The 72,089-nt window shown below is 42.9% G+C and overlaps 1 protein-coding gene across 4 annotated transcripts; it reads left to right on the forward strand.

Moving 5' to 3' along the window:
• Positions 1-25,357: 25,357 nt before the first annotated feature.
• Positions 25,358-57,200, forward strand: FBXO25 (F-box protein 25; the record flags this gene model as incomplete). 4 transcript variants are annotated; one of them, XM_080710773.1, is made up of 10 exons in its annotated part: positions 25,358-25,491; positions 33,660-33,763; positions 34,786-34,835; positions 37,127-37,219; positions 41,161-41,254; positions 42,957-43,141; positions 49,931-50,113; positions 53,268-53,411; positions 56,365-56,391; positions 57,111-57,200. In XM_080710773.1, 10 exons carry the CDS (start codon positions 25,358-25,360, stop codon positions 57,198-57,200), a joined length of 1,104 nt encoding a protein of 367 aa, XP_080566899.1. The 4 variants fall into 4 exon arrangements, with proteins under 4 accessions (XP_080566899.1, XP_080566900.1, XP_080566901.1 ...); XM_080710774.1 differs by having other exon boundaries at positions 49,934-50,113; XM_080710775.1 differs by lacking the exon at positions 56,365-56,391.
• Between the last annotated feature and the right edge of the window lie 14,889 nt (positions 57,201-72,089).

A 72,089-nucleotide genomic window follows, 5' to 3' on the forward strand; every position in this document is an offset into this window, starting at 1 on the left:
GCTTGCCATACTCCCACATTGCTCTGCTATACAAATCGTTCTTTCTAAATTCTTTTTTTCTTTCTCTCCCTCCCTTCTTTTCATATTTGTCAACCAAAGCACACCTGAAATGTTCTGACCATCTTTCTTTTTCCAACATGAAAATGCTTTGGAGGATGACTTTGGACCAAGCACACAGGAGGTATTGATATCTACTTTGTCTAGATAGTGTGGTTACTGTTACTTGTAGCATTTGCCCTTATTTGCTCTTGGAAACCAAAGCTGTTGACAGGAGTCAAGAAAATGTGTACTATGTACATAAAGTGGAGCCAAAACATTTTGATTTTTTCCTATGGTACAAATCTTAGCATCCATCCTTGGCCAGGCTCCAGAACAAGATGACTACTGGGGCAAACAGGGCTTTGGTCCTGTCAGCCTTGTCCATTCCATGAATGTTTAGGGGCAATCACTGCAGGCCAGTCTCCCTCCAGGTTCCCAGGAGGGTCAGATGGTCATGGTGCTATGTTCAGGAAGGCTGAAGTTCAGTCCTGCTGGTGAAATGGGCATGCTGACTGGTTTAGGTGTGCAAGGCCCCACAGAGGCCACCTCCACCTCAGCCCCAGATGAGGGTAAGGACACAGAATTGAAAGTGGCATTATGCTCTCCCCTTGGGTTTCAATAGGGCAATGTACTTTCATTTGTTTTACATTATATTTGAAAGATCAGTGACGGTGATAGAGATTATGACCTTAAACAAATAGAAACTAGTAAGGAATTCTCTTATACTAACTTTTCCACCCAAGAGGCATGGCTTTGGAATAATGCTGCACAGATATTGTTGGACAATTATTTCATTCCAGGATAATAGAAGAAAAAGCAAGAAGGCACTTTAGCTGAAGTCATAGTAAATTTGTTTCCTTCTTATAAAAATGCTCTTTTGAAGTTTATTAGCTCTGATAGGAATTGTGGATGGCAAAATTGCCTTTTAGTCAGAGAAAAAAAATCTGTTCAAAGTATGTTATTTATTTCTTAAGATTTTTCTTTAAAGTATACGTCATTTCCAGTGGGCCATTGAAGGTGTCTGGGTCATAATGCTAGAACATTTCCTACTAATAAAATTTCCTCTTGGTAGGGCACAATACTATCTTGAAATGCTATTCTTGCTTTCCTTAACTCTGCTTTCTTCCATGTAATTTTGTACTGACTAGCCAGAGAGAACATCTACACTGCCTTGAAAGGAAGTAGGATTTTTAGAGCTGAGAAGACAAATGTCCCATTCCTTCTGCTTCCCAAACTGAACAACTCAAAATGAGGAAGGGGAACCAACACCCAGAAATTCAGCTGGTGTCTTCAGACTTTGCCCATCCATGAGGCACCTGGGCAAGTCCTTCCTGTTATTCAGCCTGTTGTTCTCTCCTGACTGTGAGCTTTGGACTTTCCACCAGGAAGTCCCCTCTCAATAAGAGAGGGTGTGGCATTTGACAACCTGGTGATTCATAAGGGAACCCCACCATTTTGGGGTGGGGCTAGAAAGTGCAGAAGCCTATTTCTTTTTCTTTTCTTTCTTTCTTTCTCTCTTTCTTTCTTTCTTTCTTTCTTTTTTTTGTGGTACTGGGGGTGGAACCTAGAGGCTTTCTACATCCGGGCTATACTCCCAGACCTTTTTTATATTTTATTTGGAAAAAGGGTCTCACTAAGTTGCTGAAAGCCTTACTAAGTAGCTGAGGCTGGCTTCAAACCCGTGCGATCCTCCTGTCTCAGCCTCCCAAGTGCAGGGATTACAAGCGTGTGCCACCACGCCCGGGTTGCAGAAGCCTATTTCTGATACCAGGATATGCTCATCTGGAGTTTAACTGAAGAAGAACTTGATTTGGTCCTGATATTTCTCTGCTTTTTATAATCACAAGTAGATTCACTGATGATTCTCATGAGAGTGTTTAGTTACCTATTCCTCTTTTTTTTTTTTTTTTGGTACTAGGGACTGAAGCTAGGGGCAATCTACCTCTGAGTTACTCCCCAACCCTTTTCAGTGTTTTACTTTGAAACAGGGTCTCAAAAAGTTGTGGAGGCTGGCCTTGAACCTGAAATCTCCTGTCTCAGCCTCTCAAGTACTAGGATTGCAGGTGTGTGCACCACCCTTAGCTGAGTATCTATCTCTTTTAATGTGGATTATAGGAGGCCCTAAGTTATGCCCTCACTGCTCTGCCTGGTCCCCACATAGAAGTTTAGGAAATAAACTTATGCAAAGTGGATTGTAGCCTCAGTGCCTGGGCTGAATCAATTTGCATGCTTGCTTTTCTTAAACATAATCTTATAAATTTCTTAAACATAAGTTAATATGGTTTAATTTTCTAAAAATGGGGTAAGGAGTAAAAGCAAGAAGCTGAAGGCATCCCATATCTAAACTGCTAATAGCTGATCAGCTGAACCTATTTCCACATGGGCAGGGGAATATCCATTTGTCAGCCAGTAGTGCACATGAATCACTTCAGACAGCCTGGGCACAGAGTGGGCCCTCAGCAAATAGCAGCAATCATTTCACTATTACTACTATTCTTGTCCCTGATGAATGTACCTAATGATGTGCTTAGGAAGTCTTTCTGCTCATTTGAGAACTGGTCAAAAGAAAGATAACCAAAAAGCCTATTTGTACTTTTGTATTTATCTATATAGTTAACTGTATTACACACCTGTTCTCCATGTGGATTTGAATTATCTAGCCTCTTTTCATTACAGCCCAAAGGACTTCTTAGTATTCCTTGTAGTACCTCTGAATCTCCACACTGATCTCCATAGTGGTTACACTAATTTGCAATCCCACCAGTAGTGTATAAGAGTTCCTATTTTCCTACATCCTCACCAGCATTTATTATTAAATTCTTGGTGATTGTCTTTCTAACTGTAGTTAGATGGAATTTCAGTGTAGTTTTGATTTGAATCTCCCTAATTGCTAAAGATGTTGAAACTTTTTTCATATATTTATTGGCCATTTGCATTTCTTCTTTATAAAGTGAAAGATTTGATTTTTTTAGTGTTAAGGATTTTAAGTTCTTTGTATATTCTAGATGTTAATCCTCTAACAGGGAAGTAGCTGGCAAAGATCTCTCATTCTATAGTCTCTCTTTAGAATCTTGATGATTTCCCTTGCTGAATTAAAACTTAATTTTATAATATTCCATTTATTAATTTGTTTTAATTTCTTGAGCTCTGGTGGTCTTACTCAGAATGTTTCTATTCGTATCCTAGATGTTGAAGTGCTGAACCTATGCCCTCCTTTAGTAATTTCAAATTCTCTGGTCTTACTTCCAGGTCTTTAAGACATCTTGAGATGATTCTTGTGCAGGGTGAGAGGTTGAAGTTTAATTCCATTTTTCTATAAATAGATAACCAGTTTTCCTGACACCGTATGTTTAGGAAGCTGTCTTTCCCCTAATACGTTTTGGGCACTTTTGTTGGAAATCAACTGGCTATAAGTGTGTTTCTGTATATTCTATGCTGTTCCATTAGTTTATGTGTCTATCTTGGAGCCAAAACAATGCTCTTTTTATTACAATAGCTCTGTAGTATAATTTGAAGTCAGGTATTGTGATGCCTCCTGCATGATTCTTATAGCTAAGAATTACTTTGGCTATTCTGGGTCTTTTGTTTCTCCATATAAAATTTATAACTGATTTTTCTAGCTCTGTAAAGAATGACAATGATATTTTGATAGAAATTCCATTGAATCTGTAGAGCACACTTGATAGAATGGGCATGTTGATAATATTTATTCTGCCTATCCAAGAGCAGGGAAGTTTTCCATCTTCTAAGATCTACTTCAATCAATTTCTTGATAAATTTTAATTTATAAAATTAAAATTTAAAGTTTTATAAATTTCATTAGAGAGGTCTTTTACCTCCTTGGTTAGGTTTATTTCTACATTTTTTAGATTATTGTGAATGAAATTGTTTTCTAGATTTTTCAGAGGATTCATGGCTGGCATATAGAAAAATGACTGGGTTTTATGAATTGATTTTTTTTGCTGAAAATTTAAAGAAGTTTATTAGAAAGATAGAAATACAGAAAATAGAAATACAGCTCCATACCAGACTGGCATGGAGGGGGTGGCTCGAAATGAATACACCCTATGAATTGATTTTGTATCTCACTTCTTTGATGAATTTATTAATCACCTCTATAAGTCTTTAGTTGAAGATTTTTGGGTCTTTTGAGTATGGGAGCATGTTACCAGCAATTAGAGATAATATCAATATTATTTCCCTTTTTGTATTCCTTTGATTTCTTGCTCTTGCCTTAATTGCTCTGCCTGGATTTTTTAAGTATTATATTGAAAAGGAGTAGTTGATGGTGGGCATCCTTTTTTGTTTCTAATTTTAAGGGGAATTATTGAGGCTTTTCCTCTATTGAATATAATATTGGCTTTGGGTTTATTTAATATAGCTTTATGATGTTGAGGTAAATTCTTTCTATTCTGATTTTCTGCAGTGTTTGTGATATAAATGAGTGTTAGATTTTGTCAAATACCTTTTCAGCAACTATTGACATACTCATGTGAGTTCTGTCCTTAGTTATGTTTATGTGATGAATTACATGTATCAACTTACATATGTTGAACCAGCCTCACATCCCTGGAATGAAACCAATTTGGTCATGGTATCCAATTTTCTTGACACGGTTTTGAATGCCTATCACTAGCATTTTGTTTAGATTTTTGCCTCTATGTTCATCAAGGATATTGGTCTGTAATTTTATTTTCTTGAGTTACCTTTACTCAGTTTGGTTATTAAGGTGATACTGGTTTCACAGAAGTCTGAAAGAATTCCATATGTTTTATGGAATAATCTGTGAAGGACTGAATTTAGTTCTATAAAGGTTTTGTGTCGTGCGCAGTGACGACTCTTACACGATCTTCCTCAAGCAGTTTTATTACCCCAGGTTCTTGTACAGTTACCATTCCTCTTTAATGCTCTCTCAACGCCCTCTCAGGTAAAAACAACATCAGTCTTCTATCCTCTCCCTCATCACTCCACCAACCCTCCTTCTGGCACTCTACGTCTCTGCTGCAGCACACACCGGTCACAATGGTGGCTTTGTGAACATGTCCGTCCCAGCTCGGAGCCCAGAGCAGTCTGCCAAGAAACTGCTCTTCCTGTCCACCAACCCTCTTCTCCTTCTCCTTCTTTCCCGCTAGGGCATGCGCGCTTTTTAACCTTCTCCTGGGCGGGCAGGTGGTAGCACGAGGCGTTGCGTCACTAATTATCCGTAAGGCGCCTGATAGGGCTCACTGCGCAGGCTCAGGGCACCGCCAGCCTCGTGAGCCTCGTGACTTGGCTGCAAGCCCAGGCGCCATCTTGAGTCCACGCTGGCAACAAGCCTGGGTGCCACCTCGGTCCTGCCGAGTGGGCCCCAACATATCTCCCTTTTTGTTTTATTAAAATAAGGCTCGGGATCGTGCCTGTCTTAGGTTGCCGACCCTCAAGGACCATTCTTACCCGTCATTGGGAGAACAATAGCATGATTGTTTCCCTGTCTTAGGTTGAAAGGTCCCGGGGACGATCTTACCCGTCACTGACTACCGATCCAGCATACTGAGCCATACATGGGGAGATAAGTCAGCTTCTAGGGCTGCCAGAGCTTGCACCAATATGCGCTGTTGTTGCAGTGTGCGTTGTTGAGTTCGCCTGATATATCCAACCATGAAACATCATGCTACCACCAGCAAGAATGCCCAGAACGCCATGCCACCCCAGTCTTTTAAAAAACCCAATGTTCCGTGTATTAAGTCCATTCATTGTTGTACTGCGGCGACTTCCACGCGGGTAGAATTAATTGCAGCGATGGATGCTCATAGCTCAATCATGGTGTGTTCAAATTCACGGCTCCAAGTTCCTAGAAGCGTCTTGCTTAATTGACGAAACAAATTGCCTGCATGGGAGAAATTCTGATACTGCACATACGTTATACATATAGTCCAGATAATTGAGCTTGCTGAGCCATGCCAGCAGCCACATGTGAGGATAGAGCATTCATAGTGGCTGCAATAACTGCCACGGCCACCGAGGCCACAATTACAGCAATAAGAGCAGAAATTCCAAAGTCTCCAAGGGTGCATAGAAGCATAGCAGAAAGTCAGAAAACAGGTATCAATAAAACAACCTAAACTATCATTAACCAAGGTAAAGGAAGAGGGAAAGTAGAAATAATTCCCCAAAGATCTTAAAGAAAACAACTCATCTCTACGGTACCGAGCAGCAGTTTACAACTCTTACGTTAGGAACTAATCTTCTGACCTATCCTTTACACATTAAGCGCCTTTTCCAACTAACCTCAGGTGTCTTCCATCTATGGTGGCGGATTAGGAGAGGGAGTCGAATCAGGACCAGCCCGATTCTCTAACTTGCTTACACTAAAAAATATCCTCCTTAATGGAGCCCCCTTTGATCGGGGAAAATATCCTCCTTAATGGAGCCCCCTTTGATCGGGGAAAATACAGCGCTGTCCCTCGCTTTTCCGCGAGCCTCGCTTATCCGCGAGCCTTATTTACTAAATATCCTCCTTAATGGAGCCCCCTTTGATCGGGGAAAATACAGCGCTGTCCCTCGCTTTTCCGCGAGCCTCGCTTATCCGCGAGCCTTATTTACTAAATATCCTCCTTAATGGAGCCCCCTTTGATCGGGGAAAATACAGCGCTGTCCCTCGCTTTTCCGCGAGCCTCGCTTATCCGCGAGCCTTATTTACTAAATATCCTCCTTAATGGAGCCCCCTTTGATCGGGGAAAATATCCTCCTTAATGGAGCCCCCTTTGATCGGGGAAAACACTAAAAAATATCCTCCTTAATGGAGCCCCCTTTGATCGGGGAAAATAACCCTCCGTAAACGGAGCCTCCTCCTCCCTTTCCGGAGTCAAGGAGTACTTACCAGCTGGCTGCCCTGGACTGCCGAGGTTCTGATCAAAGCGAAGTTCCCCGTACGGGCCACCATTTGTCATGCGCAGTGACGACTCTTTCACGATCTTCCTCAAGCAGTTTTATTACCCCAGGTTCTTGTACAGTTACCATTCCTCTTTAATGCTCTCTCAACGCCCTCTCAGGTAAAAACAACATCAGTCTTCTATCCTCTCCCTCATCACTCCACCAACCCTCCTTCTGGCACTCTACGTCTCTGCTGCAGCACACACCGGTCACAATGGTGGCTTTGTGAACATGTCCGTCCCAGCTCGGAGCCCAGAGCAGTCTGCCAAGAAACTGCTCTTCCTGTCCACCAACCCTCTTCTCCTTCTCCTTCTTTCCCGCTAGGGCATGCGCGCTTTTTAACCTTCTCCTGGGTGGGCAGGTGGTAGCACGAGGCGTTGCGTCACTAATTATCCGTAAGGCGCCTGATAGGGCTCACTGCGCAGGCTCAGGGCACCGCCAGCCTCGTGAGCCTCGTGACTTGGCTGCAAGCCCAGGCGCCATCTTGAGTCCACGCTGGCAACAAGCCTGGGTGCCACCTCGGTCCTGCCGAGTGGGCCCCAACAGTTTTGTAGAATTCCGATGGGAATCTAGACCTGGACTTTTCTTTGATAGAAAGCTTTTTATTGCTGTTTCTATCTTTCTGCTTGCTACTGGTTGGCTTAGGTTTTCTATATTCTCTTGGTTCATTTAAAGTAGGTTGTGTCTAGGATTCTGTCAGTTTTTTCTGTTTTCCAGTTTACTGGGGTATAATTCTTTTTTTGCAGTATTGTGAATTTAACCCAGGCTCATTGTACCACTGAGCTAGCTACACTTCCAGCCCTATTTTATTTTTTTAAATACTGAAATACGGTCTAACTTGCCAAGGCTGGCCACAAACTTAGGATCCTCCTGTCTCAGCCTCCCAAGTACTGGGATTACAAGAATGTGCTACCAATGCCCAGCTGGGGTATAAATTTTCAAAATAGTTTCTGAGGTTCCTCTAGAATTCCTCCACTGCCTATGGTGATATTGCCTTTTTCATTTTAATAATTTGATTCTCTCTTTTGGTTAGGTTAGCTAAATGCTTATCAATTTTATCTTTTCAGAAAATCAGCTTTTTGTTTTGTTGATTCTTTGTGGGGTTTTTTGTTCTTTATTTCACTTACTTCTGATCTGATTCTTTTATAGTGGTACTGAACCCAGGGGCTTTCTCCTCTGGCTATACTCCCAGGTCTATTTTATATTTTATTTGGAAACAGGGTCTCACTAAGTTACTGAGAGCCTCACTAAGTAGCTGAGGCTGGCTTTGAATCTGTGCGATCCTCCTGTCTCAGCCTCCCAAGCGCTGGGATTACAAGCGTGCACCACCACACCCGGCTCTGATCTGATTTTAAGTATTTCCTGCCTTTGACTGGCTTTGGAATTACTTTGTTATTTTTCTTGAGGTATATCATCAGGTTGTTATTTGGTGACTTATTATTTTTCTTATGTAGGCACTCAATGCTATAAATTTTCCTAAAACTCCATTCAAAGTGTCCCATAGACTTTGGTATATTCTGTGCCTATTTTCATTTATTTCTAAGATTTTTTTCTCTCTCCCTCTTTCTTTTCTTTCTTTTTTTCTTTTTTTGGTGGTACTGGGTTCCTGGAAACCCTTCTACCTCCAGGCTACACTCCCAGACCTATTTTTATATTTTTATTTGGAAACAGGGTCTCTTTTGTGTATGTGTGTGTGTGTGTGTGTGTGTGTGTGGTACTGGGGTTCCTGGAAACCCTTCTACATCTGGGCTACACTCCCAGACACCTATTATATTTTTTTGTGTGGGGGGAATAGGGTCTCTTAAGCTAGCGAGGCTAGCTTTGAACCTGTGCAATCCTCCTGTCTCCGCCTCCCAAGTGCGGGGATTACAAGCGTGTACCACCATGCCCGGCCATTCATTCATTCATTTCTTTCTTTCTTTCTTTCTTTCTTTCTTTCTTTCTTTCTTTCTTTTTTGGTGGTACTGGGGTTCCTGAAAGCCCTTCTACCTCCGGGATACACTCCCAGACCTAATATATATATATATATATATATATATATATATATATATATATATATATATATATATTTTTTTTTTTTTTTTTTTTTTTGAAACAGAGTCCCTTAAGCCAGCAAGGCTGGCTCCGAACCAGCAAGATCCTTCTGTCTCCGCCTCCCAAGCACAGGGATTACAAGCATGCACCACCACGCTCGGCTCCCTTCTGTTTTTCTATGAACCAGTCTTCATTTAAAAATGTCATTTGCCAGGCATGGTGGTACATGGTTGTAATCCCAGCATTTGGGAGACTGAGACAGGAAGATCACAGTTCACTGACAGCCTCAGCTACTTAGTGAGGCCCTTTGCAACACAGTGAGACCCTGTTTCAAAATGAAGAATACAAAAAAAAAAAAAAATAGGGATGACTTGTAGCTCAGAGATAGAATGCCCCTGGATTCCATCCCCAGTACTGCAAAAAAAAAAAAAAGTATCATTTAATCTCCATGTATTTATATAATTGTTTTGGGTCTTCCTGCTGTTGATTTATGTTTTCATTCCATTATGAAATGAGAGATGCAATAAATTATATTATACTTTTTATTTTTTAAATTATTTACTTATTTATTTTTTGGTGGTACTGGGGTGGAACCCAGAGGGTTTCTACCTCCGGGCTATACTCCCAGACCTATTTTATACTTTATTTGGAAACAGGGTCTCACTAAATTGCTGAGAGCCTCACTAAGTAGCTGAGGCTGGCTTCGAACCCGTGCGATCCTCCTGTCTCCACCTCCCAAGCGCGGGGATTACAAGCGTGCACCACCACGCCCGGCTATATTATACTTTTTAAAACTGATGGTACGCCTGGCGTGGTGGTGCACGCTTGTAATCCCAGCATTTGGGAGGCTGCGACTGGAGGATCACGGTTCACGGACAGCCTCAGCTACTTAGTGATGCCCTCTGCAACTCAGTGAGACCCGGTTTCAAAATAAATAAAAAATAGGGCAGGAGGTGTAGCTCAAAGGTCGAATGCCCCTGGGTTCCATCCCCAGACCTGAAAAAAAAAAAAAAAAAAAAACTGATGGTACTTGTTTTGTGGCCAAGAATATGGTCTGTTTTGGGAAAGTTTCCATGAGCATCTGAGAAGAATGTGTTCAGCTGTTTTTAGATGAACTATTCTATGTCTTTAAATACATTTTGTTTATAGTGTGCTTTAGGTCTTTAGATTCTTTATTGATATTTTGTCTAGAAGACCTAATGGTGTGAGGTGTTGAATTCTCCCAATATTATTATGTGGGGTCTGAGTTTTGATGTTCCAGAGTTTGAGTTGTAAAAGTGAGCATACCTATGTTTCAGGCATAAATATTCACTATAATTACATCATTGTATTGAATTGCCTCTTTCATCAATGAGAAATGACCCATTTTGTCTCTTCTGACAAGCTTTGGCTTATAGTCTGCTTTGTTGGGTATGAAAACAAATCTCCAATGCTGGGATTACACGTGTGCGCCACCATGCCTTGCAAAAAAAGGTATTCTTGGTGAAGAGAACTACTTGCACAGAGATGGAAGAATGCAGTGAGAGGCGTCCTGGAAAGAGCAAGACCTCACCCATCATAGACCCAAGGACATAACCACGGAAATGTGTTTGAAAAAGGTGGCTTTGATGAAAGGTGCTCAGAACACCACACTCAGCCACCCAGGCACTCAGAGGGCGACAGCCCTGGTCGCAGAGGACCTGGCTGCTGCTTGAGCTAGTGACAGACCTTGGGTTTTGTCTAGACGTTGCTGAAAGGGACCTCTGCCACAAAGCCTAATCCCCTGTCAGTTAAGGTGCCAGAGCCAGGTGGCAAAAGTATGGGTTCCAAAGAGAGAATGAGGATGAAAGAGTTCAATTGTAAGAATTTAATTCAAAGAATTTAATTCAAGCATGGGAAGGATTGCCAGTCCACTCCCTGGTTGATATCTCTACTGGCCGATACCGGGTTTATTTCTCTTGTGCATGGGAGGGTCGCCAATCTCTATTGGGCCAACCCCAGGTTTATTTCTCTTGAAGCATGGGAGGGTTACCAATCTCTATTGGGCTGACCCCGGGTTTATTTCTCTTGAAGTATTTATACAGTTTCAGGTCAATCAATATCCTCGTGCTATCACCACCTGAATACTATAAAGACAGATCCAAAGCACATATATCGCCCTCGTGCCATCACCACCTGATCTTCTCTCAGACCTTTTACTTTGAACTTTCCATGACCCCAAACCTTGTTGACTCTGGGCGAAGGACAGTCAGTTGAGTCAGAAATATTCTTTTAGGGGAAAACCTTAATGACTCCTCACAGTAAGGCCTACTACTTTCTGATGTCAGGGTAGGTACATCAGGGCCCAGTCTCTGCAGAATTAGGGGTTACGGAAGCATCCACCCAGATTTCAAAGGAGGGTCCTAGAGGCCAGGCAATTTGTGTAGGGTCAGAATCTCTGTGAGCAGGCACAGAGAAGGAAATTTTTGAAGCTGTGAGTGTAAAGCTAAAGTGAAGACTTTAAAGATTAAGGACTGCCAGGACTATGGAATGTCTGTCAAGGAAAGTTGCAAGCTGTAGCCACTGAAGTAGCCACTGAAGCCAGGCTACCCAATGTGGCAGCAAGGCCACAGGGGTGGGGCATCTTACTATAGTCTATATGGATGCCAAATATTCAGCTATAGGACTAAATGTTTGCCATTCTGGATTTCAGTCTTGTTTTGGTCCCATCCCCATTCTCTATGCCCCTATTCCTCCCTTTTAGAATGTGAATGTTTTATCTATGCCCTCATTTGTTGGAAGTATGTATCTTCTGTGTGTGTGTGTGTGTGTGTGTGTGTGTGTGTGTGTGTTACTGGGGATGGAACCCAAGGACATTCTACCTTTGAGTGACACCCTCAGCTCTATTTTTTATTATTTATTTTGAAACAGGGTCTGAGTTGCAAAAGGCCTAAGTAGCTGAGGCTGGCTTCGAACCTGCACAATCCTCCTGTCTCAGCCTCCCAAATGCTGGGATTACAAGCATGTGCCACCATGCCTGGCACCTTCTTTTTAAGTTTTATAGGGGCTCACAGCTATGTTTGCCTTAAGTATCAGGAGGGATCTTGGACTTTTGAGAAATGCTGAAATTGTTAGACCTCTTGGAGATAAACTAACTGCATTTTACAGATGTGATATGGTATGAGGTTTGGGGAGGTAGGGTTTAAAATTAAAATGTCCCCCAAAGAACTGTACTGTGTTAGATAGAACATCCAAGTTCAGAGATGGGATATGTCTGGAGAGGGTGGATCCCTGAAGGTGTGGCCAGGTCCTATGTCTACCCCTGGCCTCCTCCTTGGCTTTCTCTCTGCTTCCTGCTGCCAGGAGCTGAGGGTGGTTTTTCCTCCTCTGTCATGCTCTGAGGTTCTGCCATGGAGTCATTCTTTCTAGGTGTCAGCTGATTATAGTCTGACATCTGAAATCTCTGAAATTATGAACCCCAATATTACTTCTTCTAAGTCATTCTTGTCAGGGATTCTGGTTAACATAATAAAAAAGCTGACTGAAGCTGGGCGTGGTGGCTCACGCTTGTAATCCCAGTACTTGGGAGGCTGAGACAGGAGTATCGCACAGGTTCGAAGCCAGCCTCAGCTACTTAGTGGGGCTATCAGCAACTTAATGAGACCTTGTTTCCAAATAAAATACAAAATAGGTCTGGGAGTGTAGCCCAAAGGCAGAAAGCCTCTGGGTTCCATCCCCAGCACCACAAAAAATAAATAAAAATAAAAAGCTAACTGAAACAGGTGGTAAGACAGAAAGAAAGTACTGGAGCCCAAAGGCATGTTTGTATCTTCAAAACCAAGTTGGGAAAAAAAGCCCACAGTAGCATAAGAGAATGAATCCATGAGACCAAAACTTATTTCAGTGAACGAAGGACCCAGTCTCCCAGGGTGGCCAAGTTCAGTTTAACAACAGATGAAGGAGGTACTTCTCAGCCTAGTAATAGCCTCTTCTTTCCCTATCTTCAGTCCACAGAGACCACTTTCAGGTGTCCTCTACTTCCATGCAGGGGGAAGCAAAGACCAGTAACAAGTCAACAATTTTTGTCTCCACGTCTACAAATTGTCTTTACTTCAATGTGGAAGTCAGGGCAATGTAAGTGACAAGCCAGTAGTGAGCATAGTATTGCTGAAGGCCTCATACTAAGGACTAGGCAAATAATAATGTTTAATAGCCTGTGATTCTCTGTTGAAAACACTCTTCCTGGAAGAATGTCTCTAAGATGGCTGAGGTCAGAGACATTCCTGGAGCCAACTCCACCTCTGGAGGCAACCCCACCTCTGGAGGCCCCATTGTACCTGAGATGACTACTGACACCTGTGCCACAAAGTCCAGTCAGGACAGTCAAGCAATTGAGGAGTGAGGTAAAGAGCTGTAGGATTCCTGGCACCATGACCATAGGGACAGAAATCTACCTTTTTGTGTGAGAGAGAAAGAGCCATATTTGGAGTTAGGACCTGGCTTGGGTCTGAGTCAAGAAGGCATGGGATAGCGGGGTGTGGTGGCACACGCTTGTAATCCTAGCATCTGGGAGGCTGAGACAGGAAGATTGCGGTTAGTGGCCAGCCTCAGCTACTTAGTGAGGTCCTTTGCAACTTAGTGAGACCTTGTTTCAAAATAAAGAATTAAAAAATAGGGCTGGGGGGTGTAGCTTGGAGGTAAAATGCCTCTGGGTTTCCATCTCCAATACTGAAAAAAGAAAAAAAAAGACATGGGACTTATCTGTCATGAGGCTCAGGTTCTATGGCAAAGGTCCCTTTCAGCCATAGTAGCCTACTGCTATTTTATTTAATTGCTTGGCTCTCACATGAAGCAATATTGAAACAAGATAAGCACACTGCCATGGAATTAATCACAAATACAACAAGCTTACACCGATACCACATCAATGTGATTTTGAAGTCTGGATGTGTTCCCAGCATGTCAGGAACAGTTGTGCTGTTCAAATCAAGCATTTCTATTAGGGACTGGCAGCCTGTTGCTGTGTCCCTCTCCCTGCCTTCCCCAGTTAGACTCTAGGGCTCTAAAAATATGACTTTCATCCTTGCCTTCAGAGAGCTTGCAGCCTTCAAGGAGAACTGGGATTTTTTTTTTTTTTTTTTTTTTTTTTTTTGCAGGTCTGGGGATGGAACCAAGGGGCATTCGACCTCCGAGCTATACCCCCTGCCTTATTTTTTATTCTTTATTTTGAAACCAGGTCATACTGAGTTGCAAAGGGCCTCAATAAGTAGCTGAGGCTGTCTGCCAATCGCAATCCTTCAGTCTCGGCCTCCTGAATGCTGGGATTACAAGCATGTGCCACCAAACCCTACTGGATTTTTTTTTTTTAAGAGAAAGCTGGGAATAGTGGTAGATGCCTGTGATCCTAGTACTAGGGAGGATGAGACAGGAGAATTGCAGGTTCATAGCTGGTCTCAGCAACTTACTGTAGTCCTCCAACAATCTCTGGGTCAGATAAACCAGAATCCCACCTTGGACCCAATTCTGGCTGCCTCTGTGTATGTGTCTTCCTGACTTATGGTTGGAAAATTGAGGCTTGGGAAGGTTAAATTATGGGCTCAATGATATACCCAGGAATGCAGATTCAGGTCTAAGTCTGCTGAACCTTGCTTGTGCTGGGCATGGAGACAGCTGAGAAGTCACAGACCAAGGTTTGGGTATCCAAGTTAACAGGGAGCTAAGGGTGAGTGGCCCTGAGGTCTTTAAGTTGGCCTTCCCATTCTGACATCACAAACCTCATGTGCTATTGTTGCTGGTGCCTGGGTGTACTGTCCTGAAATTCTTTTTTGGTGGTGGTACTGGGGTTCCTGGAAGCCCTTCTACCTCCAGGCTACACTCCCAGACCTATATTTACATTTTTTTAAAATTTGGAAACAGGGTCTCTTAAGCCAGCACGTGTGGCTGGCTTCGAACCTGCGCAATCCTCCTGTCTCTGCCTCCCAAGCGCGGGGATTACAAGCGTGCACCACCACGCCCGGCGTACTGTCCTGAAATTCTAAACAAGAGATCTGAATTATATAAGCAAATGAGCAAGCTTGTCCCAGGTCAAGCTCTGCCTTCAGCCTCACTGTGACTGTCCCTGCATCTCAACTCATAGCCTGCACAACCTCCTGGCTCCTCCAGGGAGCAGCTGTCACTGTGGGGCTCCTGGAATGTCTGGTGTGTACTCACAGTGCTCATTACATGCTAACCCACCATAGTGCCATACTGCACTGAATAAGGTGAAGCTTCTTAAGGTTAGGAATTTACTTTGTATTGGCTGCATCTCTCAAAGCCTGCAGGGAATGTTACCATCCCTGAACCATGTAAAGGTGGCAGGGCTTCATATTGGTGCTTTGGTTTGTTTTTCCCCTTTCCTTTACTTTTTTCCTGTTTTGTAGTGCTGGTAAGTGAACCCAGGGCCTCTTGCATGCTAGGTTAAGGACTCTATCACTGTGCTATATTACCAGCCTGACTTTCTTATCACAGCATCACAGCTGCATGCAATAAAATGGTCTTCACACATTACAGATAGACCCATTAAACATACTACGCTGTATGTTCTAGAGAATGAAGTCCAGAATGAGGTGATTCCTGAGCCTGGTGGGGACTAGGTCCAGATTGTCTCAAGAGCAGGGAGCAGAGAGAAGGCCAGGGAGCTGGCTGTGACACTGCATACCAGATGAGGGGTTCTGAGCTTGCCATCATGCCGAGCTCAGGAAAGCACATCACCATAATGCCCAGCAACTGCTGCTCACTGCCATGAGGCTCTGGTGTGGGGAGGGCAGTAACAGTGAGTTTTAATTCCCCCAATTTCTTGGATACTGTCAGATTTGGACTGGTTTAAAAAAAAATAAGAGAACTTGGTATTTTTTCTGACCTGAATATTGAACTTGTTAAACAAGATGAATGCCCCAATCTCTGTGGTAATGTCCAAATCTCGCATCCTTCCTGCTCACCTGGTCCCCACTCAGCCTTCTATCTAGGCTACTTCCCCAGGACCCCAGCTGTACCATATGCTTAGAGAGGGCTTCTCTTGGCCTCTGACACTGCTCCTACCTCATCCGCTGGTGAAATTCCAGAGGCAGAGGCACCATCAAGTTAATCTTCACAAGGACAGCCAAGTACAATCACTGTGGCAAAGGACTTAACAGTGGACATTTGTTCATCTGCACTGGCCTGAACCATCTCTGGGTTCCCATAGTTACTCCATGGACTTGTTATTCTGTAGGAATCTACTATTTCTCTGTGGGTGTCGGCCCCTACTTTGTGACTCTTGTTATTTTGCAGCTATCTGCTATGCCTCTCTAGGTTACTTAAGTTATTCTTCTGGAGCCCCTTGCTATTATTCTATGGGTGCCTGTCCTTATTCTGTGGACTTGTTATTCTGTAGGTAGCTGTAGGCTCCTGCTGTTTCTCTCTCCTTACTCTCTGTACTTGTTATTCTGTAGGCATGTACTGTTCCTCTGTGGGTTGGTTATGCTGTAGTTATCTGTTGTTCTTCTGTAGACTCCTATTGTTGTTCTGTAGATATCTGCTAATCCTATGAGTTAGTGGTTAGTCTCAGGATATCTGTTGTTACTTTGTGAGCTACTGTTGCTTTGTAGGTTCTTTTTTCTTTCTTTCTTTTTGCAAAACTGGGGATGGAATCCAGGGACATTCTATCTCTAAGCGGCACCCCCAGCCCTATTTTATTATTCTTTATCTTCAATAAAGAATAATAATTTACAACACTGAGTTGTAAAGGGCCTAAATAGCTGAGGCTGGCTTCAAACCTGTGCAATCCTCCTGTCTCAGCCTCCCAAATGCTAGGATTACAAGCATGCGCCACCAAGCCTGGCTTGTAGGTTCTCTTGTTTTTGTTTGTTTTTGTTTTTTATGGGTCTGGGGATGGGACCCAGGGGCATTCAACCTCCGAGCTACATCCCCTGCTCTATTTTGTATTCTTTATTTTGAAACAGGGTCTCACTAAGTTTCAGAGGGCCTCACTAAGTAGCTGAGGCTGTGCGCAAACTGCGCTCATCTGGTCTCAGCCTCCCAAATGCTGAGATTACTGGCGTGTGCCACCATGCCCAGCCAGGTTCTCTTGTTATATTATTATATTGTGGATTCTCATGTTAATCTGTGGACTCTTGGTGTTACTCTAGACTCATTTTTTGGGAAGTTCCTTAATTACTTTGCCTCCTCTCAATAAAGCCAGAATTACTTTATCTGGAATTATGTGGATGCTAGCAATTTGAGGTTAAAATTAATACAAAGTAAAAGACTTAAAATGATTCCACTTATATTAACAACTTCTCTGTGATGTGAAGGCACATCCATAGAACTATTGGTTTTCATTTTTAGTATATTATTCAAGAAATTACATAAGATATTCAATACTTTTTTTTATAAAAGTGAGTTTGTGTTGGATGATTTTGCCTAATGGTTAGCTAATGTAAATGTTCTAAGCATATTTAAGTGGGACTAAGCTATGATATTTGTTAGGTGTGTTGAGTACATTTTGAATATTTTCAACTTACATGGATTTATTAGAATAAAGCCCTATGTAAATTGAAGATGGTCTGTATTTTATGGCTCCTGCTGTGGTGGTGGGATATATATATATATATATATATATATATATATATATATATATATACATACATACATACACACACATACATATATAATTATTTTTTCTTTCTAGTGCTGGAGATTGAACCCAGGGGCATTTTATCTCAGGCTCCATGCTCAGCCCTTTTTATTTATTCTGAAACAGGGTCTTGCTAAGTTGTCAAGGCTGGATTCCAACTTGAGCCTCCTGTCTCAGCCTCTCAAACACTGGGATTACTGATGTGCACCACCACGATGCCTAGATATTGGTGATGTAATATTAACCTGACATCTACCAAAACTTTGTAAGAAATTAAGCTTGACTTAACAGTCCAAATTAGAGCAGTTTACTTGCAAATAGACCTTCACACGTTAAACAAAGAAAAAACTACAGTCATAGGCACTTTCAGAAGGAAGAGAGAGGTGTCTAAATTCAAGCTGTGTAAATAAAATTGTCTACTTCAGTCCCTAATCAGTTTTATCTATTTTAAAGCAAGTGGCTAAAAACTACTACAACAAGCACATAAGAAATGCCTTACAGAATCACCTTCCACATATGAATACTTGCCTTCTTGCAATGTTTTCCAAATATAAACACTAGTTTTAAAACGGAAAATACTGCCCGGCGTGGTGGCGCACTCCTGTAATCCCGAGCTTGGGAGGCGGAGACAGGAGGATCGCGCCAGCCTCCGCTGGCTGTTTCCAAATTAAAAATATAATAGGTCTGGGAGTGTAGCCCGGATGTAGACCTGGGTTCCATCCCCAGTACCACCAAAATAAATAAATAAATAAATAAATAAATAAATAAATAAAAGTAAAAATAAAACGGAAAATACTAACACGGAAGGTGTGATATGCTCACGATACACCAGACACCGTTTTAAGCCTTCTGCCCGCACACCCAGCTCCTCGACCACGCTCCCATCTGCAAACCCGGCTTCAGGGCTCGCCTTGCACTGGGAGGCGCAGGTTCTACCTCACTCGGGCAGGTGGCCGGTTCCACTGCAGCGAGCCGGGCCTCGCAGTCCATACCCGCCTACAAGACTGGTCAGCACAGACCCACGGCGCGCCCTCTCCGGGAACCAAGTCGGCAGCCCGGTCAAAGACACGCGCGGGTGGGGGCGGAGCTCAACGCGCACGCGCGCGGCGTCCTCGCGCACGTAACCAAGTCGCAGGGAGTCCTATTGGCCAATCAGCGCGCCCGGGGCGGGGCTTCCCGCAGCCTCAGCTGCCGCGGGCGACTTCCGGCAATATTCCCAGACGCTACCCTGTCGTTGCGCTCCCAGGCCTTGTCAGGTGGCAACCGCTGGGTAGGCAGGACAGTGGGGGATCCGCCGCGGGGACTGCCAGGCGGGAAGGGGCTGTAGGGAGAGCTAGGAAAGGAGAGGGTCGTGGGGGATGCCAGGGGAGGAGAGGGCCGTGGGGGATGCCAGAGGAGGAGAGGGCTGTGGGGGATTCCGGGTGAGGAGAGGGCTGTGGGGGATTCCGGGTGAGGAGAGGGTTCTAGGAGTTTCCAGGGGAGGAGAGGGCCCCGGGGGATGCCAGGTGGGGAGAAGCTGTGAGGACCGCCAGGGCGGGGGTTGGGGGGCTTGGGAACCGCCTAAAGAGGAGGGGCCTCGGGAACGTCTGGTGAAGAGGGGTCCATCAAGCAGTGCACCGTGAGACTTGCCCTCAGCGCACCTCCCCGGCTGCCCAGTGTCCACCCAGGCGCTTGTCTGTGTCCTCCAGGGTGCTCCGGTGCTGCTTCCCAGTGACTCTCCTCTCCTCCAGGCCACCTTGTGCCTACCTGCAGCTTCTTTGTTGCCTTCCCTACGTTTTTGCTTTCTTGCAGGTGACACTTGAGAATTGTGCATCCTCCTCACAGTAAGTTTATTTTGGCCTTCTTCCAACTGGATTCCGTTTATTCCTTGCCTATTCAAATTTATTTTCAACTTGGAATTGCCTGTTCCAAGTCCATACTCTCTACCTTAATCAGAAAGGACCTGTTTGTTCTTTCACACCGCTTTCCCCCTTTCCTTTGCATGTATTAACTCTGTGTGTGTGGGCAGAGGGGGGGGGTGTGAGTGTTGGGGCTTGAATCTAGAGGCATTATACCTCTCAGCTACACCTCCAGCTTTTTAAATTTTTATTTATTTATTTTGGTGGTACTGGGGTTCCTGGAAACCCTTCCATTTCCGGGCTACACTCCCAGACCTATTTTATACTTTTTTATTTGGAAACGTGGTCTCTTAAGCCAGCTCGGCTGGCTTCGAACCTGCGCGATCCTCCTGTCTCCGCCTCCCAAGTGCAGGATTACAAGCCAACACACCCGGCTTTTTTTATTTTTAAAACAGGGTCTCACCAAGTTGTTGAGGCTCTCCATGAATCAGACATCCTCCTACCTTAGCCTCCAATGTTCTGGGATTACAGGAATGGGCCACCACACCCAGCTGCGTGTTTCCCTTTTTAGGAAACATCTGTGATTATCTCTCCATTACTTTCTTCTTCTTCTTCTTCTTCTTCTTCTTCTTCTTCTTCTTCTTCTTCTTCTTCTTCTTCTTCTTCTTCTTCTTCTTCTTCGGGTCTGGGGATGGAACCCAGGAACATTCAACCTCTGAGCCACACCCCCTGCCCTATTTTTTATTCTTTATTTTGAAACTGAGTTGCAGAGGGCCTCACTAAGTAGCTGAGGTCTGGTCTCAGCCTCTCGGATGCTTGGATTACAAGCGTGCACCACCACGCCCGGCTTCTCCATTACTTTTAAAGTAAATCCCATTTCTGATTCTCATCTTGCAATTTGCCATTTTTTGATGCCCTGTCTAGATCAAATCTTTTTATACTTATAAACCATATCCTTGTTTGACCCCCAATTTTTTAATCTTAATTTATTTGGAAATATTGTAAGAAAAAGAGCAATAAAGAAAAATCGTACCAAACTGATCACTCATTCTTTCTTATTCCAAACAATGAAAATTATTTTCTCAAATTTATACTAAGAGATACGGAGGAAATCCTATACCAACTTTTTCCTCTGATTTTGAAGCTGCTTTGCTACTGTTTTAATTGCAACTTATTTCTGTTTTGTTTATACTATACATAGCTTTTGCTTGATACAACTTTTATTATTTTTGAAAATCAACTTAGTAACTGCTATCTCAGCCTTCCAAATACTCGTCATACCATTTCCTTTTCATCTAACTTAAACAATAGCAAGCCAGGTGTGGTGGTGCACACTTGTAATCCCAGTACTTGGGAGATTGTGACAGGAGGATTGCAGGTTCACAGCCAGCCTCAGCTACTTAGTGAGAGACTCTCTGCAACTTAGTAAGACCTTCTTTAAAAATAAAGTATAAAAAATAGGGCTGGGGATGTAGCTTGGAGGTAGAGTACTCCTGGGTTCCATCCCCAGTACTGAAAAAGAAAAGCCTTTCAAAATATATTAGAGTTTGGTTTCCTTAGTGCTTTTATTTTAGACTAATCTACTTCAGACCTTTCGATCATAGAGGTGACATATATCATTAAGGTTAAAAAAAAAAGGAAGCTGTGCCTGGTGGCACACGCTTGTAATCCCAGCATTTGGAAAGCTGAGATAGGAGGATCCAGGTCTGCAGACAACCTCAGCTTCTTAGTGAGGCCCTTTGCAACTCAGACCTGTTTCAAAATAAAGAATAAAGACTAGGACTGAGGGTGTAGCTGGAATCTGGTTTCCATCCCCAGTACCACACACACAAAAAAAGGAAACTCCTTCTAAATGTATGACATTGTTTTATTAGGATTTGCATAGATTGCTATTATAAACATAATGGTTAAGAGCATCCATCCATGATTTTGAATCCCATTCCTCCAAATTTTGCCTCAGTTGTTCAGAGCTGCAAAACAGAGAATCAAACCTGTTAAATGAGAATATTTCCCACCTTGTAGGTAGTATGAGGACTAAATGAAGTAACACATGTAAACTGTTGAATACGCTCTACACCATACTAATCTCTATTAAATGTTTGCCATTGATATTCTTATTAATTAAGAAAAGGTGTGCTTATTGACTAAAGGACATTTCTTGCTTAGTTCAGATTCTTTCATTTCAAGGATTTCTACCAGGGAATGAATTTTGTGAAGCCCTGTTCTGTTGTATGCCACCCAAATGTCCTGTCATACAACAAAAAGTGAGCCCAACATGGTGACACATGCTTGTAATCCCAGTACTTAGGTGGCTGAGACAGGAAGAACACAGGTTCATAGCCAGCCTCAGCAATTTAGTGAGATCCTTAGCAACTTAAGAAATTCCTGTTTTAAAATAAATAAGTAAAAAGGGCTGAGGGTATAACTTGGAAGTAGAATGTTCCTGGGTTTAATCCCCAGTACAAAAAAGTGGCAGGTTGTCATCATTCTAAAAGTTTTTTTTGTTTTTATGGTACTGGGGTTCTTGGAAGCCCTTCTACCTCCGGGTTACACTCCCAGACCTATTTTATGTTTTGGAAACAGGGTCTCTTAAGCTAGCGTGGGCTGGCATCGAACCTGCACGATCCTCCTGTCTCTACCTTCCAAGCCGAGGCTTACAAGCGTGTGCCACCATGCCTGGCTCATTCTAAAAGTTTAATAGCATAATTTTCTGATATGCAAAATCAAATGCTCAGATTTGGGAGTACTTTTGAAGATATGAGATACGGGGTTTTAAAATTAGAACTTGTGATTTTGTTTTTGCTTTTTCCCAGTAACTTAAATATATTTTACATATACTTTTATTGATGCCCATATATCCTGTTAAGATTTACTGTAATAGAAACATACGTGTATATAGCACCTGGTGCATTTTCCTCTACATCCCACCATTTTCCCTCTCCCTCCCTATTTAGAATATTGAAATTGGTATTGGTAGCTTCATAAATGTACATAAAACTATTTGAACTGATTTCTTCATCAAGTTTCCTCCTTCCCCAGACCCCCTTTCACTATTTTACTGCCATCTCTCCTCACTTATTTGAACTCTCTTGTTTCCCAGTTTCTTTCTAGCTACCACATATAAGAGAAAACATATGACCCACCCATTTCCTTGCAAATGCCCTACTTTTGTTCTTTATGGCTAGATACAATTCCATTGTGTGTGTATATACCACAGTTTTGTAGCCCATTCATCTATCAATGGACATGTAGGTTGTTTCCATAGTCTGGCTACTGTGAGCTGTGCTGCTATAAACATGGATATTCATGTATCACTCTATAATTCTGACTTCATTTCCTTTGGAAAGATACTCAGGAATGATATAGCTGAGTCATATGGAGGTCCCATACCCAGTCTTCCCAGGAACCTCCAAATTGATTTTCAAAGTGGTACTAATTTGCACTCCCGCCAACAGTGTATAAGTGTTTCTCTTTCTCTACAACCTTCCAGCATTTATTATTGTTTGTATTTTTTACTTATTTATTTTTGTGGTACTAAACATTAAACTGAGGGACATTCTACCTCCAAGTTACATCCACAGCCCTCTTATTGTTTGCTTGGAAACAGGGTCTCTCACTAGGTTATTGAGGCTGTTCTTGAACCTTTGATCCTCCTGTCTGAGCTTCCCAAGTACTGTGATTACAGGTGTGTGCCACCACAACTGGCTAGTGTTTGTATTCTTTATGATTGCCATTCTAACTGGAGTTAGATGGAATCTCAGTGTGGTTTTGATTTGCATTTCTCTGGTTGACAATGAAGTTGAACATTTTTTCATATATTTATTGGCTATTTGTATTTCTTCCTTTGAGAAGTAACTACTTAGTTCAATTGCCTATTTTTACTTTTTTAGTGTTAAATTTTTTAAGTTCTTTGTATATTTTACATATTTGTCCTCTATCAGACTAGGGGGGTGGCAAAGTCTTCCATTTTGTAGGCTCTTTTCAGACTCTTGTTTTCTTTGCTGCACAAAAACTCATTAATTTAATGACATCCCATTTATTGCTCTTCATTTTTATTTCTTGAACTTTTGGGGTTTTATTGAGGAAGCCTCTACTAGTACCTTTATTTTGGAGAGTTGATCCTGTGCCCTCTTCTAGTAATTGCTCTGATTTCTAGGTCTTATCCATCTTGATTTGACTCTTATGCAGAAGGAGATTGGGATCTAATTCTAATCGTCTACATGTGGATAACCAGTTTTCCCAATACCATTTGTTGAAAAGGCTGTCTTTTCTCCAGTGTGTGTTTTTGGCACCTTTGTCAAAAATCAGCTGGCTATAAGTGAGAAGAATCGTTTCTGTGTCTTATTCTATTGGTCTACATGTTTTATTTTTGCCAGTACCATGTTTTTATCACTAGAGCTCTGTAGTATAATTTGAAATCAGGCATTGTGATGCCTTCAGCATAGTTCTTATTGATGAGAATTTTTGTGGCTATTTTGGATCTATGTTTTTCCATATGATTTTTGTTGTTGTTGTTGGCAGTGCTGAGGATGGAACCCAGGGGCTTTCTACCTCTGGGCTACACTCCCAGACCTATTTTATATTCTATTTAGAAACAGGGTCTCACTAAGTTGCTGAGAGGCTCAATAAGTAGCTGAGGCTGGCTTTGAACCTACACAATCCTCCTGTCTCAGCCTCCCAAGTACTGGGATTATGAGCGTGTGCCACCATGCCCGGCTTCCATGTGAATTTTATGACAGTTTTTTCCAGTTCTGTGAAGAATGACAGTGGTATTTTAATAGGGATTGCATTGAATCTGTATATGGCATTTGGTGATATGGCCATTTGAATCTCCTTCCAGAGTGTGTGCTTTAGTTTTTAAACTATAGGTTATACTTTAAGATAAAACTCATTGTGATCTAAAACGTATACCATGACAAATCTATGAAGTACAACATATACAGAGGAACAAGTGTTTTCCTCTGTGTTGAGAAATCTGGGGCATAGGCTGGATTTACTTAACATGGTTTGTTAGCGGCAGCAGCTCAGTCATGCCTTAGATGTGGAAAAATCCAGACCAAGATGTATTCAAGTTGTTAAAGTCCAAGTGAATTACAGTAAGTAATAGAGTTGTAAACAATAACAAAAACGATTCCTTTATTGGGAATGACACAATCCTCTTCTTTTTTTTTAAATCAATGTATGGAGGTAAAACAGTTCTCACACATGCAAGATTGGCTCTACCACTGAGTCAGATCTCAGTCAACATTGGTTCTTTAAGTGCTATTAGAATCAGTTTTGAAGCCAAAAAATAAGCAATGTCTACATAGATGAGTACAAGTTTGTGTGTTATCAAGCTTTAAGATACATTGTTAGCTGAAGACATGGGTCTGCAAGGACATATAAGAGACTGCTGCCTAAGGAATTGGTTTTTCTGTCTCTTCTCCCTTGTAATCTGTTGCACTAGAAGATTATGGTCTCTATACACAACACTACTCACCTTGACACATTGTTCAAATATTTTTAGTTACTCAGAAAATAGAGTCCAAACACATTTGACCCGCAGTCCCCCATGCAGTCCCCCATGTGTGTGTCTGAGGGTCACCTTCCAGCTTACCTACCAGGCCCCTTGAAGGACTTTTCCATTTCAGCCAGCCTGTTTTGCTTTTTTTCTCAACTGTGCTGTGTGCGTTCTGGCATTCCTGTAGCTGATTCTTTGCCTTGCTCCTTCATTCATGTAAGATCTAATGTTTTAAGTCTAACCTCATGCCTTCTCTTTTCACTTTAGTTTTATCACATAGCTAGCCAACATTTACATCATGAACAATGAAACATTAAATAAGATCTTTATTCTCCAAAATCAATGAACAAATGTTTCCAGTGAAAAGAAACTCTTTACATATATATTTTTTCCTGATGTAAATTTTGTTTTTATAGGAGAACTATGCCATTTCTGGGTCAGGACTGGAGGTCTCCTGGATGGAGTTGGATTAAAACTGAAGATGGTTGGAAGAGATGTGACTCCTGCAGTCAGGAGCTGGACAGAGAGAACAACCAGTGTACAGGCAGCCATGACATGTAAGTCTGCCATGTAGCATGCTGCCCGCCAGCCTTATGTGCTTTGCAGGTCGCTGCAAAGCTCCATAACTTGTGGTTGTGCTGAGAATCGACTACTCAGAAGGCAGATGTGAGGAAGTGAGTTACTTAGCTATAGGATGAGCCTGCTAAATTGGCTGATAATCCACACATAAATGCTTTTTCCTCATAATTTAAAATACTTACTCCTCGTGATAAGAATTATTATTAACCCTACAATGTAGCTAAGGAGCCCCAGGAAATTAAAAGGCATAGCTTTGGCAGCATATGTTAAGGGCATAGTATTAGTGGGCTGCTTAAGACAAATCTCTCTCAAAAGTGTGTCAGTGACATTGCTTGGTGACATATTTAGGGCCATGTGGTATTCTGTCTTGCTTTGCCATGCTGTGAGTGTAGCCTCATCTTCACTGTCCCCGAGGATGTGTCACCCACAACATCTGATCTGCATGGCCCCAGGTTGTATTATGTGCTATATCTGCTTCCAGCCATTGGGTAGATGAGGCATATCCACAGCCCCAAATTAACATGGATCATGGCTACATGTACTTCAGGCTAGTGCTTGAGTCACAAGGAGGCTGGGGTTGCAAACTATCTTCTATTGGGCCATATGTTTTGAAAAAATTTGGGACCGTGTAAATATAGGGCTATCATATGGTCCCTTTCTATTATTTATTTATTTATTTATTTATTTATTTTTGCCATATTGGGGATTGAACCCAGGGCATTTTATCTCTAAGATATACCCCCCAGCCCTGTTTTTTATTCCTATTTTGAAACAGGGTCTTACTAAGTTGCAGAGGACCTCACTAAGTAGCTGAGGCTGGAGGTGAACCGACAATCCTCCTGTCTCGGCCTTCCAAGTAGTAGGATTACAAGCTTGTACCACCACACCTGGCTCATTATGGTCCCTTTCAATCCTGCTTATGGTCCTTAAAAATATGGAGGCTCAGGACAGGCTCAGGACCTCAACCTATCGAGTGTTGTTCTAGTCTTTGATTTTATTGTGTGTTCTTATTTGGAATTTGCATTCTTATCAGCTGTATGTGTGATTATCTATATATCTGATGGAAGTTTGGTAGCTTTAGACTAGAGGCTGGTTTTTGTATTTGAAACAAACAAATTTTATATTTTCAGTTATAGTAAAGACAGCACATAAGACTTTTGAGCTTATATTGTAGAATTTTTCTGCCATTCCAAGATTTATTTATTTACTTATTTATTTATTTTGTGGAACTAGGGGTTGAACCCAGGGGCATACTACCTCTGAGGTATGCCCCGAGCCCTGTTTTTTATTCTTTATTTTGAAACAGGGTCTCACTAAGTTGCAGAGGGACTCACTATGTAGCTGAGGCTGGCTTCAAACCTGTGATCCTCTTGTTTCAGCCTCCCAAGTACTGGGATTACAAATGTGCTCCACCATATCTGGCTTCCAATTTTTATTTAATACTAGTAGTTATAAAATTTATTTACAGTTGATAACTTAATGCTATTAGTATTCGATGGTTTATAATTATGATTTTTCTAGATAAATTATTGTCTTACAGTTCTTATAATAAATTATTTAAGTTTTAAGTTGATTAAATATGCCTAGAAAAATTAGATGTCTAATGTTTAGGTAGCCACTATTAAATGTGGAGATTCCTCAGGTCATGGTTTTAGGATGGATAGACAGATCACAGAATGTCAGTTTAAAAAAGGTGTAATTGAAACATAGTTTTGCAGTTAGTTCTTCATTAAAGGATTTGCCTGATTTTCTATTTTTCCATGTATATTTTCCCATCCCCCTAAACATGTTTTCAGTGTCTGAAAATTGATTTTCCTTCTCTATATGCATAGAATTGGAGGATACAAAATACAATATTGATAGCTCTGAGTCTTATCTCTCTTTCTTCCTTCTCTGCAAACTCAGCCACTCTCCTTTCCCCTTACCTTCACATTCTCTGTTGATTGTCCAGGTAGCCTGGGAAGTACTGGGGATGGAACCCAGGGGCATTCTACCTCCGAGCTACATCCCCAGCCCTATTTTTTATTCTTTATTTTGAAGCAGGGATTTCACTGAGTTGCAAAAGGCCTCACTAAGTAGCTGAGGCTGTCCTTGAACTGCAATCCTCCTGTCTCAGGTCCCGAATTCTGGGTTTACAGCGTGTGCCACTACGCCTGGCATAACATATAACCTTAAATAACCAGCACACGTTGCAGCGTACCAGTGATCATGGATGAGGGTTTTGGTGAAGTAACCAAAATGTATATGTCACATTGCCTTGTATATAAAATCTTCTAGACAAGTTGCAGCATATGTACTGAGTTTCTCCTTAAAGACTCCTTTTTTGGATGGTAGAATGGATAACATATATGTGTCCTTCGAGATAAATGTCATGCTGATAAATAATTGTTTTAGTTTCTCCTTCATCTCTGCCTCCCACTCATACTTCAGACAGCCTGAACAAGACAAGTATGTAGACTTCTCCTTCCTTCCCTCCTTTCTTCCCTCCCTCCCTCCCTTCCTTCTTTTCTCTTTTTATCCCCCCTGCCCCATCTCTGTCTCTTTACCTCTAACTGTGGTAAAATCCATATATCACATTCAGTTGACCATATTGACCATGTGTAGGTGTGTAGTTCAGTGGTATTCTACATATGTATAGTCACATTGTTGTGCACCCATCACACCATCTGTCTCAAGAACTCTTCATCTTCCCAAACAGAAATTCTGTCCCATTACACACTAGCCCCATCTCTCACGTCATTCCCCAGTACCCGTCAGTCTAGTCTCTGTCTCTGTGATTTGATTCTCTAAGCACTCCACATAAGCCAAGTCAGGTAGTGTCTGTCCTTCTGTGGCTGGCATATCTGACCTACCATCTTGTCCTCAAGGTTCAGTGACTGGTTGTGGCAGGTGTCAATATTGCCTTAATTTTTTAAGGCTTAATAATACTCATTGAATGGATTTACCACAGCTTGTTTATCACTCATCTGTTGATGAACACATGGATTGCTTCCAGATTTAGCTATTGTGAAGAGTGCCACTGTGAATGTAGGAGTTAAGTACTGATGTCTCTTCAAGACCTTTTTCCCCTATTCCTTTGGATATATATCCAGAGGGTCTTGCTGAGTCATGAGATATTTGGCTTAATTTTTAATAAATGGCCATACCATCTCCTTTAACAGCTGCACCATTTTACATTGCTAACAGCAGTGCACAAGGTTGCGGTTTCTCCCATTCCTGCTAATACTTTCTTTGTTGTGTAGCAGCCTTCCTAATGGACGTAAGGTAGTATTTCACTGCAGTTTTAATTCTTAGTTTCCCTAAGAATTAGCGGTTCTATGCATTTCATGTGCATATTGATCATTTGTATTTCTTTGGAGAAATATCTATTGAAGTCCCTTTCCCATTTTTTAATTGAGTTGTTGGAGACTCCATGTATTTTTAAGCCACAGTGGGTGATACTGATCTTGCTCATGAATTAAAATCCTTTAAAAAGCACAGTGTAGTGGCTCATGCGTATAATCCCAATACTTGGGAGGCTGAGACAAGAGAATCATAGGTTCACAACTTAGTGAGACCTTTCAAAATAAAAAATGAAATAGGGCTGGGGATGTAGTTCAGAGATAGAATTACTTGCACCAATTCCCAGTACCAAAAAAAAATTTTTAAAGGAATTATTTGCTATAAAATGTACTTAATAGTTTACATGCACACAAAATGGAAAGATATGCATGTGTACTATTCATAAACATTTGCTAATGTTGGTTTTAACTTTGGAAGCATTTATATTCCTCCCCCCCCCTTTTTTTTGTGGTACTGGAGATGGAACCCAGGGGCATTGTACCTCCGACCTATACCTCAGCCCTATTTTTTTAGTCCTTTTATATTTTGAAACATGGTCTGACTGAGCTGTGAAGTGTCTTGCTAAGTACCTGAGGGTGTCTGTGAACCACGATCCTCTGGTCTCCGCCTCCCTAATGCTGGGATTACAAGTGTGTGCCCCCACACCCAGCCATTATTTTTCCCATTTTTAAATTTGTTTATCAGACAGTGTAAAGATCACACCAAAATTATGGCTTTTCCCCTGTTTAAAATACTTTGTAGAGTCGGGCGTGGTGGTGCACACCTATAATCCCAGTGCTTGGGAGGCTGAGACAGGAGGATCGATCGCACAAGTTCGAAGCCAGCCTCAGCTACTTAGTGAGACTCTCAGCAACTTAGTGAGACCCTGTTTCCAAATAAAAAAAATATAAAAATAGGTCTGGGCGTATAGCCCAGAGGTAAAAAACCCCTGGGTTTCACCCCCAGTACCACCAAAAAAAACAAACTTTGTAAGCCGGGTATGGTGGTGCATGCTTTTAATCCCCGTGCTTGGGAGGCTGAGACAGGAAGATCGCACAAGTTCGGAGCCATTCTCTGCTATTTAGTGAGGCTGTCAGCAACTTAGTGAGACCCTGTTTCCAAATAAAATGTAAAATAGGTCTGGGAGTATAGCCCAGAGGCTTTCAGTAGAAAGCCTCTGAGTTCTACCCCCTGTACCACCTAAAAAAGAAAAAAAAAAACCAACATTGTAATATTAGAAACTAGTTAATGCTGGGTGTGGTGGTACACACTTGTAATCCCCGCACCTGGGAGGCAGAGACAGGAGGATTGCTCAGGTTTGAAGCTAGCCTCGCTGGCTTAAGAGACCCCGTTTCAAAATTTAAAAATATATATAGAGAGAGAAAGAGCCGGGCGTGGTGGAGCGTAGCACGCCAGACCCCTGGAGAAACCGGGCCCAGTACCCTGGGTCCGGGCGGGGGTCACACGGGGCATGCAAGCTGGGGCCCGGGTCGCAGGACTCTGGGCCCCGGGTCGAACTGCGCGTAGCATGCCAGACCCCTGGAGAAACCGGGCCCAGTACCCTGGGTCCCGGGCGGGGGTCACGCGAGGCATGCCAGCCAGTTCCCGGGTCGCAAGACTCGGCCCCAGGCAGAGTAGTGCGGAGCACCCTGGACCCATGGGGAAACAGACCGGGTCACAGTGCTACTGAGTGCCTGATCCCACTACCTCCTCAAACCACATATACTGTCTTCTCTTATTTAAAAAAAAAAAAGGAAAAGAAAAAGAAAAATATCGGAGAGGAGTTAAGAAAGCCGTTGCGGATGCCAGGACACTGGAGATGCAGACAGAACTTATCTAAATTTACTGGAACTTATGGAAAAATTTCCCGTGAACGAGGACTGCTGTTTCTCTATATTAGGATTCTTGGACATCACCTGTAAGGAGAGAGTTTAGCGGAGACCAAGGAGAAAGGCAGTGTTGAAAGCTGTCTCCGCGATGGCGGTGGAGACTTGTATTCAGGAGAAGCAGAAACTGGATCCTACCAACCTTATTTTTTGGAGAAATTACACCAAATGTCGAATGCTACCGTCACGCATGCTTAGGAACACTGGACAACATTCAGAGTGGAAAAAGAGCCTGGGAAGGATTTGAAATGGTGGAGGCAGTGGCAATGGCAGTGGCCAGTACTCAGGGGAGGCAGAGATCTGATACATTACACCTGGAACCTTTGAAGTAATAACCCCAGAGACAGTGATCAGAGCCTGCTGAGGGGTTAGCCCGGTGTTGGGTCCAGCGAGGCTGGCACCGGAGCCTGCTGTGAGGCAAGGCCAGTGCTGGGGCCTCCGTGGCTGGGATTGGAGCCTGCCGAGGGATTAGGCCGGTGCTGGGGCCAGCGAGGCCAGCATTGGAGCCTGCCATGAGGCAAGGCCGGGACTGGGGCCTCTGAGGCCAGGATAAGAGCCTGCCGAGGAGTTAGGCCGGTACTGGGGCCAGCGAGGCTGGCATCGGAGTCTGCCGTGTGTGCTTGTATATCCTCTCAAGTCTTGTATACTCCAATGTGATTGATATATGACTACAATGCACCAATTTAAAAAAATAAATAAATTTAAATTAAGAAAAATAAAGAATAAAAAATAGGGCAGGGGCTGTAGCTTGGAGGTAGAATGCTCCTGGGTTCCATCCCCACACCTGCAAAAAAAAAAATTAAAAAAAATATATACACATATATGTTTTATATATATTTTATTTATATATATGGTCTGAGAGTGTAGCCCAGAGAAGGGTTCCATCCCCAGTACCACCAAAAAAAAACAAAAAAAACGAGTTAATAGTTTCTCCAAAGAAGTCATTTTCCCTTGATCATCACCTGTGAGCCTAACTTCCATGCTTTCCAAGCCCCCTGGAATCTAGGCAGCACCCAGCAGTGCCTTGGAAGTGACCCATCTACATACTCCACAAGTGTGGGAACAGCAGTTAGAGTGTCTAGTACCCTAACCCACCTACATACCCACAAGTATGAGAGCAGCAGTTAGAAGGTCTAGTGCCCGATTCATGGAGGAAAGTTACTGCAGACAGCCCTGCCAGTGCTCAGCCAGGAACAGATCTCCTTCCTCTGTGGAAGCGTCTCAATGTAGCCTCCCACCTGTGGGCGGGTTAAATGTCTACGTGCGACCCCCCACCCCCACATACCGTCTGCATCATGCTGCAGCCTTAGCAGGGTACATGGGGTGTCCCTTCCCTGACTGGTGAAACAGTCAGCTACCCTTTCTTCTGCATCCTGTTTCTGTTTCCGTGACACTATTCCTGGAGAACAATGTATTTCTACTTTTCCTTTGAGATGGCTGTGATTTTAGTTGGAAAAATTTTTTTGTGTTCAAAAGTATCCCAGGATTTGAATCTATAATACAAACTAGTGTGGGATTAAATATAAGATTTGAGGACCAACACACTTCCGTGAGTTGGTGTTATTTTGTGCTGACCAGGGAATATAGTCATGTGTCTGTTTTCAAGCACACCTTTGCTTCTTGAGGTGATTTGCAGCCATTTCCTGTGCCAGATCTGTTCTGACAGTGATGAATGGATTCTTGTGGCAAATTCAGGTGTTCTTATTAAAAGTGAACACTGGTGAGTGAAAAGTGCCTGCTATACACTCGTCAAAGAACAATGAAGAGGAATAAGCAACCTTAGTTCTTGGCTTTGAGCAGCACCCTACATGCCTCCATCGCCAGCTGTCTCCACAGCACTCCCTTCAGTGTTTCTAGGCTGAAAACAGCCTAGGGGCTCGGAGTGTCAAAATAAAAATATTGTGGTCTTTCTTACTACTAGGAAGAAACTTCTAAAGAAAAGGTTCACATTGTTCATCTCTTGCCTTATTATTTTATTTCATAAAAAAGAAGAAAGAAAACTGTAAATGTATGTAAATGGTAGATATGTGTGTTTCTTGGGGATATAGCTCAGTGGTAAAGTCCTTGCCTAGCATGTGTGAGGGCCTGGGTTCAGTTCCCAGTATTGGGGGTAGGGGAGAAATGTGTTCGCTTTGTCTGGTTCCATTGAGTGCCTTAACAACATATGTGGCTGGTGTTTATTAAGAAAATGTTTTGTGCAGCCACAGTTAGCCTCAGTTAAAGCTTTAAAAATGTAGAGAATAATTGGGAACGTTGACGGTTTACTTGACATTGGATCGGGGATACGGTTGTTCGTCTCATTTGCTCCTAGCATTTTCCCAGCATTTCTGTAGTTCTCTTTATAAGCTCTGATTATTTATTTATTTATTTATTTATTTATTTATTTATTTATTTATTTATTTATTTATTTGCGGGTCTGGGGATGGAACCCAGGGGCATTCGACCTCCAAGCTATACCCTCTACCCTATTTTTTATTCTTTATTTTGAAACCGGGTCTCACTGAGTTGCAGAGGGCCTCACTAAGTAGCTGAGGCTGTCCGAGAACCACGATCCTTTAGTCTCAACCTCCCGAATGCTGGGATTACAAGCTTGCACCACCACGCCTGGCTATGAGCTCTGATTTAACAAAGCATTTTGATGTCCAAAACTGCCTTGACTGAGCATATCAAAATCCTTGGGAGATTCTAAAGCATGTCCAGCACTTTTTGGATTAACATTCTCAGAAGAACCAAGATATATCTCAGATTTTTCAAAATGAAAACGATATTAGGCATTACCCTTGTAATTTGAAGTTCATGACTTTTCTCTGAATATTAACTAGTATTTTTATTTTGGGCTCCTGAATTGCAAACCAAATACTTACTGTATTCTCTTATACAAGAAAGCCAAATGAAGATGTCCTTGAAAAATATTTTAAGAAAAATTATCTTTATTTCAGTATCTTAAATAGTGAAGATGAAGAAATATTTAATAATGAAGCGTGTGAATATGCATCCAAAAAAAGGAAAAAAGACCATTTCAGAAATAGTACAAATGCTCAAGGTAAGAGCATATCTGTTACTTTTTGGATCTTTTGATAATGCTAAATTGCTTCGGCAGTGCTGACTTATTAAAGATGGTGAGAGTATGTAAATAAACATTGTGTCCAATGATGCCCATTGATTTAATGATTGAACTTTTTGCATCTTGAGCATTTGAGTTGGTAAGATGTGCACAAACAGAAGATGGCAAACCCCACAACACAGCCCCACATCTGAATGACCAGTCGTGAACTCAGTTCATTCCTGAGCAGCAAGGCATCAAGAGGGGCTAGAACCGAGGTATGGGGCCACACGACCCAGGGCAAGAAGGCAGTTTGGGACCCTGGATGCTGTGCAGGCAGAGGGCATGGGAAGGTGGGGCAGTAGCAAGGACCCGTCATGTCCTGAGCCACTATCAAATCACTGTCTGGTGAGATGCTTTGAGGTTGAGTAATGTGGAAAGTGTGTCTGCAAGACTACAGAGGGCAAGGGAAGAATGGAATTATTTTTCTTGTAGAACTGGGGGTTGAACCTAGAGGCGTTCTACCTCTGAGTGACACCCCGAGCCCTATTTTTCTCTATTTTGAAACAGGGTCTCACTGAGTTCTGGAGCACCTCACTAAGTAGCTGAGGCTGGTTGTGAACCTGTGATCCTCCTGTCTCCGCCTCCCAAGTACCATGTGCCACCATGCCTGATTTAGAATGGAACTTTTTATTAGGGTACAAAGGGTTGAATGAATAGTTTAAATTTTATAACCATTTACAGTTTGATATGTCTAGTCATTAATAATACTAATTTTCTTCCAAGTTGCTAGGATGTGACACTGTCTTAAATCATTTTATGATTTTGGATTTCACTGAGACATACAAAGTGTCTCAATGCCTCTTAACTGATATTAGACAACAAAAATATTTGTTTACATTTATCCAATTAAAGCATCTCTTATAACAGTGAGTCAGATTATTCTGTTAGCATGTTCAGTTATTGAAACTTCTTTAAAATTTCATTTTGAAATGGTTTAAAAAAGTTAATTTCTATTCTAGGTTTTTATCGTGAAAAATGGATCTATGTTCATAAAGAGAGCACAAAAGAGGTAAGTGTATTATAAGTGAGGGTATATATTCTTTGTTCCTGCTGACTATGTAATGCCCTAAATCATTCCTTTTGCAATAACAGTGGTTCACATTTTCACCAGTACAAACATGTGAGAAGCTTTTGGAGCAATGATTTGCAGTTACATGATGTATGTGTGCATGGTATGCATGCATAGGAGTGTAGGTGGTGTGTATATGTGCATATGTGTGTGATATGTTTGTATGTGTGGCATATTAAGTGGGTTTGCTATGTGTGCATGCTTGGTGTGTGGTATATGCATACGTATCATGTCTGAGGCATGTGGATGAGTTTGGTGTGTTTGTGTGCTGTATGCATGTGTGTGGTATGTGAACTGTGTTTAGTATGTGTGCATGCCTGCCGTGTGGTATGTGTATATGTGTGAAGTGTTTGTGTGATATATGCCTATGTGGGTATGTGTGCATATGTAATATGTGCATGTGTATTCATGCATGTGATATGTTGGTGTGATGTGTTTGGCCTGTGCATGTGTGTCATGTGTTTGTGGTATGTGCATATGTGTGGTGTGTGAATTGTGTTTGGTGTGTGTCTGGTGGGGGTGGGGGTGGGGAGTATGGTGGTATGTGGCCTGTGTAGTGTGTGCCTATATGTGGTATATAATGTGTATATTTGTGGTACGTGCATATGTGTGGTGTGTGCATACATGTGCATTCTATGATTCCTCCTGCATTTCTGAATCTGAAGTGGTTATTTACGACTGATCTTGCATTCCTGCAAGGTTTGACACAATTTCTGTCAATGTATGCTGCTGCTGTGGGGTGAGAGAGAGGAATTCTTGCTGTATATTGGGGAATAAAATAGATCATTGGTTTCTTCATTCTGGAGACTCACTTGTATGCACTTGTTCATGGAGGCTGGACCTGCAAAGCAGTTTGAACTTTTCCCTGCCTTTGGTTGCCTCATTGGTGAAAGCTTTCTTATGAGCCAACACTAATGGTTCCCAGCTCAGCTTCCTGCTTCTCTGCTCAGTACTGAGGGAGTTTAGTTTAGTCCTTATTTACAGCCCTTGAAACTCTGCATTTGATTTATTTTAGAGCAGTTTGGTGAAATGATTCAGGGAACAATTGTTTATTATTATTAAGTTAGGATAAAGTAAATATCCCAGGCATGTTAATAGTGCCTGTCCTTAAACTAGCCCAGCCTCTTAGAGACTTAGGGCTTAGATATTGAGAAAGAAAACTAATGATATACTTGGTAATCATTAATATTAGATGGGTCTAACATGACTAACCCTTAGCATTTACTCTAAGATGACATTAAGAGTGAAATAAAAGCTTGAAGCTTATAAAAAAAACTATTAAGCCAGGCGTGGTGGCACATGCTTGTAATCCCAGCATTTGGGAGGCTGAGACGGGAGGATTGCAGTTTGCAGACAGCCTCACCTACTTAGTGAGGTTCTTTGCAACTCAGTGAGACCCTGTTTCAAAATAAAGAGTAAAAAATAAGGCTGGGGGTATAGCTTGGAGGCAGAATGTCCCTGGTTTCCATCCTTAGTACTGCAAAAGAAAAAAAAACCTATTAAATATTTTATTCCCATAATGCTGAATTGTGAAAACCTGGTTACAGGTGTCAAGTATTTCAAATACAGAAGTGGAGTTTAGGAAGATTCCCAAGCCTAAGGTGCAAACTTGCACAACCTGATATATAATAAAGGGTCTACCATTAATGGGTAACCTAAAAGACAGAATAACACCATTCGTGAAACTCAGAGATACTTATGCTTCATCTCTGATTGTGCCCCTGGGTCTCATTACCAGCTCTTAGCATTTTGGGTGCTCAGCATCCATCGTCAGAGCCACTGTGTGCCCTCAGCCCTTTCTACCTAAAGGCCATTTCTCAGAAGCACCCTCCTGTTGCCAGGTGGCCTCTGAGGCTTGCCCCTTGGTAGTTGAGCGCACTCCCAGCTGTGGGCAGCTCAGTTCATATGTCCCACCGCAACATATGTAACACCAATACCCTTAACCTGGTTATGTCCACCCCACCTTGTCCTTAGTACAAGAAGCCAGCAAAGTATGTCATAAATGCTTTCTCATTACATCATCAGCAGTGGTACAAAAATGCCAGATAATGTACAGCATCTTAATTATGCATAAATGGATTAAATTTAGCATTGCTATAATTTTACTTTCATCGGGAATAAATGTTCAGAATGGAAATAAATGTCCTTTACCAAAACTTTAAAAAATGTTCACACAACCTGAGTGACACTTGTTGACTTGTAACTAATTTTCCTTCCTCACTGCTTTCCAGAGGCATGGTTATTGTACCTTGGGAGAGGCCTTCAACCGGTTAGACTTCTCAAGTGCAATTCAGGATATCCGAAGGTTCACATACGTGGTCAAAGTAAGTTTTTGTTTCAAGTACTACTTTGATGACTTTAGAATATCTGTATTTTGAAAATGACAAATGTGAAATATTCAGTATTCTTTGGGCAACTTCAGAAAGGTCTACCTGTTTGTTGTGTAGGAAGAAAAAGGAACAAATTCAGGAGAAAATGCAGAAATCAGGCTCTCCTGACAGAGGTGCCCCAGATAGGAAGCCCCCAGCAGGGATCCCTCTCTGCCCTCAGCCCTTGGGGTGACATCACACCTGAGCCCACCCAGCCTCAGGAAAGTCCCAGAGCCTTTCCCTGGCAGTTTGATGTGCATTTCCACTTCATATTTTTTCACTAAAAATGAACCTTGTTTCATAAAGGAAAAGCTCCACAAAAGCTTTGCTGTATTACGATGTATTTTTAGACAGAGAATTATTTTCTTGGCTACATTCTAAAGGAAAGGGTCATAACCATGTGTTCTACTTTTTGTTTGCCTGTAGATTAATTACTATGTGGTAATTCTATTAAACTGTAAGTCATGACTTGTAAAATATTTTGTGTTTTTAATGGTGCTGTGAGACACTCAAGAGGTTTTTCTCTTAATGGCTTCTGAGCATTTGGAAATGTTGCTGGCAGGACTAAACTTGGGGCTAGTCACTGTGGAATCAGCTGGCTCTAGGGTTAGAGCCACTGAGGAGGATTCCTTCCTGAGGGCCTCTCTCCAGCCACATGCTGCTGCTTGGGGCTGGCTTCCCATTCTCACTCTGCGCTGTGAAGAGGGTTGTGGGGCAACTTATAATACCTCTGTTTTAGATGCTGATTGATGCCCTTGGTCAGGCTGGGAGTCATGTAGCCAGGAGAGGTGCACCAGCCAAGAGTTCTGTTTACAATGAGTATTTCTCCACCCACTTGTTAATTGTTCAGACCACACTTGGTTGGCTCTTTAGGAGCAGTTCTTGACCATCTGTCTACATAAAAGGATTTGATTTTCGGGACTACTGTAGAGGCACGGAGGCGGAAGCTGCTTCTGGTGGTGGCAGTGCTAAATGCCAGGCTCCATTCATCTTCTCTGTGGTGCTTTCAGTGAGGCAGTATGAAGACCAGGGCCAGGACATTGGCTCTGTGGTCACTTGAACCATAGCTGGGCTTCTTGCTTTGTCTACATGCCACATTCTATTACTGTTTACTGAGTAGCTTTTCTTCAATTGACTTTTTGGTTTTGGTGCTGGGGATTGAACCCAGGGGAATTCTACCTCCAAGCTACAGCCTAGCCCTTTATTTTTTGTTTTTAAATGGTCTTGCTAAGTTGCCAAAGATCTCACTGTACTGCTAAGACTGGCCTCAAACCTGTGATCCTCCTGACTCAGCACCCCAAGACATGGGATTACAGGTGTGCACCACCATACCCAGCTTCCATAGACTTCTTAAAACAGTAATATGATCCAGGTGTGATGGAACACACCTGTAATCTCAGTACTTAAGAGGTTGATACAGGAGGAACACAGGTTCAAGACCAGCCTCAGCAACCTAGCGAGACTCTCAGCAACTTAGCAAGACCCTGTTCCAAAACAAAACAAAACAAAAAAAGAGATGGGGATATATATCTTGGAGTTATACTGCCCCTGGGTTCAATCCACCATATCACAAAAACAAAGCAGAAAACAATAATACCCATATTAGTCTTACTCTAAACTGCAGTGCTTAAAATAATTATAAAATGTTGAATGTGCTGTACCCTAAAAAACACGCATTAGGAAAAGAGATTCCAGAACTGCCAAATTCATGTGCCTTAATTTCAGGTTTCTGGAAAATTAGCTTTTCTGAAGTGCTCTCTCCTCTGCCCACAGATGGTCATGAAGTCTGTTGCCTTCACCAAGTGTCCAGGGATGGTGTGTTTGGTTCAGCACCTAACCCTTCCTTGCCAAGGGTGTTTTGTTCTTCCCTTTGGTTTCACTGCGGGTAGAGTTGGCCTCTTGTCTTCACGCAAGCCTCTACATCCCGGATAATCGTTCTCAGATCTCGTCTCTTTATCCATAAGTGCCCCTCTCTGTTTCCCCAGTATCTCAAGGTATTCAGCAATGAGGCTGGAAACCCAAGAAGGACACTGTGGGCTAGAACAACTGGTTATATGAGGTTGGGAGGACTTTCACATCTTTACCGAAGACTGTTTAACAGCAACAGCCTCCAGGGCAGTACAGGATGGGAATGCAGAGGCTGGCCGAGTGCCACACGTGGAGGACAGCACAAACATCTTACTTGCTCTCCTTTTCTTATTCATCCCCCAGGGGACCACTGGCAAGGGACTAACCCTCTCATCCATGGCATGTAGGGTTTAGGACCTACCTCAGGGACTGCCAGTCAGATAGCGGGATCTGGAGGCAGATTGCACTTTGTGTCAGCTGCTCTTGGCCCCATCTCCTGAGGATGGTACAGGCAAAGTGCTATAAGCTGCCGCAGCCCCTTTGCTCCTTAGGGCTCAAGGTGAGAGACGAAAACCTGGCTCTCCTGGCAACCAAGAAGGCCTTGTTAAGACTTGCTTTTTTGTGATTCTGTAAACTTCTCTGAAGGGAGGCAAGTAACTTCTCAGTCAGTCATCGTAAGACATTTTAAAGTAATGGCCTGTCAACTTGAATGAAATCACTGAGAAGTGCTCCCCAATACTTCAGACTGTATTGCTAGGCAAATCTTTGTTTGCTTTGTTGAGCTTTATCTTTAGGCACATAATTGAATACTAATTTATTATTGCCATGATTTATTCCATAGCCCTGCTGTAGCACAAGCACCTGGAAAAGAGCAGGTACTTTTTATCCCTAACATGAGTGAATGAACAAACCAGCCACTGTTTACATGAACTCTTCTGTAAAACTTACTTTTCATCCCTGATAAGTATTTCCCTTAAATTCTGCTTGAAGCATGAACAGGCTATGGCTAAAAGGACACTCTAAAATAATCAAATTTTTGCCAAGTGCAAGTGCCTTCTCTTTTCAAGAAACTTTGTTGCTTAGAAATAGAGGAAACTATTTCTACTTTATAAAAAGATTCCTCACAGAAGGATGCCCTCTGATATTCTGAGTTGACAGAATTTCTCTTATTTAGAAATAAAGTCTTTCTTATTAAGTGTTTATTCATGAATTAGCTATAGACTATTGGGTTAACTCCAGATATTTCCTATTATTTTCACCTTACATACTAGGTAAAAGTGTATTAGCAAATATCTTCATGCTCCTAAGCATAAGATTTGTTAAAGAGGAAGGACCTTCACAAAAGACCAGGGGCCTTCTAGAGATGCTTAAGAAGGCATCTTTCATCTGACTGGAAGGGCTTGCTGATTTTCTGATTGTCTGGCCAGAAAATTGCAGTGAGTCTAAGCATAAAATAATACCGTGAACAGGGCATGGTGATGCACACTTGTAATCCCAGAATTTGGGAGTCTAGACTAGAGGATCATGGTTCATGGATAGTCTCAGCTATCTAGTGAGACCCTCCACAACTTAGTGAGACCCTGTTTCAAAATAAAGAACAAAAAACAGGGCAGGGGGTGTAGCTTGGAGGTCGAATGCTCCTGGGTTCCATCCCCAGACCCACAAAAATAAAATAAAATAAAATAAAATAAAACTATGAACATATCCGTTTCCCCTGTAGCCTCTTGTTTGGCACCTTTGCACACAGGCTGGAAAGCTGAGCACTATATCTGGCAAGGTCTGAAGCAGGACCTGGAAGGAAGTTGGATCCCTCTAACTAGATGCTTGTGCAGGACTAGAAAGCAGGGGATGCTGCTGTAATGGCCAGGTTTTGAATTCTGCACAGGTTCATGAAGGTGGCCATTTCTACAGAGGACACAGATGCCAGGCCTGGTTTGGAAGCCTGGTGTTAGCCAGTCTTTACTGTACTGTCCCTTGTCACTCTGGCTCATGTTTCATGTTAAGTGGATGTATGGATTGCTTAGCTTTCTTTGCCTCTCTCCTTTCAGCTGTTGCAGCTGATTGCAAAATCCCAGCTAACATCATTAAGTGGTGTGGCACAGAAGAACTACTTCAACATTTTGGACAAAATCGTTCAAAAGGGTAAGATGATCACTGATATATATATATATATATATATATATATATATATATATATTTTTTTTTTTTTTTTTTTTTTTTTTTGGTGGTGGTGGTGGTACTGGTGTTCCTGGAAGCCCGTCTACCTCTGGGCTATACTCCCAGGCCTATTTTATAGGTTTTATTTGGAAACAGGGTCTCTTAAGACAGCATGGCTGGCTTCGAACCTGCGCAATCCTCCTGTCTCCACCTCCCAAGTGCAGGGATTACAAGCATGTGCCACCACGCCCGGCAGATCACTGATATTTTTAATAATCTAAATCTAAATTAGAAATTAGGTGCAAGGAGATGGGATCATTCTTTTATCTTTGTCAAAAGCCATGTAGTCAGATGTCGTGATGCAAACCCTGTGCAACACCAGGCAGGCAGACAGGTGGTCTCCTGCTCCTGAAGCTCTGTGGAACTGCTGCTTATTTTTCTCACAGTCAAAATAAGTAAGAAAAGTCTTACTTTTCTGCACACCAAAGAATATGCTATAATAGGAGAACCTGTCCCCAGGTTCTGAAAAGCTACTTTGCCTTTCTGTGGCCAGCCAGACACTGTCGGTGGGCTGTGTGGCTCCATAGTTAGCAAGGTCATGACTTATTTACTAGGCATCAAATAAGCCAGTAATGTGCTTTTTAATTTAATGAGCTTGCCCTTACCAATTAGTAGCTGTTACTACAGGGAACTTTAAATATACCCCATTAGTTTATGCACATATAGGAAGTTATGGCTATATGGATAAATTATTTTTAAGTATTCTTTTTATGAGCTGGGCATGGTGGTGCACGCTTGTAATCCCAGAATTCAGAAAGCTGAGACCAGAGGATTCAGGTTTGCAGCCAGCCTCAGCTACTTGGTGAGGCCCTTTGCAAGTCAGTGAGACCCTGTTTCAAAATAAAGAATAAAAAATAGGGCAGGGGGTGTAGCTCGGTGGTTGAATGTCCCTGGGTTCCATCCCCAGTACCATAAATAAATATATATATATATATATATATATATATATATATATATAAATATTTTTGTGGTAAGAACAAAAGAATATATATAATGACTATTTTAAAGGCAAAACTCTAGACCCAACTGAAAATGCACCATCAGATGAAATTTAAAACTTTTTAAAAATCTCATTAAACTTGTGTTATCTCAGAAGTGATGCCTAATCTGGGTTTTAGTGAAATTAGGCCCTATTTTTAGTTTTGATATAATGCACATAACATAAATTTACTGTTTTAACCATTTTTAGTGGACAGTTGCGCACCATTACTTGCATGTACATTGGGTAGCCATCACCACCATTCAATCCCAGAACTTCGTCGTCCCAATTAAAACTGCCCCCATTAAAAACTAAGTCTCATCCCTCCCCAACCCTTAGCACCCACTGTTCTATTTTTTGTCTCTATGATTTTGATTACTCTTATGTGCTTCATATAAGTGGAATTTTACCATATTTGTTCTTTTGTTAATAGTTTACTTCACTTTTCACAGTGTCTTCAGGGTTCTTGCTTATACATCATGTTTCAGGAGTTTCTTCTTTTCTAAAGCGGAATGATAGTTCATTGTTTGTATAGACTACATTGTGTTAATTGGCCCAGCTATCCATGAACATGTATGACGTGAGACTAGATCATTATAAAGTGGTGGTTGGCTGAATGAACCTATACCTTTGTTTTGTCTTACTCAGTTCTTCATGACCACCAGAATCCTCGCCTAATCAAAGACCTTCTGCAGGATCTTAGCTCTACCCTCTGCATCCTCATTAGAGGGGTAGGAAAATCGGTGTTAGTGGGAAACATCAATATTTGGATTTGCCGCTTAGAAACTGTTCTTAACTGGCAACAACAGCTACAGAATCTTCAGATGACTAAGGTATGCATTTCTTTGAACGTGTGTGTGTGTGTGTGTGTGTGTGTGTGTGTGTGTGTGTATTACTGGAGATTGAACCCAGGGGCACTCTACCTCTGAGCTACCCCCCCAGCCCTATTTTTTATTCTATTTATTTATTTATTTATTTATTTATTTATTTATTTATTTTGCGGTACTGGTGATGGAACTCAGGGGCATTTACACCCTCAGCCCTATTTTTTATTCTTTATTTTGAAACAGGGTCTCACTGAGTTGCAAAGGGCCTCACTAAGTAGTAGCTTAGGCTGTCCGTAAACCGCAATCCTCCTGTCTCAGTCTCCCAAATGGTGGGATTATAAGCATGTGCCACCAAGCCTGGCTTCTTTCTATTTTGAAACAGGGTCCCACTAAGTTTCAGAGGGCCTCACTAAGTAACGGCGGCTGGCTGCAAACCTGGATCTTCCTGTCTCAGCCTCTCAAGTACTGGAATGACAAGCGTGTGCTACCATACTCAGCTTCTTAACATATTTTTATTTTTAATTGACATGTTATTGTATGTATTTGAAGGATACAGTGTGACACTTCTATAATGTGTAATGATATCAGGAAAATCGGCATATCCATAACTTCAGATGTTTGTCTTCTTTGAGTTGGGAATATTCTAAATCCTCTCTACTGCTTGTTTTAAAATATTCATTTACTTGCTGCCAACCTCCGTTACCCTCCTGTAGAGCATTGGAACTTATTCCTCCTGTTCATCTTTACTCCAGACCATCAGTCACCCTTTTGTCATCCCTTGCTCACCTCCTCCCCAGGCTGTGGTAACCACTATTCTATTCTTCTACTTTGAAATCAACTATGTAGCTTCCACAAATAAGTGAGAACAGGTAGTATTTGTGTTTCTATGCCTGACTTATTTCACTTAATATGCTCCAGTTCCATACATTTTGCTGCAGATGACAGGATTTCATTCTTTTATGGCTGAATAGTATTCTTTCACATATGTATATATATACACACATGCACACACACGCACACACTCACACACACACATACACACATCACCTTTTCCTTATTCACTCACCCATCAGTGCACACCTGGATTGATTCTATATCTTGGCTATTACAAATAGTGGTGCAGTAAAAGCATAAGTGCAGATGTTTCTTCAACTTGCTTCAGTTCCTTTGGATATATACCCAGTCCTGGAACTTGGATCACATGAAAGTTCTAGTTCTAGTTTTTCTGAGAAACCTGCACACTCATGGTCTCCATTATTGGAATACATTCATGTTCTCCATGATCACATACTAATTTATGTTCCCACCAACAGTGTATAGAGTTACTGTTTTTCTGAATCCTCATGAGAACTTTTTTTTATAATAGCCATTCTAACTGGGGTGAGATGATATCTCATGTGGTTTTGGTTTCTATGTCTCTGCTGGTTAGTGATATTGAGCCCACCATATGTCTACTGATCATTCGTATGTCCTCTTTTAAGTAATGTCTGGTCACTGAATTCACCCATTTATTAACTGGATTATTTGGGGGGTTTTTGCTATTGAGTTGAGTTCCTATGTATTCTGGAAATTAAGTCCTTATTGGATGAATAGTTTGCAAATATTTTCTCAGGTTCTGTAAGTTGTCACTTCTTAGATTTTCTTCTGTTGATCATTTCCTTTGCTATTCAGAAGCTTTTAATTTGGTATATTCTGATTTGTCAATTTTTGCTTTTGGGGTCACATCTAAGAAATCCTTGCCTATACCAGTGTCTTCAGGTGTTTATGTTTTCTTCTGTTTCATAGTTTTGGGTCTCATGTTGAATTCTGATCCATTTTGAGTTGACTCTTGTATGTGGTGAGACGTAGGGGCAAGATTGAGTCTTCAGCATATGGATGTATAGTTTTACCAGCACTATTTATTGAAGAGGTTTTCACTTTTTTCAATGTATGTTCTTGCTGCCTTTGTTGAAATCATTCAGTTGTAAATATGTGGACGTATTTTGGATTCTGTGTTCTGCTCCATTGATCTGTTTCTATGCCATTAACATTGGTTTTGGGCTACGGTGGCTTTGTACTAGTTTTGAGGTCAGGTGTCGTGGTCCCTCCAGTTATCTTATTTCAGGGTCATGCTGACTGCTCAAGCACATTCATGATTCCATATGATTTTGGGGATCAGTTCTATTTTGGGGATGAATGTCATTGATATTATGATAGGAATTGCCTTAAGTTAAAAGATCATTTGAGAGGCGGGCATAGTGGCACACACTTGTAATCCCAGTACTTGGGAGGCTTAGACAGGAAAGATCACGGGTTTGGGGCCAGCCTCAGCTACTCAGTGAAGCCCTCCACAACTTTGTGAGACCCTGTTTCAAAATAAAGAATAAAAGATAGGGCTGGGGTTGTAGCTTAGAGGTAGAATGCCCCTGGGTTCAATCCCCAGTACCTCAAAAAAAAAAAAAAATCATTTGAGTAGAGATTTTGCTTTGTTATTTTGATTTAGTTTTTGTGGTACTGGGGATTGAAGCCAAAGGCATTCTACCTCTGAGCTATAACCCCAACCTTAATTTATTTTTTATTTGAAACAGGGTATCACTGAGTTGCAGAGAACCTCACTAAGTTGCTATGGCTGGTCACCAACCTTCGATTCTCCTTTCTCAGCCTCAAGTACTGGGATTACAGTTTGTGACCATGCCCAGTAGTATAGCAGTTTTAATAATAAATAATTTCTTCCAATTTATGCAATGAGAAGTTTTCCATTTTTGTGCCCTTTCAATTTTTTTCATCTGTGTATTTTAATTTTCATCATGGAGATCATTCAATTCCTTGATTAAATTTGTTCCTGAGTATTTTATTATTTATTTATCTTAGCTATTATCAGTGGGATTGCTTTCTTGAATTTTGTGGTATAAACTTCTTGACCTATGACTTGTTGTATTTTTTTATATTACGGAAGCCATTACTTCTTCCAAAAGCATTTGAACCTTTTTTAACCCTTTCACAAATATTAAATTATTTTTAATAGGAACCAAAGATCCCTTTGTGGTTTGCAGTTGTTATTGGAAAGATTATGGGGATGATAACCATTAAACAGGGATAATTCTATGTATATTTCATGGCAAATTAATTTACCTTAAAAAATTACATGTTGCACACACTTGTAATTCTAGTACCTGGAAGGCTGAGACAAGTGGATCGCAGGTTCGCGGTCACCCTCAGCTACTGAGTGAGGCTCTCCGCAACTGTATGAGACCCTGTTTCAAAATAAAGAATAAGGGCTGAGGGGGTATAGCTAGCTCAGAGGTAGAATGTGCACAAAAAATAAATAAGTGAATGAATAATACATGTTTCAGGCTAAAATAACATTCAGTAAGTTCAGGATAAAGTTGTGTTGCCACTTACTCTCTCTTTATCTAGTTGTTGCTTCTCCAGGGTTAAAATCATTTCCTCTTCTTGCTTCCTTGCTTTTTTTAACCAGTGCACATGGTTGGTCTTTACAACAGTGAACAAAGCAAAAAATAAGTACAAATTATTTCTGTTTTTTTCTTTTATTCTAGTAATAATAAGAACAAGAATAAACTGAATATACTAGTGATGTAAATTTTATGATCTTAGTGGTCTAAATGGCTGATTCTCCAAGTTGTCCTTCTTGCAGGGTCATAATTACCTGTTACCTCTACACCCAACATTCCATGTGAAGGGAGCTATTTTCAGGTGACTTGGGGATACCTTTTGGCCATTTGTTGCTTAAATGCTATTTAAATATGAGATTTACAAAAAGAGTCATGATTTCCTGATAATGAATCAGAGGTTATCATTAAAAACCTGTCTTTAGCCGGGCATGGTGGCGCACGCTTGTAATCCCCGCGCTTGGAAGGCTGAGACAGGAGGATCCCACAGGTTCGAAGACAGCCTAAGCTACTTAGTGAGGCGCTCAGCAATTTAGTGAGACCCTGTTTCCAAATAAAATATAAAAAAAATAGGTCTGGGAGTATAGCCCGGAGGTAGAAAGCCTCTGGGTTCCACTCCCAATACCACCAAAAAAAGAGAAAGAGGAGGAGGAGGAGGAGAAGGAGGAGGAGGAGGAGGAGGAGGAGGAGGAGGAGGAGGAGGAGGAAGAAGAGGAGGAAAGGAAGGAAGGAAGGAAGGAAGGAAGCAAGCAAGCTGTCTTCAAGCTGGGCATGGTGGCACATGCTTGTAATCCCAAAGAAAAAACCTGTCTTCAAGCCAGGCATGGTGGCACATGCTTGTAATCCCAGCATTCGGGAGGCTGAGACTGGAGGATCGCGGTTCGCGGACAGCCTCAGCTACTTAGTGTGGCCCTCCACAATTTATTGAGACCCTGATTCAAAATAAAGAATAAAAAACGGGGCTGGAGTGTAGCTCAGAGGTCAAATGCCCCTGGATTCCATCACCAGACCTGCAAAAAAAAAAAAAAAAAAAAAAAAAAAAATCTGACTTCAGTGTTGGTAAGACTGAAAGTACATTTGCCACAGCCCTGGACTGGTTATTCTGTGTTCTTGCACCTGAGATGATCAGTATACAGAGCTCCTCACAGTTTCCTAATCCAGGACAGGTGGGTCACAGCCCACCTTTCAGACTCCTGCACATGGCACATAGTTTGCTGAGATATGAATGGCTAAGCCACATTCCCCACATCTCCTGAATCTCTGTTGTGGCTGACACCCAGCTGACCACTCTCAGGTTAAGGGAGTGAGATGTGCTATTTTAAGTCAGTGCCTAGAAGGGAGGGAGCTGTCTGGGAGGGAGCAGCTTTTCTGGCCTGACTGCCGCATTCCAGGCAAGGCTTACCTGCTATGCATTACTTAGAGAGAAATGTGGATTAATGACAGCCTCAGTCCAGTGGGGATATAGCAAAGCAGCTCCAGGGTTTGGGCTCCCTCTATCACAAAGAGGAGAGAGGAGAGAAAGCAAGGGAAGTCTTGGCCTGGGTGGGACATGCAAAAGAGAGAATAGGGCAATTGTGTGCATTGTGCCTCCTCCTGGGCCTCATCCCACTTACAGGGGCTGGGAAGGGGTGGGAGAAAGGCATGTCATCCCAGCTTGCCCTAATCCACTAGCACAGCCTGCAAAAGCAGCTGCCATGAGCAGGCTGTGCATGCCTGGTGCATCACACAGGCCTGGAACTGTGGCCCATGCTGGTGCATGTTGCCCCACAATGCAGGTGACTGGGCCACCATGTTACCACTTTACCTAGGAGGGAAAATAGGTGAAATTAATGGTGGTAACTTGCAGAATTGGGAAGCAGTGGTAACAACACAAGCAGTAGCTCTGCCATGTCCATTCAGGTCTTGCTGCCTTTCTTTTTTTGAGGGGAGGAGGGACCAAGAATTGAACCCAGGGTCATTCTGCCTCTGAACTACACCCAACCCTATTTTATTCTTTGTTTTAAAACAGGGTCTTGCTAGATTATTTAGTCTCACTAAATTGCTGAGGCTAGTCTTGAACCTGTGATCCTCCTGTCCCAAATACTGAGATTACAGATGTGCACATCACACCTGGCTTGCTGCCTTTCTTCTGGTTCTTGCATCTTTTACACCATGCATCCCAACTCCCCTCCCTTGCTGGTCAGCACCATCAGAACAGAGGCATTCTTGTGCCTGTGTGAAGCCTGTGGTGTTAATCCTGTGCCTTGTCCCACCCTCATGGAGGGTGTAAGTGTCGGGCAAAGGATTTTTACCTTTCTGGGAATGTTGGCTGAGATCATAGAAAGCCCTTTACATGTCAGTGCCTCGGCTGCATTTGAAGATACCAGTCCAGGTCAGCAGAATTAGCTTGAGGCTACTTTAAGGTAATGATGGTGAGCCTCCTGCTTATTCATGCTTGATCTTAAGGTGACATGAACAGGCGGGGGTTAGAGAAGACAGCTGAGAACTGCACAGGTCTCTGAGCTGCAAGCTGCGCCTCCTCAGCCTTGTAGGTGCCATTGCAGAGTCCTCAGGAGCCAACAGTCCTTCTAGGCTCCCTTCATGGTAACTTCAGGTCTGAATGCTCATGCTCCCCAAAGCAGGAGGCAGCCCAGTGGGCATGAGAACACAAGAACCCTCCTCCAAGTTAGTCCTGTTCCAGAAATTCCTAACCCTGAGAGGCTAATGAAACCTTCATAGGTGTGTATACCTGCAGATAACATTGGTTACTTCCCTATGCACATATGGGAATCAAAACCTATCACTCATCAGAAATTTTCCACCACCTGATGTCATTCCCAGATGGAACAGAAAGTGATGTCTTACTATAGGAGATAGGCAGTATCTTTCTATCATTGAACTTCCAGTTCCTCTTTGAAAATTTCTCCTAAAAAAAAAAAAAAAACTGTCAGTTTTTCTATACCTTCTTGGTTGTTTATTGGAAACAAAGGTACAGTTACTATGAGCTCTCAAACTGCTGGGTCTTAGATACCAGTAAATGTGTCATAAGTGTCCACTTGCCTCACATCCCTTGCCAAGGAAAGAGGTCTTCTGCAGGACTGTCCAGGCCACATATGTATCTGATGTGGGCACAAGAGTCTGCAACTGTTGTGGTCCCCCTCAAGCCCACATGGCCAAGCTCAGTGTCATTGCTGGGAGACAGGCAAAAGGGGACGAAAACTACAACCAGATAATGTTATGCTTCTATTTCCAAGGATCTCAGTAGAGTCTGTACTCTCAGTTGAGTAGTTTCTTATGACTCGTCCTTGGAAGAGACAAGTGGAAAGCTAAAAGAGCTCATGTGTGGCCACGTTGTGAAGGTTTCTTCTGGCGTGGTGTGAGCAGGCACTGCCTTCTGGATGAGACACTGTCCTTGCTTCCCTTGCAGCAAGTGAACAGTGGCCTCACCCTCAGCGACCTGCCCTTGCACATGCTGAGCAACATCCTGCACCGGTTCTCAGATGGGTGGGACATTGTCACGCTGGGCCAGGTGACACCCACCTTGTATGTGCTCAGCGAGGACAGGCAGCTCTGGAAGAAGCTGTGCCAATATCATTTTGCCGAAAAGCAGGTGAGTGTGCTGTGTGTCTCTTGGAAGCAAAGATCAGTGTGTCCTGCCAGGGACCAGCATGGTCAGCTTGCTGGAGAGAAAGGCCAGGACTCTACTTCTCAGCATCAGGAGCAGCCACAGTATACTGAGGTTGCTGTGGTCTATTCTGTTAGTTGCAAAGTTTATTTTCCATGCTAAAAAAGAATCGTGGTTCTGAAGAAGCCCAGAACCAAGTAGTGCAGCCAGCGTGGGTTCTCTGGCCCAACTTGTATTGACAAGGTCCTCAGGGTCCCTTCGTCCTGGAAGAGCTTCACGGTTCCAGAAGTCTGAGTATCTTTCTCATGTGTAGAACCACTCTCGTGCTTGGGAACACATGTGCACATTCAGGTGTTGCTTATCTGGGACTCCTTCCTCATCCAAGAAGGCAGGAGGCAGATGCCACATGCTGCACCTTGCTGTCTTGTAGCTGACTGAGTGTAGTGAGCACGCTGCAGACACAGGGTAGAGCTGCTCTGGTCTCCCAGTCGGCAGGTACCAGGAGGAGCCATGACCACCAGACAGGCATACTGGAGGTGACTGGATGGCACAGATGAGGCGACATAGTGAGGCCCGTGGCACGTGGAGCAGGAGTGACTCTCGGGTGACTTTGGAAGGGCCTCTGGGCCAGCTGGGCAATTTGTGCACCTGGTGTGGATGCGAGCTCAAGATCAGAACGAGGACAGATGGTTACTTGGAGAGTAGGGTGTTTCTCCATGTGAATGTTGATGGGCACAGAGTTAGGAAGAGATGACACACACTTGTTTTTATTTCTTTTCTTTTTTTTTTTTTTTTTGTGAGTCTGGGGTTGGAACCCAGGGGCATTCGACCTCCGGGATACATCCCTGCCCTATTTTTTATTCTTTATTTTGAAACCGGGTCTCACTGAGTTGCAGAGGGCCTCACTAAGTAGCTGAGGCTGTCCACGAACCGCGATCCTCCGGTCTCAGCGTCCCAAATGCTGGGATGACAAGCGTGCGCCACCACACCCGGCTCACACTTGCTTTTCTATCTAGGAACTAGTGTCTCTTTTTTCTTTTTTTGTGGTACTGAGGATTGAACCTGAGAGTATTCTACCTCTGAGATATTCCTGCAGCCCTATTTTTTATTCTTTATATTGAAACAAGATCTCTTTAAGTTGCAGAGGGACTCTCTAAGTAGCTGAGGCTGTCTGCAAACCCACGACCCTCCTGTTTCAGCCTCCCAAATGCTGGGATTGCAAGCGTGAACCACCACACCCAGCTGGAAGTAGCATTTCAACAGTGCTTGGAGGACAGATTGGCATCACTGGGCCTCTAACTAACTTATTTTTCAAGCTGTCTTCTTTTCATATTTTATTAGAAACAGAGTTCCTCATTGACTCCAGCATAATCTCCAAAGTCTTCAAAAGCCATGATTGAGCCTAAGTGTAATGTGCAAGTGATTTGTTTTTAGTCTAAAAAAGCAAACCATGATCACTGCAGCAGCAATCCTAGATGAGGAGTGATGTTCATCCCACACCCAGGCAGCTTGCTTTTTTATACATATACAACATATGCATGAAACTTCCCTAGTAGCATTTTTTGGTGGCACCTTCATTAAAATGCCATCCACTTTGTGCAGCCATCACTACAGCTGATTTCAGGACAGTCGTCAACTCCAAAAGAACCCCTGCCCCTGGCCCTGGGAACCCCATCTGCTTTCTCAGGCTAAGTAATGATCCCTTCTGGGTACTCCACATCTTGTTGGTCCACTCGTCAGCAGGTGACACTCACTTTGCTTCCACCTTGCAGCTGTGTGGTGCTTGTAGCTGTCAGCATTCACCCACAGGTTTGTGTGTGGACACACTCTCGTTTCTCTTGGGCATATTCCTAGGAGTGGAATTGCTGGCCGAGTGTGACCTCTGGCTTGACCTTTGGAGGAACTGCCAATCTGTTCTCCATAGTAGCTGCACCATTTTGGACTCCCAGCAGTAGTTGTGTGGGGGTCCTAGTTCTCCACACCCTCCCCAACTCTTGCTATTTGTTGTCAGGTTGTCCATTTGTAGCCATCCTCAGGGTACTAGTGGTGCTCCATTTCACTTTCCTGATGGCTGGTTCTTGGATTCCTCATCATAAGGGCACTGGCCATTTTCATCTTTTTTTTTTCTTTTTTTTTTTTTTTTTTGCAGGTCTGGGAATAGAACCCATGGGCATTCCACCTCTGAGCTATACTCCCAGCCCTATTTTTTACTCTTTATTTTGAAACAGGGTCTCACTAAGTTGCAGAAGGCCTCACTAAGTATCTGAGGCTGTCCACAAACCGAGATCCTCTGGTCTCAGCCCCCTGAATGCTGAGATTATCAGCATGTGCCACCACGCCCAGCTCATTTTCATCTTTGGGGGAGAAATGTCTTCTCAAGTTTATTGGGGTGTTTTTGTGGGGGTTTTTTTGTTGTTGTTTTTGTTTTGTTGTGTTTTTTTTGTTTTTCTTTGTGTGTGTGTGTGTGTGTGTGTGTGTGTGTGTGTGTGTGTGTGGTACTGGGGATAGAACCCTTTTACCTCTGGGCTACACTCCCAGACCTATTTTATATTTTATTTGGAAATAGGGTCTCTTAAGCCAGCGAGGCTGGCTTCGAACCAGCGATCCTCCTGTCTCCGCCTCCCAAGCATGGGGATTATTTTATTTATTTATTTTGTGGTACTGAAGATTAAACCCAGGGCCACTCTACCTGCAAGCTACATTCCCAGCCCCTTTTATGTTTTTTTGTTTTGAAATAGGGTCTCACTAGGTTGCTGAGTGTCCCACTAAATTGCTGAGGCTGGTTTTGAACCTGTGATCTTCCTGTCTCAGCCTCCCAAGTACTGGGATTTCAAGCATGTGCCACCATGCCCAGGCTGCCTTTTCACTGTTGAGTTGTGAGTGCTCTGTATGCTATGTCTAAGTATATGATGTATGTTGCTTATTTTAACTTTATGTGTCATAGACATCATTGCAGATCCCTTCAAACCTGTTGCACAGCTGTTTGGTGTCACTGTATAAGTATACCACAGTCCTTTCTTTAATTCCAGTAACTTTAACATTAAATAATTAAATGTCTTATGAACTGCCTTTTGAAAAAATGCTGTGCACTTTATGATTTGAAAATCATCTGATTCTGAACAAAATTTTATTTGTCTAGTTTTGTAGACATTTGATCCTTTCAGAAAAAGGTCATATCGAGTGGAAGTTGATGTATTTTACCCTTCAGAAATATTATCCAACTAAAGAACAGTACGGAGACACTTTACATTTTTGTCGGCACTGCAGCATTCTTTTTTGGAAGGTAATGATTTAAATACACTCCTGGAATTTGAAGATTGGATTTAGATGAAACTATCTAACTATCTATATTTTAAGTGAAAAGATAAGAATAAATGGAAGAATACTGTCTGAAAAGAAAATTAATGATATAGCCCGCTAGGTATTATGAAAATGTACATCTGTGTTTCAAGACAGCAGGGTTGGAAATTAAATGCTTTGCACCCCTCCCTGATTTCGGGAATGGCTGCTCCCTTTCCTACAGGTCAGCACGTAAGAGATGTCAGGGAGCATCCCATCCTAGGTGGGGCTCTAGGTACCTCCTGCCCTCTTCTGAAGTCTTCATCTGTCCATGTTTGGCTTTGGTGCCCCTTCTTGAAGACAGTCCTCTGTATGCAAGAGGCCAGAATGTGCCTTGTTTCCCAAAGCCAAGTTTTTAGAGTGAAGAAGCCATAAAGAAACAAGGCTTCAGTATAAACCCATGCTTTTCTCATTTAGTGACCAAAACAAGACTATCATTACTTCTCAGCAAGGCCAAAAACAGCTTAAGCAAGTCCCATACCTGAAGAAAGTCCTTCACTTACGTCAGTTGTTTGAATCTCATTGCACACATGCTCTCTCTCCCTCGCTCTTCCTCTCCCCCCCACTCTCCCTAGCTCTCCCTCTCCCTCCCTCCCTCCCTCCCCTTCCTTCTCTCCTCTCTCTCTCTCTCTCTCTCTCTCTCTCTCTCTCTCTCTCTCTCTCTCTCTGTCTCTCTCTCTCTCTCTCTCTCTCCTCTTTCTCTTTCTCTTTCTCTTTCTCCTATCTCTCTTTCTCTCTCTCTCATGACAACATGCTTTCTATAGGCAGAACCTGCATGGTACAATTTGTTTTCTTAGATGTTAATATTATTTCCTTCTAGAATACAATTTTGTGGCTTGCCTGGCGTTTGGCTGTGTTTGATGTTGAGACTTCATTGGGAAATGATATTGAAATTATGGAAGCCTTGGGAGAGTGGCAAGCCCTGACCCTGCTGGGCTTCGGCTGCTGGCGGGGGATGGGGTGGGGCTAACTTTGTCTAGACTAGATGAGACTCAGCGCCTCTTGGGAATGAGAGATACCTCCTCACTTATGCCTCTAGGGAGATGAAGCTTTTGCTTCTCTCAGTTGAGGAAAAACAGCATCACCTGCTCCGATTGTGCCTTTTGACGCACATTTATTTAAATGTGGTACCCAGCTTTAGATTGTTGGGAGAGAGACAGCTGCTTTTAAGTTTTTTCATTTCAAACTCCATTTATGACATTGCAGGTTTTTTATTATAATGATACATAGCTGAGGAGAGATCATAAAGACACTGAGTTCTTCTGGTATTGTTTCGATAGTTTTATTTACTACATCACAAGGAAGCAAGATCATAAAGAATTAACCATGCTTCCAGCAAGAATAACTTAGAAGGTCTGTTTTTTGGGGGTTTGTTTTGTTTTTGCTATACTGGAGATGGAACCCAGGGACAGTCTACCTCCGACGACACCCCCAGACTTATTTTTTATTCTTTATTTTGAAACAGTGTCTAAGTTGCAGAGGGCCTCACTAAGTAGCTAAGGCTATCCATGAACCGTGATCCTCCTGTTTTAGCCTCCCAAATGCTAGTATTACAAGATTGTACCACCACGCCCGGCTGAGGAGGTCTGTTTTTTTCTGATTTATTTATTATTTTATATTTTTCTGTGGCTCCCCTCTTTCTCAAAATTAAAAACAGCAGTACAGTTTTACAGTGTCTGAGAATGCTATCTCAAGAGCAGGGAACATCTTGTATCCAAATTCATCCCCAGTCTTCAGTGAGGTTCTGGATACACAACAGGGAGCTGGCTATGCTCCCTTCCCCCAGAGGCCAAGGGCTGTGGACTGAAAGGAGGGTCCCAAGTGTGGAGGCAGCTCACAGCCCGCCTTGCCACCTGACTTGGCAGGAGCTGAGTTCCTCTAGCTTCTTGACACACCTGCCACTGAGGGCTCAAAGACAGATCTTCTGCCATGTGGTGAGAGCAGGTGACCAAGTCCAGTGTGAGTTAAAGCTTCCCCTACAAGTTGCACTTTTGTTGTTGTTGTTGTTGTTCTGAGATTATTTTATACTATATAAATATTTAAAGGAATGGTACTTTTATAGGGGAAAATATTCATGGAAATAAAGGTTTTCAGTTTTTGTATGTGATAGTCAATATTTTTCTTAGAAAACTTAAGAGTATTGGAGCTCTCTTTATGTGCCAGGTAATTAACAAAGAAGCACATCCTTTCTCACTAGCTTCTGCATTATTAGGCAGTATAAGAATACTGCTTAAGCTTTCTGCCGGCCCATATGTGCACCAGGAACAGAGTTTGGGCCAGAACTTAAGATGAGGAAGAGCCCTAGAACCACCCAGTACCTGTTCCCTGGTGAACCACTTCCATGTGGGCAGGACTGACTCCTGAGCACAGCGTAGGGCAGTGGGGAGAAGTGGTAGAGGTGCTGGTCATCCCTGAGGGACAGTGTCAGGTGGAGGCTGGGCACAAGGCCGTGGTGCATGTATGTTCAAGTTCCTAACACAGCATTTGGCATGGAGTAGACTTTCAGGAAGAAGGAAGAACAAAGGATTTTCCCCAAAAAAGCTGTTACAGTTTTTTTTTTCAGGATAAACTATACATGGAAATACCAATATTGCTTTATGTATTTTTCAGTCAACAGTTCTGAAGATTATTTAGCACCAAGGCCTCATGAGTTGTCATTTTGAGAGACCTGAAATGGAAATATTTTTTCATTGTCCTAAGACTGTCTTCAAGTCATGGGATGTGGGGCATCTGTTAGTACAATATTTTGTATTGCCTACATTTAGTTACCTGCTACTTTTAGTTATTTTCGTAAGTATGCATCAAACCTACATGCTAATGACGTCTGGCTTTCTGATTCTCATGTTCTCTTCCTCCCTTTGCTGCCTTCCTTGCTGACTCTTTCTGCACGATCTCAGGACTACCACCTTGCGTGGCTCTTCAAGGTATCTTCATGTCACCACACGTGGGTCCACCTCCAGCTGCGACACTCAGCTTGTCCCGCCACATCTCACTCAGGCTCAGCTCTCCCTAGAAGATGTAGACTCACCTGAGAAATCTCCATATGAGAGCAGACACCACACATGTGCCTCAGTGTCCCCGGGCTGGGTGCAGAGGCCTTGCACACCACACATGGGCCGCAGGGTCCCCGGGCTGGGTGCAGAGGCCTTGCACAGCCTCTGTAGATGGTGTCAGGTTTTCTACAGATTTTCTTTTCTCACTTCTATTGAGGATCATTCTGGTTTCCTGGCTGTGTGCCCTGCCAGCTCCTTGCACCTACTGGGCCATCTCTGCCAAGGGGTTTCCTCTGCCTGTCTGTGCGGCAGCTTCAGGTTGGCAGAGGCTGCCCACCCACTCCACTGGCCTGTGTCTGAGGGAGGGATCCAGAGCAGCTAGATCAGGGAGAATCTGCAGGGCAGGCCATGGAGGCAGAGACCGGCACTCTCCTGTACTGTGGCTGCTCTTCTTATTCAGGTAGAAGGCCCTCAGGAGTCCCTTGTGGATGTGCGGAGTCGCCAGTCTTGGTCATCCTCAGCTAGATTATTCTGCACACAGGCACTGTTGAGGTGGGGGTGGGTCCACTTCACCAAGTGCTGATCACTCCTCACTGTAGATGTGGCTGATGGTGGCAGCACGCACCCTAACCGGCTTCTCCTCCTCACAGGACTCAGGACACCCTTGCACTGCTGCTGACCCTGACAGCTGCTTCATGCCCGTGTCTCCTCAGCATTTCATCGACCTCTTCAAGTTTTAAAGGGAGCTCTCACCAGCTCTGTCCCATCCGAGGTTGTTCATTGTGCTTTCTGTACTTAGCTGGTGGTAAGTGTTCTCTGTGACCGAAGATGAAGACGGGTCTGTGACTGGCAGTGTCTCTGAGACCCATGCTTCCAGAAAAACTGCCACTCGGTGGCTGAGTGGCAGACACGGACTCTTGTACCTTGCCATCTTTGAAGGAGTCGGGAGACCCAAGCAAATCATTTCTACTTCTTTCTCTGAACCTTCATTTCTTCTACATATATTAAAATTTGCAATTTTGTATATTTATAAATATAGATCAAAAAAGATTTTGGATTTCCAGCCTTACATTCTGTGCTAAGTTGATTCAAAAAACAAAGAATATGCTTCTTAATTGTCAAATTATCATTTTCCATCTTATGGTGATTGAGATGGAGGACAAAACAGTTGATCCTTGTAAATACATTTTAAGAAAAAATAAATATTCTGCACGGTGTGTTTTCTCAACGGCACAGGCTGTGCCAAGATGGGTCCTCTTTGAATATAAGATGGCATGCTCCGTCAAGGTGTCATTGAGCTGAGTGTGAACTGTGCAGATGGTCTCAGCCAAGGTTGGCCTCTGCTCCTGGACACCCTGGCTGTGGGGCCAGGCTGAGGACAAAGCTCTGCAGAGAGAGGGCCACATTGCCCTGATGTACATGCTGCCTCCACTGGTAATGGTACACACTTCTCCATTGATTCAGTCTCACCAGGTTCACATCTTACTGAAAATACCAGCTAGTCACTTAGATATCATTTATTTAAGTCTTTAAAAGATTATTTTATTTTTTAAAATAAAGCATGTCCATTTTAGAAAAAATTTTAAAACGGTGTATGAAAGAAAGTAAATTCACCCATAAATTCACCATGCAAAGATAATTGCGCTTGCTAAAAATATGAAAAACTGTCCTTCAGCAATTGAGTATGAAAGTATATTGCTGTATGCTGAATGGGTAAGGAGACCCACGGAAATCAATTCTTTTTGCCAGATATGGTGGCCATGCCTATAATTGCAGCAACTTGGGAGGCTGAGAAAGGAGGGCCACAAGTTCAAGGCAAGCCTAAGCAACTTAGCAAGATCCTGTCTCAAAAAAACTAAACCCCCTAGGGATGTTGGCTAGCAAGTGTGAGGCCCTCTGTCTGATTCCCCAGTACTACCAAACAAAAACAAAAATTATCTTCTGAGCATGTTAAAATTTGTGATTTTGCAATTTGTAAATATACACCAAAAAATTACCAATTTTCCATAACAACTCCACATTCTATGCTGAAGTTTTCCATTAAACCACAAACATCTTGTCCACCTTTAAGCATTTTCCTGCCCCTCAGACATCATTTGAAAACAGTTTTCCCTGGCTGTATGACCTCACGTGGGTGGAGTGGCCGCTGTACTCACGGCCTGCAGGCTGCTCTGTGTACAGGGGCTCTGTGAAGGGCAGTGACTGGCAGCGTGTGGCTCACCTTATGGACACAGGACCACGGGCACAAGTCGCCCACCCGTTAAGACTTTCACCTTGTATTTCCATCATTTTTCCAACAGAAAATATTGGGTGCAGTGCAGATTCTCCCTCTCTCACTGCACTGTGTCAATAAGAGGCAAGACTTGGATGTGTGAGGTAGAACCATTCTCCCGTGTGGGTATTGGCCTCTTGTTTTTTGTGTGTCCTCTGCCTGCTTTCTTTTGGGGTGTTGCCATTTTGTGTTAGTTATTTTCATAAAAGTATACTAACCTCTTGAGGTTATAGTCTTTCCTTCAGTCAGTCCCTCTTAAGCGTCATGGTGCTTTTTTACTGTGCTGAGGGATCTCATGTACCTGCATTTGTATACATTGAGCAATTCCTCCTAGAAAAACAATGATACTAATTCCACAAGGAGAGGCTGCAGCCACTCCAATCATTGGCTTTGAGGGCAGGGGTTGCTGCTGACCACACACTGTAAGACCGCCTCTGAGGTGGTCATTGCAGGAGACTGACAGGGCAGTGGAGGGTGCAGGTCAGTGCTGAGGCTCCCACAGGGGTGCACAGGAGATCAGGGAGCACCAGACGCATTTGGAGAGACTTTTGACCACAGGTTCCATTTTGAGGGCCTGCCAGTGGGCAATACCACCCTCACTGGACTGTATTCAACCTCAAATCATTTATTTGTAATAAAGTGGAGATCTCAGGACATCAGGAACCTAAAGTCAGGCAGTGCCAGGCACTTGTTCTAGGGAGCCCCACTAGCCCAGACCCACGTGGAGTCTCCCCATTTTCCAGGAAGCTGGGGTCTGTGTTGATGGCCAGTTGCAACTTCCCTTCACCTATTTTGAGAAGAGCCAAACATCCACGTCTCTGCAGTAGATGGCACACTTTATCTGCATGTGCAGATTGCACAGAGACTGCTCAAGGTCATCTACAGAAACTGGGTCTGCTGCATGTGCAATATTTAAGAATCTGACTGGGCACAATTTTTGCCTTAAGTGTTGCTTTTAGAATTAAACTCTCATATAAGATTTTTGATCTTATATCCTACAGTCTTGCTAAAATAAATTTTTTTGTGTGTGTGTGTGGTCCTAGGGATGGAACCCAGGGGCATTCTACCTCTGAGCTACAACTCCAGCCCTATTTTTTATTTGTTTTGAAACAGGGTCTCACTGAGTTGCACAGGGCAGCTGAGGCTGTCTGCGAATCATGACCCTCCTGTCTTAGCCTCCCAAATGCTGGGATTGCAAGCGTGTATCACCGTGCCCAGCAAAAATAGTATTTTTATATATTTCTTAGGGTTTGCTTTGTACAGAGTCATGTCATCTACAATCGGATGTGGTAGTGGTGGTGCATGCCTATAATACCAGTACTTGGAAGGCTGAAACAGGAGGAGCACAGGTTCAGAACCAGCCTCAGCAACTTATCAAGACTCTCAGCAACTAAGGGAGATACTGTTTCCAAGTAAAATATAAAATAGGAGCCGGGCATGGTGGCGCACGCTTGTAATCCCCGCACATGGGAGTCTGAGACAGGAGGATTGCGTAGGTTCAAAGCCAGCCTCAGCTGGCTTAAGAGACCCTGTTTCCAAATAAAATATAAAATAGGTCTGGGAGTGTAGCCCGGAGGTAGAAGGCCCTGGGTTCCATCCCCAGGACCACCAAAAAAATAAATAAATAAAATATAAAAAATAAGTAAAATAAAATAAAATAGGGTTGGGTGTAAAGCTCAGAGGTAGAATACTAGATTTAATTCCCAGCACCATACACACCAAAAAAAGTCATGCCATCTACAAATAAACAGTTTTACTTCCTACTCTGTCTGATGCCTTTACTTTTTTCTTTTTTCTTGCCTAACTTCACTGGCTAGACCCTCCGGCACCTCCTGACTCAGCAGGGAAGCTTTCAGCTTTCACTGTCCCATGTGGATGCACTCTTCCTAGCTTGTGGAGTTTGTTTTTCTCAGGAAAGGTAGTGAATTTGTCAGATGCCTTTTCTGCCTGTTGGGGTCAGCGTGGTATTATTGCACTGATTGCTTCCTGTCATGTTGATCCAGCCTTGCATTTCTGGTCCAAGTCCCATTTGGTTATGGCTTATAATACTTTTATATGTAGTAGTTGGATTCAGTTTGCTGGTATTTCATTGAGCTTTGCATCTGCATTCATGAGATACTGTTCTGTACTTTTATTTCTTGTGATATCTATGTCTGGTTTGGGGATCAGGGTAAAAACAGCCTTTCAGGATGAGCTTGGAAAGTGCTTCCTCCTGCTCTAGCTGTCTGTTGTTTGTTTTGGAAGGAGTTCATGAGATTTCTCTTTAGTTCTTCTTCAGATATTTGCGAGGAGTCTTCATAAGAGCTAACATTCCCCTTGCCAGTCTGGTCGCAGTCTCCCCTTTTGGGATCCCTGTGCCTCAGGAGCCTGTAACCGGGTGCAGCGTGTTTTCCTAGGGTTGTCTTGGTGAAAGCCTTCTTTTCATTATGCAGGCCCAACTTTATCTAGCATGGGGTGCTACCTGTGGAAACACAGTTCTGAAAGCAGAGGGTATTATAGCTCCTCATTACCCTGCACATACAGGCTTGCCTCTTCTCAGTCCCGCCACTACCAGATCCAGTGTAAACTGCTACCCAGTGCAAGAGGGTTAGGGTTAGAGTTGGGGGTGTGAATAAAGCAGGAGAAGAAAAGTGCAGCCCAACGCTCGTCTGGCCGTCAGGGACCTCTGGTGGCCAGAGTCCCAGTGCCCACACAGCTCTCCACCTGTGGGCCTCTATGTAACCGTTCCATCTTCACAGGAACCACTTCTCATCCATTCCTGTTGTTCTTGCACAGAGAAAACAGACCCTCCACTTTGGAAAGCAGTGTCCCACACGGCCCATGTGCCAAACAGCAGGATGCCAGTGTTCACTGAGCTGGACTTGAGTTGACCCTGTAGCCCTCTTGACCCAACCCAGCACGTCCAGGGACATGAGTCCATGTGGTCACGCCATCTCTTGAGGCAGGCTCCTGGGAGATTATGAACCTCCCACTCTCTTGTCCTTGGGCTTCTCGTATCTACTGATACTGGAAGGAGCATAGGCCAGCAGGCCAGGGAGATAGCAGGGGCTTTTGCCTCTTGACTAGCTCCCATAGCAGTACCAGGAGTGGACAGATGCCACATAGAGTCTGTTACTTCTGTTTAAATAATCAGTGAAAAGGTAAGGTCCTCTATGTCAGGAGGGACACAAGCCTCCCATTTTGTTTTTTGCATGGAAATCTTAGTTTTGATAATTATTTGAGAAACTTGCACAGATGAAATAAAGCATCTTTTAACGTAGACAATTCTGATGCCGATTTAAAACATAAACTTTGTCATCTTAATCGTTCTTAGGTGCACAGGCCGTGGTACTAAGCACGTTTCACGTTACATAGCCATCACTACCATCCACCTTCAGTACTCTTCTTCCTCCCAACTGGAATTCTGTCCCCAGCTGTACACTAACTTCATCACCTCACCTCCCTCAGCTGCCGGTACTCACATTCTATTACCTTGACAACTCCAGGCCTCCTGTGTGTGGAGCCTGTGACCAACTTACTTCACTTAGTGTAATGTCCTCAAGGTTCATCCATGTTATGGCATGTGTTAGTATGTTCTTCATGTTTTAAAGCCAATTATTCCACTGTATGAATTTACCATATTTCATTTCATCATCCAGAGACCCTGCTTTTAGTTCTTTTGGGCACATACTTAAAATGGGATTGCTAGATCATATGGTAATTGTATTTTTAGTTTTTGTCTGGAATTACCAGACTATTTTTTACATCCCTACCAACAGTGAAAGAAGGTTCCAAGAATTTTTGTAGTAATTATTCTAATGAGTGTGAGATGGGACATCATTGTGTCTATATATATATATATTGTGTGTGTGGTACTGGGGATGGAACCCAGGAGCCTTCTACCTTAGGGCTATACTCTCAGACCTATTTTATATTTTTTATTTGGAAACAGGGTCTCTTTTTTTTTTTTTTTTTTTTTGGTGGTACTGGGGGTGGAACCCAGAGGCTTTCTACCTCCAGGCTATACTCCCAGACCTATTTTATATTTTTTATTTGGAAACAGAGTCTTGCTAAGTTGCTGAGAGCCTAAGCAGCTGAGGCTGGCTTCGAACCCATGGGATCCTCCTGTCTCAGCCTCCCAAGCGCGGGGATTACAAATGTGTGCCACCACACCTGGCTCATTGTGTTCTTTTTTAAGTACTGGGAATTCAACCCCCCAGGGGTGCTGTACCTGAGCTATACCCCAAACCATATTTTATTTTTTATTTTGAAACGGTCTAAGTTACTGAGTGCTGGCCTCAAACATGCGATACTCCTATTGCAGCCTCCCAAGTATTGGGAATATAGGAGTGCACCGCTACACCCAGTTTATTGTGGTTTTGATTTAATTTTCCTAATTAAACTGATGTTGAACTTCTTGTTATTTACCTGATGGCCATTTGTGTATGTGTATCTTCTATGGAGAAATACCTGTTCAATCAAGTTTTGTGGTTTTGTGCTGGAGTTCAAGGAGTTCTCTATATATCCTGGATATTAATCCCCTACCAGATAGGTGACTTGCAAATATTTTCTCCCATTCCATGGGTTGTCTTTTCAGTCTGTTGATTATGTCCCTTGCAGAGAAATTTTCAGTTTTGATGTAGTCCAGTTTCTTGGTCTGTTTGTTTTCTTTTGTTACTTGTGCTTTTGGTGTCTTATCAAGAAATCACTGCCAAATCCAATATCAGCAGGCTTTTTCCATTTTCTTTTACAAATTTTATACTTTAAGGCCTGGCATTTAGGTCTTATTGATGCATCTTAGTTTATACTTGGTATAAAGAAAGGGTCCAACTTCTTTCTTTTGCACACAGACATCCAGTTTTTCTTACACCGTTTGTTAAAAAAGAGAATAGTTTCTTCAGTAAATGGTTTTGAATGTATTTGTGAGGGTTTATTTCTGGACTCTCTATTATACTTACTCCATTAGTTCTTTATGTCAGTACCACACTGTTTTGATGAGATGACTGTAGCTCTATAGTAAGCTTTGAAATAAAGTGAGAGACCTCCAACTTTGTTCTTTTTCAGAAAGGATAGATTAGCTTATTTGGGGTCTCTTGAGATTCCAAAAGAATTGCAACATGGATTTTTCTATTTCTGCAAAACATGCCATGGGATTTTGATCGGGACTGTGTTAAATCTGTAGATCACTTTGGGTTGCATGGACATTTTGATTCTTGCAATTCATGAACATGGGAGGTCTTTCCATCTTTCTGTGTCTTTTTTAATCCCTCTCATCAGCATTTTATAACTTCATAAATCTTTCACCACCTTGGTTAAATTTATTCCCAAGTATTTGTTTTTGTTACTGTTATAAACAGAATTTTAATTTCCTCTTGGATTTCTCATTGTTAGTGTATAGAAATGCAATTAATTTCTGTATATTGATTTTGAATCTTGCAACTTTATTGAATACATTTATTGGTTCATTTGTTGTATATATCAGTTTACCATTTTCTTACATATAAGATCACCTTGTCTGCAGACAGCTTTGCTTCTTTTCCTTTTTGAATGCCTTTCTGTATGTATGTATGCATGTATGTATGCATATATGTATGTATGTATTATGTGGTACTGGGGATTGAACCCAGGGGCATTCTATCTCTGTGCTACACCCCCAGACCTATTTTTGTTGTTTTTGAAACAGTCTTGCAGATTGCCAAAGCTGGCCCCACACCTGCAGTCCTGCCTCCGCGTGCACCACCACGCCAGCCTGAATGCCTTTTGTTCTTGCCTGTCGCTTCTCTGACCCAGACTTGTAGTGCTGTACTGAGTGGAGGTGGTGAGAGTGGCCTCCAGGCCTCGGACCTCTTCTGCTGAGTGTGATGTTGGTTCTGAGCTTTCTACACAGCCTTGTGCTGTTGAGGGTCTTCTCCGGTTCCTCTCAGTTGGAAGGCTTTTATTGTGAAAGGGTGTGAGAGTTTATCAAGTGCTTTTCCTGCCTCCACTGAGGTGATCCCATGATTTTTTTCTTCACTCTGTTAATGTGGTGTGTCACGTGTTCTGTTGGCCATGGCGGCATGTCCTTGATGCCAGGGATAAATCTCACGTGGCATGGCATATAGTCCTTCTAACTGTGCTGTTGCATTCTTTTTGCTAGTATTTCATTAAATATCGATACAAAAATTTCTGAGTGGTTTTCTTGTCATGTCTTTGTCTGATTTGAGCATTAGAATAATTCTGGCCTCAGAATGAATTTGGAAATGCTTCTTCAGGTTTCGAAGAAAGTCCGAGAAGGATTCGTTTAATTCTTTAAGTGTTTGTCGGATTCTCAGGAAGCCATCTGGCCTAGGCTTTTCTGGCCAGGAGGCTCTTGCTGCAAGTTAGGCCCCTCGTGTCAGGGCTGCTTGGGCTTCCTGTTTCCTCCTGGCTCAGTCTGGCAAGTTGTGTCCTAGGGATGTGCCCGGGTCACCCAGGCTGTGAGATCTGTTGATGTGCAGTTCCCCACAGTGCCCTGTGATCCTTTTTATTTCCATAGTCATCTTTTTCCTAGTCAGTCTGGCCAGATATTTGTTAGTTTTATTCATCTTCAAACTCTCTTGATTTTATTTATTTTTATCTGTTGCTTTTCTATTCTATATTGTTGATCTCAGCTCTCATCTTTATTATTTTCTCCTTCTAGCTCTGAGTTGCTTGTGCTTTTTTCTAGTTCTTTAAGATGTAAACGTAGGTTATTGATTTGTGATTTTTTTTTTTTTTTTTTTTTTTTGTGGTACTGTGGTTCCTGGAAACCCTTCTACCTCTGGGATACATACCCAGACCTATTTTATATTTTTATTTGGAAACAGGGTCTCTTAAGCCAGCAAGGCTGGCTTCGAACCTGCGCAATCCTCCTGTCTCACCTCCCAAGGGCAGGGATTACAAGCGTGCGCCACCACGCCCGGAGGTTTGTGATTTAGTCTGTTTATACCTATACATTTATTTCCACCATTTTATTATTATTTATTTATTTATTATTACCACCATTTTCACTACATCCCATAAGTTTTTGTGTGTTATGTTTTTATTTTCATTTGTAATTTCCCTTTTTATTTCTTCTCTGACACATTGGTTAAGAGTGTGCTATCAGCTGGGCGTGGTGGCGCATGCTTGTAATCCCAGCTATTGGAAGGCAGAAACAGGAGGATCGCGCAGGTTTGAAGCCAGCCTCGCTGACTTAAGAGACCCTGTTTCCAAATAAAATATAAAATAGGTCTGGGAGTGTAGCCCAGAGGTAGAAGGCCCCTGGGTTCCATCCCCAGTACCACCAAAAAAAAGAAAAAAGAAAAGAGTGTACTATCACACCAGGAGAGTTGGCGCAAGCTTGTAATCCCAGCATTCGGGAGGCTGAGACCAGAGGATTGTGGTTCGCAGACAGCCTCAGCTACTTAGGCCCTCCGCAACTTAGTGAGACCCTGTTTTAAAGTAAAGAATAAAAAATAGTCCAGGGGTGTAGCTCGGAGGTCAAATGCCCCTGGGTTCCATCCCCAGACCCACACACACAAAAAAGTATGCTATCTAATTTCCACATACTTATGGACTTTCTTTCACTTTTCTTTCTGTTGTTAACTATGGTTTCATCCCACTGTGACCAGACACTTTATTATTTCATTCTTTGAAAATTTATTGAGCCTTATTCTGTGGCTTCACATGTTGCCTGTCCTGGAACCTGTTCCTGTGCTACTGAGGATGGTGTATGCTCCACCGAGGTCAGGTCTGAGGTTTGGTTGCCACACGCTGCTCTGCCTGCTGTGCCCGGCACTGCCAGGCTTGGGAGCTGCCCCCAGAACACTTTGCATAACCCTCAGCCACAGCCTCCTGAAAGCCTACCTGAGCTTTCTCCAGGTGTGGCTTACCTGACAGCATCACTGACATCCAACAAGTCCATTACTACTGCCTGTGAGTTTATTCTCCAGCCTCAGGGCCCAGTGCCCAGCAAGCTTCAAAAGGACCATAGGCAGGTGTGGAAAGGGGACAGGAGGAGCAACACATCCCCACATGGGCTGGAGGTGCCAGAACCAGGGGTTCCCCTCAGAAAGACATGTGCCAGCCACAACTGTTGTCATCTTCTCTAAGTATAAAGTTATTTTCAAGTGGTCTTACTCAACTTTAATAGCTTTAGTATGTAGAGTGGTTTGGGGCTAAACATTTTTTGTAGAAAATTGAGTTGGACCCTCAGAAAAGTTGGCTCTTTGAGCTAGAGATTTCCACTTCAGGAAATTAAGATATATTAGCTCAGTCAGAAAACAGTACACTGATTTTATCTCCCCACTCCTTTATCATTTCATCATGCCAGATTATTGTCTTAATTTGTCTATTTATGGTACTGGAATTGAACCCGGGGCATCCTACCTCTGAGCTACACCTCTAGCCCTTTTTATTTTTTATTTTGAAACCCAGTCTCACTAATTTACTGAGGGCGGATCTCACTAAATTGCTGAGGATAGACTCAAACCTATGATCCTCCTTTCTCATCCTCCCAATCTCTGTACTGAGATTACAGGCATATGCCACCACACCTGGCTGGTTGTTATTCTAAATTTAAAAGTGGTTAGCAGTTTTGGAGGGCCCCTGGCATAACTCGGGGAGAGAAGATGAGGACAGGATCTACAAGGGGCGATTTCATGCACAGGCAAAAAGTGAGACTGAGCCATGCGTGGTGGTGCACACTTGTAATCTCAGTACTTGGGAGGCTGAGACAGGAGGATCGCAGGTTCTCGGTGAGCCTCAGCTACTTAGTGAGGCCTTCTGCAACTTAGTGAGACCCTATTTCAAAATAAAAATTAAAAATAGGGCTGGGGTGTAGCTCAGAGATAGAATCCCCCTGGGTTCAATTCCCAGTACAGCAAAAAAAAAAAAAAAGTGAGACTGAAATAGATGGAGCCCAAACCTCATAGGGCTTCCTACCAGGTGAGAAAGAAACCCAGACATGGAACTACATCATCTTCCCAAAGTGGTTACAGTATTTTCCAAAGATGGACGCTTGCATGGCCTGCCTGGAGAGTGTTTGGTGCCCAAGCCTCCTGAGCTGGTGTTATGATCGAGGTGGGGAGGCCTTTGGCCTCGGTGCAGTAGAGGCCAGTGGGAGGACACACGGGTCAAGAACAGAGGCTGGGCCACGTCCCAGCATGGCACTGGAGCCAGATCTTCTCCCAGCTTCCTGTGACTTTATGAGCTTGTGTGGAATGTGGAACTGTATAATGAGTAACACAGTTGGGAAACACCCCAAGTTATACATACACAGTGATTTGTAATTATCTGTATTCTTTTCTAACTTATCTTTCAGTACATTCCAAGAAGATTTAAAAATACAGGTAAAAGTCACCCCTTAATACCTTTGTCTTAACATAATTAAAATATATTTACCGTGTGGCTGGCCATGCTTCCTCAGATTATGGATTTGATAAAAGTAGGAAGGGCTCCTCTCCGCTGATGGGGACATGTCTACATCACCAAGATAACAATGAATAACAATGTCATAGGCCACCAAATACCAGTGTGCTAGCTACATCAGACCAGTTGGTATGTTAACCATACAGATTGTAAAGAAGAAAATAAAGTGGCTGCTATCATAAACACTGTGTTAAATTTCATCTTCTCAGTAGCCAGCATAGAGAAATCAGAGCACAATGTTTTGAGGGTATAGATAGATAGATAGATAGATAGATAGACAGACAGACAGACAGACTGACTCCCATCCACTGTCCTGACCCAGAGGCCCTTGCATACCCCACTCCTCACCCCCAACCCCCACCTGGCCCATCCAGGACCTGACCCCTCGTCTACAGCCAGCTTGGGCTGCCAACGTCTTGAAAACTGAGCCTTTTCAGAGACAACACAAGACCAGCCCTGGTTAGATCTCGGCCATCAGGGGGAACTTTCCAGAAGCCCAGGCTTCCAGGGACAACATTTGTACAACTGAGCTCCCAGGAGGGACCATTGCAAACTCACAGAAACATTGAGCTCAGGGGCAGATTCCCTGTAACTGGGTAACTTGATGCTCTTGTTCTACAGTGTCCCGCCACACAGTGATTGCTCTTGACAATAGTTGATCTGCTTCTGCCTTTCCCTCTAGTACTGGAAAAAGGGCATGAAGTCGCTCACAAACCTGAGAAGTGGACATGAATAAGTGAATCTTCTCCTTTGTTAAAACCAAACAGGCAACCAAGAGCAGTGGCATACACCTGTAATCCCAGTACTGGAGAGGCTGAAACAGGAGGATCACAGGTTTGAGGCCAGCCTCAGTGACTGAGCAAGACCCTGTTCTAAATAAAATGGGCTAGGAGTATAGCTCGGAAGTAGGATGCCCCTAGGTTCAATCCCCAGTATCAAAAAAAAAAAAAAGAAAGAAAGAAAGAAAAGAAAGAAAAAGAAAGAAAAAAAAAAAAAAAAACCTCAACAGGCTCCTGGTGGCACCTGGAGAAAATTGCTCACGTAGACCCTGCCAGTTAAGAGTTAGAGGAGGTTGGAGGAGAATCTCACTCACTAACACTATATTGTGACCTATGATAAGCAGTCTCCCTAGTGAACACCTCCTACTATCACGTTTCTTCTTTTTCCAGAGCTCATGTGAGCCAGGTGTGGTAGCGCACACTTGCAATCCCAGTATTGGGGAGCCTGAGACAAGAGAATCACAGGCTTGCGGCCAGTCTCAGTAATTTAGCAAGACCCGCAGCAACCTAGTGAGACCCTATTTCAAAATTAAAAAAATAGGATGGTGCCCAAACCAAAACCGCTCAGACGAGCCTGTCTCCAGGCAGAGCTGGGCCATTCGAGGGCGACAGGAGTTGGGGCAGAAGGGAGGAGGAGAGGCATCTGAGCACCTAGGACACCATGGCTGACATGTGCTTGGTGAGAGCTTTTCCCGAGTGGTCTTCCTTCCCAGTATAAAGAATGAGATCAGAAAGCAGCATGTATGCTGATCTTTTATGTAGAGCTACATGTCCACAGCCACTGAGCACCAGCTCATGGTGCTCAGGGCAGCCCAGCCCAGTGGCCACTGGAGACACACACTGAGAGCTACAAGCAAGATGCCACACAGCCTCAGAGCTGAGCCAGGCCCCAGGCTGGCCTGCACGTTCCCAGAAGCAACTGAGTGAACACCTGTGAGTGTGGGCTGTCACTCTCACAACCAGCCTCAGGGTGGCAGCATCCCTGTCCCAGTGTGCATGGAAAACTGGCCCTCTTGGTTGGAACTAAGGCCAGGGCAGATCCTCAGAACGGGTAGGGTGAGGGGAGCTGCCTAGGCTCGCACCCATACCACACGCAACATGGCACCCTGCCCTCTGGGAACTGGGGGGGGTTCAATAGGGATGCAAACACTCAACCTCTTGAAAGTGGGTAAGCATAAGGACAAAAAAAGAGGGGAAAAAACAGTTACCACAAACACCATTACTTTAATCAAATACATAAAAGTCATTTTCGTTCATTTTTGTAGATAAGAAAAATTCCATTTACATTGCACATTCCAATCTCAATCTGGCTGCATCTTCACTTTTCAGAAAGGACAGTGAAAGGGCCCCTCTACTGCCAGTAGGGGCGCTGCAGGCACTTAGTATCCTGGCAGGTACAGTGGCCTGGGCTCCCAGGGCCCATCTCCCCGCACAAGATCCCCAGGTCTCACACACACTGTTGCAATTCACTGCTTGAGAAAAGCCAGCTGCTCTTGCTAAACTGCTGACACGGACCTACATGCTGCATGGTGTGCCATCCCCACAAGAGCTCCTTCCAGGAGCACAGGGCTGTAGCTCACAGACCCAGCCACTCACCTGAGGATGCCTACGATTTTCTATCTCAGTTACTGTTACGGATTGGGAAAATATGGTTTGGGGAAACTGTTCCCTGGGAATCCCTGCTAGAGTCCCGGACACACTTTCCCCCAACCCATAACAAAACCCCAAACGACCAAAAACAGAAAAAAAAAAACACGTGGATTCTTGTCCTAAGCTAAGAATAAATATGTATAGCTTGGACAGTTGCTGAAGATTTAAAGAAGTTTATTAAAAGATAAAAATACAGAGGATATGTACGGCTCCATATCAGACTGGCATGGAGGGGTGACTCAAATGAGTACACCCAAGAACTCCAGTTTACTGAGTGTTTTTATCCCGACCAAGTCCACGACAGGTCCTTTGATCTGTAGATATGGTAGCCCTATCTCTAGCCCTGTTTCTCTGCTGTCTCCAGCCAGATTTGCCCCGGAAGGGGGAGGAGGGCTGCCCCGTCTCAGTCTCCGTACACCTTTTGTTCCATCCCCCAAGATGTGTGAAATTGTTTCTCTGGGATCTGGGATTTCCTCCCATCCCTGGCTCCAGCTTTCTTTCCTTCTCTTTAGAAATGTAAATTACAAATCCCTCCTTCCTACCAATCCTGGTTTTTCTAGTACAAACGATATATTTTTAAAATTGGAAATCTTTCCCAATACTGGTACATGAATACATTTTAAAACCTCTTCCCAATACTAGTACGTTACTCTACTAAAAATTAAAATTATCCTCTGCTTTATCAGGAAAATCTCCACAATATCACAGTTTCAAGGCTCTAACAAATAAATTTGTATTTGAACACCATTTAAAGCACATTCCCCTTTCAAGGCTCAGTAAGTAAACTTCTTGTCCTATTTTAAAGAGAAATGATTGGATGAGTAGATGGACACATGGATGGATGGAGAGATGACTGGAAGGGAGGCAAGCTATGGGTATGGGTGATGGGCAGATCAAGTAAACTTGTTGTATTAAGAATATAGACAGATGCTCAACCATGAGATGCAGTGATCCACAGACACTAAGAAGGACATCTGGGTACACTAAACATCACAAAAGTAACATGGAGAAATAAGGACAAGGTTTGTGGTTGTGTTTTGCTTTTCTGAGGAAAGGAATGTACAGTGTAACAGGAGGCTTTTGTTTTTAATCAAGACAAAAATATGCTTATTCTATTAAACCACTTTTAACTAAGGTAGATATTTGTACCACTTGCCAAGAGCCACCCTGCCAGACACATGACCACTGCACTGACATGAGGGCAGAGTGCCAACGACCATCAGCAGGCCTAGAGACAGGCGGAGCGAGGTACTGTTGAAGTAGCCAGAAGCTACTGTGGGGAAACACAGCTTCCTGCAGATCTAACATCAATCACAGTAAGTATCTTATTTTGGAATACTGAACACCTGGGGAAAATAGAAAAGAGGCACTTTAGTATCTTATATACAGTTTTAACTCTAAAATGAGCAAATTAATGATTTCCAAACAACATTAAGATTATCAAATGGCTAAAATTTAGCCTCACTTTATAGTGTCTCTTAATAAAATTTTTGAAGAAAATAAAGGTCAATATTTAAAAGCTCAGGAGAGGGCTGCGGGTT

Source organism: Muscardinus avellanarius (assembly GCF_963383645.1).
Source record: "Muscardinus avellanarius genome assembly, chromosome: 14".
NCBI classification, from domain to species: Eukaryota; Metazoa; Chordata; class Mammalia; order Rodentia; family Gliridae; genus Muscardinus; species Muscardinus avellanarius.